The sequence below is a fragment of the Perna viridis genome, chromosome 3, assembly GCF_037379345.1.
Source record: "Perna viridis isolate PV_CMFRI_1.1 ecotype Kerala chromosome 3, ASM3737934v1, whole genome shotgun sequence".
Lineage (NCBI taxonomy): Eukaryota > Metazoa > Mollusca > Bivalvia > Mytilida > Mytilidae > Perna > Perna viridis.
Window position 1 is genome coordinate 51,090,726 of NC_142447.1, and position 72,089 is coordinate 51,162,814.

The 72,089-nt window shown below is 32.7% G+C and overlaps 1 protein-coding gene and 1 long non-coding RNA gene across 2 annotated transcripts in view; both read left to right on the forward strand.

Annotated features, from left to right (window-relative positions):
- Positions 1–5,125: 5,125 nt before the first annotated feature.
- Positions 5,126–58,058, forward strand: LOC148622794 (kinesin-like protein KIF11). The gene is made up of 25 exons (XM_088572996.1): positions 5,126–5,256; positions 8,716–8,943; positions 9,169–9,310; positions 10,676–10,795; positions 11,510–11,634; positions 12,307–12,397; positions 14,708–14,853; positions 17,697–17,793; positions 20,079–20,174; positions 24,689–24,777; positions 26,054–26,141; positions 26,780–26,989; positions 27,311–27,518; positions 29,489–29,661; positions 37,019–37,144; positions 37,390–37,545; positions 40,352–40,396; positions 41,777–41,838; positions 43,590–43,689; positions 45,068–45,151; positions 49,768–49,863; positions 50,269–50,491; positions 51,466–51,650; positions 53,242–53,346; positions 54,658–58,058. The coding sequence occupies exons 1-25, from the start codon at positions 5,198–5,200 to the stop codon at positions 54,799–54,801; spliced, it is 3,198 nt and encodes a 1,065-aa protein (XP_088429122.1). The 5' UTR covers positions 5,126–5,197; the 3' UTR covers positions 54,802–58,058.
- A 6,831-nt stretch (positions 58,059–64,889) lies between these two features.
- The window catches only part of LOC148622795 (uncharacterized), an 11,778-nt gene continuing 4,578 nt past the window's right edge, over positions 64,890–72,089 (forward strand). Inside the window, exon 1 of the long non-coding RNA XR_015920694.1 lies at positions 64,890–65,050. This is a non-coding gene — a long non-coding RNA (uncharacterized LOC148622795). The remainder of the gene's footprint in view (positions 65,051–72,089) is intronic.

The following is a 72,089-nucleotide window of genomic DNA, read 5'->3' on the forward strand; positions in this document are numbered from 1 at the left end:
AATTCATAAAGAAATTCAAACGCCTGAATTGATCAGATATGTTGAGTAAATCATTATCTTAATTATGAATGCCTAAAATATGAGTTTCACAGTGTCGGTATGCAGTGAATGAAAATATGTTTGATACTGTGACCAGTTTTCTAGGGGTAGGGGTAATATTTCTAACATTTTTTTTTTTGAAAATTCTTTCTTGAAAATTAGTTTTGGTGGTTTATTAATGTGGAAAATAATTTAGTCACGCAATAACTTGTAAGAGTCGACTTTATGCAAATATTCGCGGGAGTCGAAATTCCCATGTTTTAGGAATTCAAAAAATATATTCTGATTACGAAAATCGCCACAAGTCATCAACAGAGTCCCAGGTGTATCAATTGTGATAATATTGAACGTAAATAACAAATAAGCTATTTTTACTATAGAATAAACATTCTAGGGTGACTGGATAGACTACCCAAGTATATTTCGTTCAGCATTTTTCTAATCGGCGTTGTGACGTCTATTTTGCCTTTACGGACTGATTTGAAGTTACACCGGATCGAAAAGTTCCGGGGTCCCACGTCATCATGAAATTTTTGTCCACATCACGTAAAGAAGAAATAACTGCACGTAAAGAAAAGAAAATGCACATAAAGTATTTAGAGATCGACATAACGTAAAGATGAAACGACCTCACGTTATAAGAAAACCACTGCACGTAAAGATAAATCCACATAACGTAATAATTAAACGACAGAACGTAAAGACAAAAGTACAGAACGTAAAGACGAAATGACAGAACGTAAAGACGAAATGGCAGAACGTAAAGACAAAACGACATAATGTAAAGATGTTCATACATAACGTAAATACAAAATGATCACATGTAATTATAAAACCACAGCAAGTAATATAAAATTGACAACACGTAAACAAATGTGTATCTCATCAGACAGTTTAGGCGTTCCAAATGAATCCCCTTAATTAAGAGGGGTTAGTGGAATGTTCATTTGCTGATCATCTACTACAGATCCCAAAGAGTAAACGCTGTCAGCATGAGTAGCCATAGAACGTAAGTAATGATTAGTAAAACAATTCTGACAATTCCAAAAACCTACAGATGGAAGCTGAGTTGGAAGAGGGTAATGATCTTACTTCATGAACTTTCACAGAATGCGGTCACAATGTATTATCACCGTACACTTTATTGGCTAGATGAATGGTGTTAACTAGCCACCTAGAAATAGATTTAGCTGAAATAGTCTGCACATCTTTCTAAATAGGCAAAAAACGAGTTAGAAGCTGGACGTTTGTCCTGAGTTTTGTTAAGATAGATCTTAAGAATCCTTAAAGGACAAAGTAGATCGGAATAGAAGGAGAGACTGGAATATCAATACGTTCTAAACCTCTGCTAGGAAGCTGATTTTTACATTTCAGAGAGGGTCTGTTAACAATGTAACAGAGGACCGGTATCTATTATAACGTAAACAGGCTTCCGTAGTAGAAAAAGCATGTACCTCACTTCTCCTTCTACCTGAGGCTAAGGCTTATAAGAAGCAATATTTGCAAGTCACAAATTTTAGATCTTACTCAGTTGCAGGTTCAGAGGGTGCCATTTTTCGAGCTGACAGAACCAAACCAATATTCCATTATGAATAGGTTTTTTGTCTAGGTCTTTCAAGTTCAGAATTCCCCCAAAAATAACTCAAATGATTATTGTTAGAGAAATAAGATCCAGCTGATATAATGAGAGTTTTTCAAATAGCAGATTTGTAACCCTTAATGTGTCGGAACCAGATTCTTTTCTTCGACAAAAAAAAAAAAGAAAATCTGCGTATTGTGCAGAGATGTTGTTTGGATCAATTTCCCGTCTGGAACACCAATCACTGAAATTAACCATGCAGTTAGCTCCAGAGGCAGTCTCTGTAGACTGTCTGAGAGCCGTAGAGATGTATCTGAAAAGCCTTTCTCGCATAGCAACCATGCGTTTTGCGGGTGAGGATGCAGAATTATTCCTTTCAACTGAAACAACAAATTTGGTCGCAGCGGAAGGAGTGGATTCGCGCAAGACAGTTGTAGAAGATTTGTGAACCATCTTGTCTTGGTCAAGCTGGAGCAATAAGAATGATCCGACAAGACTCTCGATTGATTCTTTGAGAGAAAGAGTAATCAAGGGAACCAAGATTCTAGCTGAAATCAAAAGAATATATTCCAGGGACAAAGACCAGACATGGAAAACAGACAAACACAACATAACATAAAGTATAAGAACATAAAGTAACTAAAATAATACACACAAAGAAACAAAAGTAAATGAGCAACTCGGACTCCACTAAAAACTGGGAGCATGGACCAGATGCACCGGCAGAGTAAGTATCCTCTGCTTTTCTAGAAACAACCGCCGAAATCCTCATAAAAAGTCAAGTCCAGGGTAGACGAAAGAGGAATGGTAAAATATGACACGTCGAACAAATCAGTTTTCATGGTGCAGATGGATACACCGTTACGATCCACGAGTTCATGATGACGACCATAAAACTTCTGTAGTGATGACTTCAATCTTGTAGCAACATAACCTTGTTCCAGAAGCCTTATTGGAAGAAGGCTAGCGCGATACAAAAAGTCTGTGTATAGTTACGGCAAGCTCTGGTATAACGTATGAGTTGTGATATGAAAATTCCATACGCAGGTGCTGAAGGGATGTTGCCACAGATGAAAGGAAAGTCGACAATTCTGAATGAAAAAGTCATCACGTTTGTCGTAAAGTTTGGTCAATAGGTTTCCTTGACAATCGATCTCTAAGTGTAGATCGAGGTATGAGGCTGACTTCACGGTGTCTGTAATATCCTTTATCTTAAGTTCTGTGGGGTAGATGCGATGTATCAGATCCCCGAAACTAGGACTGTTTAACGATAACACGTCATCTATATAGCGGAAACTGAGATTAAATGATCTAGCTAAACAATGTTCTTTCTTTCGGATCAGATCAGCTATAAAGTCAGCCACATAAGAAGGTGTGGATTCGTGCAAGACAGTTGCGGAAGACCTGTTAACCATCTTGTCTCGGTCAAGCTTGAGAAATAAGAATGATCCGACAAGACTCGATTGATCCTTCAAGAACCTGAGAGAGAAACCTGGACGGGGGAAACATGACGTTTCAATAGACTATCTGCCAATACTTTGAGATGACCTGTAATGTGTCCAATGACAAGGTGAATCTGAAACTGAGCACAAAGCTGAAGAACTTCTTTGCACAGAGCAAATAGGATAGGTTATAACTTTGAATGCCTACCTGATTCTGAATAACTGTTGAGATGTCTTAAGCTAGAATCACAGATTTGCGAGCGAGATCCTCCTTGAAATGAAATAATGCGAGACGTGCTGCTCTCATCTTAAACAGGTTGATGTATTTCTTCATTTAAGCCACAGGCCTGATAAAGTTTCCTTCTTGAAAAAAAAACTCCATAACCCGGACACGAGGTATCTGTGTCAACAGTTATTGGAGGAGTTGAATGGGAAAAAAAAGAACTCCCTGACTGAAGAACATTTTCTTTCACACTCGACCATTGAAGATGGGGAAGTAGAGAGGGGAGAACTGGAAAATCTGCTTCCCAAACATGAGAGGATGGGGCCAGTTTTCCAACTGATAAGGACGAATATATGAAGGTGTCCAAGTGGAACTACATGAATTAGATTCCAAAGCTTCAAGCCTATAGAAGAAAAACTCTGAAACAAGAAAGAAAAATTAAGGAAACTCTTTACTTGAGAAACAACCACTTGTTGAGGAAGGTCAACAGTAGATGTAATTGCAACACTGCACCTTGGGGTGTTACTAGGAACACTGGCAGGTGGTGTTACATAAAGGGGTCACCTGGATATCCGTAAACAGGATAATGCATGGGCAAAGATTTGATGTGCGAGCTGTACCGCAATATGATTTGTTTAATTTGCAGAGTTATGAGACCAGACTATATTTTTAACATTTCTCAATCAATCACAGAAGACCTCTAGGAAGCATCTTCTATGAAACCACATGTCGGATTCCTTCCATATTTGCCGTAGGATGTGTGTTGTAATGAACTACATATGTGTAGTACTAAACCGTCACTGCCAAGTTTGTAGAAGTTGATACGATATAATCTTTTATTCTTTTTTATAAAGGAATAACTGGCACTAATTTTCTGTAGTAGTCAATACTAGTTATCTTGTAATCGCGACTTCTTGACTAAGCACAATTCATGTTATAAGCACTTCCTATATACGAGTGTATATCTATATCGTATGCTATATTGCTGCTGTCGCCGGTGTTTTTGTCATTACCTTGTGGCTAAATAATATTTGGAATTCAGGATGCCATATTTTATTCTTCAAAAATACAATTGACCAAAACATTCATAAATAAAGTGCATAATTTAAAAGTATATATAATTAATATGAAAACCGATATTCCGAAATTATGAAATATTGAAACAAATTAAATTTAGACAGAAACAAACGCCGTATAATGGAATGAATTTGTAGACAGGTTTAGTTAGGGTTGGACCAAGTTAGTTCATGCAAGGTGTGCTCGATACGTCATCAGTCATTCATCAATGAATATGCAAATGATGTATGATGAATGAATGAACGATAAATGTGAATGAAAAATACGAATAATAAATACGATTAACGTATACAAACACAAACAAGACATTTATTTTATATTTTCCGTGACACTGCCATTTTGTTGGATGTATATCTTCAATCACTATTGTGCTGTACTTGCCCCTCAACCCCTTAATTGGTCAAATAAACTGGTATTCTTGTGTTCTTACTATACTTTGATTTTATTTAATTTTTGTTTGTTTGTTTGTTGGGGTTTAACGTCCGAGCAGCAATAGATTTTATTTAATAAAAACAACAAAAAACTGATTAATATAATGCGGTCAGGAAAAATTCTTAATACATATTTTTATGATAATTGTTCTGAATGAATTTATACTCATTCATCTTCTTCAAATTAAAAATCGAAAACATTTGTAAATAAGGTTTTTATTTGTTATAATATAGTCTGAAGATATCCTTCCAAACATTTCGAAAATGCAGATCATGGTTTTAGACCAACCGTGATGAACCAATCAAAAATGTTCTCACGTTTTTGTATCGTTTGATTTAATTGGCCTAATATTCGAAAGCCCACCATTTTCGAATGTTGACATTTTAGGACTATTTGGATATAGCTATGAAGCCAAAGAACGAAAAAGAAAAAAACCAACATATCCAAGTCGCAGTCCGTTGCAGGTACATTCATTCGAGTCTTAACATCGTTATTTTATAGAACGTATAAACTATAGATCTCCGAAATTCGTCAAAATAGGCTGTTCTATTTCACACAATATGAACATGACCAGCGACAGTGGCAGTTCACATTTCTACTTTCTTCTTAGTTAGACACTCCGTTGTCTCAGTTCTGTGTAGATTGCTGTTTGAAAGTGCACTGTTCAATTTATGATTAATTTGCTTACACTAATATGCATACGGTCAAAGATCAATAACTTGTGTTGTAAGAAACTTGATACTGGGAAAGGATATGGTATTATGGAGAGGATAATAATGACTAGCATGCTAGTCACCACTTCAAGGTCTGAAGCAGTTTTGATCTTTTTTTGAATGTGGCAGCAAACACTGACTACATTGTTCTTTGGGGTGGTAAAGACTAGAGGGAGCTATGTGCATTAAAAAATGGCAAATACAAAATGATTTCAAGATGCACGGAAATATAATTTTTCACAATCCCCTTGCACAGTAAATAAGGCGAGCATATTTTTCTAAGCTAAGTTTGTCTGATTTTGAAAGTGATATGCATGATTCAAATTGGGGAGATCATTGTAGAGTGAAGTTTATTTAAAGTGGTTGAGTATGTATAAACATGAACATGGCAGTAGACTAAGTAATTCTGTTGTTTAGAAAGGGTTTTTCTATATCTTGTGTTTACTTTTCATTTGGGTTAAACATTGATTGTATACAGTGGTAGAAACCAATTGAAAAAAACCAATTCATTTAAAGATTTAACAATGATACGGTGAAGATGACCCTTACATATCAGCTATCAAATTTAGCATGGACACCCTGTCCAGCTTTGTACTACATCTGTTACAACTTGACTAACATATGTATTTGTTTTATGTGAACACTTCAACACTGTTCTCCCTAAGATTTACAGAAAGCATCCTGGTGTCCCCTAAATTTCAATATAACATCTTGCATCTAAAAATTATATCACATTTGTATTGGTCCCTGTGGGAAGTTGTTTTCGGATAGCATCTTCGTAAAAAATGTGGCCCTTGGGGAATCACTGTTTCAATGAAATACAGAATAACAGCAGTTTTGAAGTCAAAACAGAAAATTTCACGAGCCCTACAGGTAGATATGTGATGTTCTATCTAAACCTTCGAAACTGACGTTATTCTGTTTATTGGCTACCGTACATACTTGGGTATATAAGTCAGATTTTTGGGAGTAAGTTTTGAGTTGCCAAGATGGGTTCCTACTTATAACGAGTTCTTGGCAGTGGCTTAAATCTTATAGTCGGAGCAAATGGGAGAATCAAGGTATTGACACGAAAACTGACACCTACGTTAAACAGTCAGATCTGCACTGTACTTGTGTATTGTAAAAATCGACCTATATATCATATTTGTTATTATTGTGTATGCTTGTAAAGTGATGAAATAAATGAATTTTTGCAGTTTTATTTTTATTATGCCTTACAACTAAACTATCTTTAATAAAATTTGTATTTCCTGTATAGCTTCTTTTGTTTGTGATTTTCACTTGCATGTCACATGGTTGTTGAATATATCTGAATACCAAAAAGATGGCATGAAACATGACTAAGCAATGTACCATAGTTCACAAGTAATATTAGCAATGCTAAGAAATAATTAAAATTTAATTTTAAATTTAATAAAAACAAAAGAAGTTAACATTATCATTATTGGTAATTTCATAACAATATAACGATAATAGGTATGGTGTATATGTCAAAGAAAACCGTCTTGATGGACTAAATTGAAAAGAAAACAATGAAAGGTGATTACCAGGTAAAATGTGCTATAACATTAATGAGCTATCAATCCTTTGATCACCTTAATGGATAATTAATTTATATTAAAATCCTTTGATCTTAAGATGTGTCCAAGTTTCCGTTAAAAATTGTTCTTCACAGTTCTTAGTTTTTACTTATTCTAATCTGGTCATTAGTTGTACATGTATAAACAAATTATCGTAAAATGACGGTCACACTTGCTTGGGTCACCGGTAAACATTGAATGAGGACAACTGAAATGGCTTGTTATATTTATTATGTAAATCATTTCAAATATGTACAGAGCAATTTTATTGAAAAAAAAGAGATACACGTTTATGTTGATTGGATACAACGTACGCCCTGGATGTAAAAACTTCGCAGCACAAAAAAAACACACGATCATTTTTCACATTTTCCACCAAAAATTGTGCCCTTCCTTACAATTCACTGATTGTTGTACATGTGAAAATTCAGTCTGACTTATAAGCAGGTCAAGGCTAGATTCCAGAATTTTTGGGCTGAGAATGGGGTTCTGACTTACATGCGGAATCGACTTACACACGAGTATATACAGTGTGGGAAACTATATTTTTTTTCCCCAACTTGCCAGTCTGGCTAATGGAATATTGATCTTGCTAGCCACATAGAAATTGAACTAGCCAAAGTAAGAGCACCACATCCCTCTACCCTGCTCATATTTAAGCCACTTTCTTCCTAATTTCCATTCATTCAAAAAATTTCTAATTTATGCTCTTCACATTTTTGGGTTTTTTTCTTGTGCTATATCTGTTTTCTCTTGGATTTGACTATCTTCTGATTTTCTTTTTCTTTCTTCAACTATCTTTTCATTTGTTTTTAAATTTATCAAAAACTTTTCCATTTTCGAATATTCCTTCCCATTGACATTTTTCATGTACTTTACAGAAACAAAATAAGTACTCCATTTCTGAACTCCTATTTTAAAAATAAAATCATATTATAACAGATTCATTATTATGAAACAAGAAAATGTTCGTCATTTTCTTGTTTATTTTTATTTTGACAATAAACAACTAATTTGCAAGGTAACATATCTTAAATTACCAAGATAATTTTGTTTGAATACTAATACGAGATCAGGACCACCACGTAGGTTTTGGCACATCCCGTTTGCCAGAAATTAAAATGGCAGATCGTAAACAATGCTTTTCAAGTCAATAAAATTGTGCATAGCATGCCAAAATTCACTTGACATATTCACGCTAAACTTCTTAAAATGTAGGAAACATATTTTTAGTGTTAAGGGATGTTTTACTTAATAAACTGTTGGCTGGTTAACTTTCCTTGGAACTCGCCAATCAACTGACGTGTGTAAGCTAATGAGAACTCGCCAAATAACACATCTATTCGTATTTGGCAAGCTGGCGAGCGGTGGTTTCCCACACTGATATTCGGTACATCACAGTCAATGTTACATAACATTGTTATTGGAAATCACTGATTGTTTTTTAGTATCACAATTATAAGGGAATAGAAACAATAAAAAATTGATATAGTTACAGATAAAATAGAATTAATTTAAGGTTTTTTATATGATTATGATCTGAAATAATTTTTTGAAAGAAAGCAGAGGTGTTGTGCCCTTCTATTTAGGTTAGCTGGGACACTAATAAATATTTTGGTTCTTACAGGGGTATAAATACTACAGAAAAAAGACAAGGGTCATACTCTGTAGTTGATACAAATGGTGAGAAAAGGGAAGTGACAGTCAAAGAAAGATTAGGAATTAATCCTAGTACAAAAACTTACAGTTTTGACCATGTTTTTACACCTTCTTCAACACAGCTTCATGTCTACAAGAGTATTGTTATTCCAATTATTGATGAGGTTCTTCAGGGATACAATTGTACAATTTTTGCGTAAGTATATATTTATAGCAATTAGGTTTTGAAGTTTTGATCTGTGTTTTTTTTAAATTTTTTTTAATAATAGTATAAAAGAGAATGTTTATGATTTTGGAATTTTTAAATTTTGGTAGTATACATTTCAGTGAAATGTGATTCATAATTTTCAATGTTATTAATCATGATAAAGTAGTGTGTGAAGTAAATTATTTATAAATCTAACTTTTGACTAATGTGAAGGTATGGTCAGACTGGTACTGGTAAGACCTATACAATGGAAGGAGAAAGGACAGATGATCCAAGTATTTCTTGGGAAGAGGACCCATTGGCTGGTATTATTCCAAGGACCATGTATCATATCTTTGAAAAGCTGCAAAGACAGGTATGAAGAAAAGGCTGTTTCATTAAGTATCAATCATGTCTAATACAGGTATTTCCATCTATCGTTAACTTCATACTGGATAAGCACATGAATTCTGAAACAGATCTTCATGTCAAATAACTATTTTATTGAAATTTTGTGTGATTTACTATGATTATTATTTGTCGATAAATTTAATTAAGGAATGTTAATGTCCTCGATACTTATTCAGTAACTAGATACAATGTATTTCACAATTCACTTAATTCTTAACAACAGAAAAAACAACTTGACAAATCAAATAAAACATTACTCACAACTGAGGCAATTTCCACAGTACAGAACTTTTAAAAAAAATGGCAGAAATTGCCTATGTTGCCGCCCATTTCTGATACTGACACTTGGTTTTCAAGCCAGATTCCATCTTAAGGCAAAAAAAAATACACTAGGTCCCAGGCCCCGTCGCATCCATTAAAAACCCTCCTACATCTGCAATTTTTATTACGGTAAAATCTGGAAATTTCATATCTGTTTCGGAAATTTTCATATCATGTCCGGAATGGACATAATTAGTTCACAGAATTGTCTGCGCACTTGACAGAAAGATAAAAGTACAATGCAAATGAGGCTGTTATTTAATATTGATTATTAAAGAAAACTTGCTTCTGATATAAAAAAAAGCCTCCCTCCTGCATCAATTTTTTTAAAAAGTGACCTGAGTACCTGGGCATTTTTTTGTGTGGCCTAACTGTAACAATTTGTCTGTGTACATTTATCCGACTGACCCTAAGCCATTGTGGTACTTGGTAATTCCAGTTAAAAACAAAAGTAAGTATAATCAAAGTCTTTCCAGCATACATGAGACAACTCTGTTTTTACAATCTTCAATGTGTATGGTTAACCCAGTCTTTAACTGAAGCCAGTCAGCAGCATGGCAACCACAGAAATAGTTACTGATATTACATACAAAGATGTTAACATGTGCAGGATACAACACTCTGAGACTAATGATTTGGGTGTAGTAAAGGTGAACCTGTGCCCAAAAAAATAAAATGAAATGGAAATGCTGACCTACCTATCCTATGTTTTTTTAAGCATGTTACCTTAAACAGATGTATTTTTTTTCTCGGCCTGACAGGATATATATTGAAGTTTGAGACACTAGCTGAGTTCTGATGCCAGTAGTACGTGCAAAGGTCTTTTTGTTTTGTTTTGTTTACACTGAGGTGACTTTTTTCATTCAAATAAGTTTTCTCATTCTCCTGACAAAATGTGATGATGAAATAACGTTCTTTATACCTTTGAAGCAGAAACAACTCAGTTCAATAATAAGCTTTTTGTTAGTGGAATTAATGCTTTAAGTATTTGTTTGTGTGCATTATTTAGGATGTTGAGTTCTCTATCAGAGTGTCATTCCTTGAGCTGTACAATGAAGAATTATTTGACCTCCTGGGATCAACAGATGATCCACTTAGACTTAAAATATATGAGGACAGTTCAAGAAAGGTACCTATATGAATATATTTATGAATATTAGTTAAAATATTACTGGTAGTTGGGGTCAGAAAAGAAATTGAAATCTCCATAATAACACATCCACCAGAAAAAAAAGCTATTGAATAAAAAAAGTTGTGGATTTGTAAGAAATAACTTTGAATATACAGGTAACTTTTACAGCGAATAAAGTCTTCGATAACATAGTCATCTAAATTAGCCTATGACTATAGATAACAGAAACAATCTCTTCACTCTACATTATAAGAATTAAAGTTGTAAATCAAATGAAGAAGTTCACTCAACTCAACTGTGTAAGCTATCATGCTCAAATCATACTTTGTGCTCTCAGGTCAACCTGTGGTTAGAGCTCATGCTACTGAAGAAAAACAGGTTAGATTGGCCTCTTTTTCAGAGAGACATTTAAAGTCTTTACACTGCTAGTGTGATAAAGAGAAATCTCAAGACACCCATTAGCAAGATTTCTGGGAGGAGCTTTCTTTTAAATGGTTCAATCCTCTTGAACAAATTGTTAATGTTCCATTATTGGTTCATACTAAGTAATTAGTCTCTGATGAAAAAGCGGAAGTAGAATTAGAGAAAGTTGGTTCCTACCATTTAATGGAAAACAAGCTAGTTCTGTAACATGGCTGTTTAGTTCTTTTAATACTAATAATTAGAATACCCTGCTAGTATAAAACATCAGTATTGTTTTTATATTTTCAGGGGTCAGTAATTATCAATGGTCTGGAAGAAGTTGTAGTAAGGTCAAAAGATGAAGTATATCAAATTATTGAGAGAGGTTCCGCAAAGAGACAAACAGCTGCTACTCTTATGAATGCTAGTTCTAGGTAAATATAGCAAATTCCCCTAGCATTGGTTAAACTTGTATCTGGAAAAAAATACAGAAGCGTCAGCAGTGAGATGATTCAAATTTGTCAAAATCCAAAAACATAGCCTAAACATGAACACATGAAACAGAGATGATCTACATGCACAGTGTGTGAACTGAATAAAAAACATTATATATAAACTGAAGATAAGGGAAGCAAAATGTCACACAAAAAACTAAAGCATTAGCAATGTGAACTCCCACAAAAAAACCAGAAGTGACACCAGGTGTTGTGGAATGGTAAACATATCCTGCGGCACCCGTCATATTGCAAGTGACTATGATCTGGTAATAAACTAGCAACAATAATGCAGCTCTGCGACACGTGTCAAACAATATTCACACTAGTTTAATGTTGACCATCTACATATATGTTATATTAACAATAATTGTAGGTTACCTACAGAGTAATTATATTAAACAATTAATACTTTAAAAAGAAATTTAATCTACATTTTAGATCCTTACCTATCTTGGCTGATAATGATGATTGTTCACTTCTTTTACATGTTCAGTCATGTTTGCTTACACTTTAAAGATTTATAAATCAAACTCAATTAACGCCTAGATTATTAAAAGTGAGAGAATGACGACGTGGAAATATGCACATTCAAAATATTTCTGATTTCAGTCGTTCACATACAGTTTTTTCAGTAACAATTCACATTAAGGAAAATACAGTTGATGGAGAGGAGCTTCTTAAAACAGGAAAACTGTATCTGGTAAGGTGATTTTAAAAATGTCATTTGTGTTTGTTTCTGTTTTCCTGCCAATGATAGCCTGATTATCATTCATTAAAAAATATCTCTGTTAATAAAATTTATTAATAAAGATTTGTTCTACTCTATTTCTGTCCATTGAAACATTATTTTAACATTTAAAGATAAGAAGGTTCCAAACACATAATAATGAGCAAATAGCTGTATGACATATTTAATTTATAAATCCTTCATAAGTGTTTTAAGAATTGACCATTAATAACATGCTATTAAGGTTTCTATCATGATTTGGTTGATACACATTGAATTGGTAATAAGAATGCTCAAAACAGTTGCAGTGACTTTCCTACAACCATGACACTCTTTTGTTACCAATCTGCTGAACAATACAAAGGATTGACAAAGCTATTGGGACATTTAAACTGACCAGTTGCTATTGAAAGAGTTGATAAAGAGTTAGCCACTCACCCATGAAAATTTACCTGGTCAGGTGTAAGGCAACCAATACTGGCTATGTTTCACATATGGAATTTTCTCAGCTTGTGAATATTACAATGTGTTTTGTGCAGAATTTAATGTGTTTTTTTTACCTAATTGTTTTTTTTTTGTACTTGCTAACACAGGAAAAGTACTAGTGTGGAAAACTATTGATTGTGAATATTGTTTATATTTTTCCAAGAAAAAAACCTTTAAACCCACAGGTCCCCAAGTGGATAACAAATAAAAAATGGCAATTTAAAGTAAAAGGGTAACACTTTCATGGAATGAACAATAACTTGAACTTACAATGTTATGCTATTTATTTGAATTGTCCCATCTCAAAGCTGAATCCATTGAATACTGTTGTTTAAATATATGCATTGAAATATACTCCTTCAAAGTATCTTCTTTAGCAATAGTTTGGATTCTTATAAATTTCTTGCACATGTTTTAATATATAAAATTTACATGTACAAAAAGTGTATATAGTCCTGATGAAATTTAATGCACTTCAGCCATAAGTATAATTCCAGTAAAATCATTTTTCACATAAAACACTCAAATTAGAACTTTAAATCATAGCACTTAATCCAGAACAACAATTACAATGAAAATAAAAGTAAGAAATATTCTCCATATAATTTCAGTTACATGTATATCATTGCACATAATCCCAAGCTGTACTTCCAGTGAAAAAAAAAATAATCCAAATCTTAAATTTAAAAATAACCATTGCACTAGATCCCAAACTACATTTTATGGTAATGAAAATCATTGCACTTTAAAAAATGCACTAAATCCCATTTAAATCCAAAGCTATCAATTCAATGAACTGCACTTAATCCAAAGAAGTTTCAGTGTAAATAACACTTATTCCAAATCTTCAATTTCATTGAAAATCATTGCACTTATAATCCCAAATTATAATTTCTATCAAACTCAATGCACTAAATCCCAAACTATAACACAAATTAAAATTATTATTAACATGATTCTTAATCCCAAACTATGAACACCCGAAACATAATTTCAATGGAAATCCTCCACAATTAATAAAGCACTTAATTCACTTTTAAGCATACTCATACTCAAAACTTAATAAAATAAACTCATAGCACTATTTCAAAAATTGCAATTAACGTGAACCTCAAACTGCATTTTGTATAACACTTGTTCCTTAACTATAGTATGAATCACATACTTTCCACTGAAAGGGCACATTGGTAGGCCTATTCCAGTTTTATGAAGGAGGGAATAAATATCAATTGAGGTCTCTTTTTTATAATAATATATTAAAGACTTCTGTGCAATGTAGTTAAGATAAAATAAATACTTTTATATATTATTCTAAATAATGGTTTTCAACCTTGTCAACAAAATACAATACAATATATAATTTATTAAATCTGAACTCCCCTCACCAATGGAAAATAGAATAACCCAGGTAGCTGCTTCAGATTTAAATAGCCAGGTGCTAGCTATGAAAAGATTCATAGGTGAGTATTCATCAACTATTTCAATTGTAACTGGTCAGTTTAAATGTCCCAATAGCTTTGTCAATCCTTTGTATTGTTCAGCAGATTGGTAACAAAAGAGTGTCATGGTAGGAAAGTCACTGTAAAAACACACTACCAGATTGAGTTCTACTAGTAGATAAAATCTGTATCATACGTTTGTATTTCTCTGTTACTACATGCTTTTGAATAACAGATAAATGTACAAAGATTAGAGATGGATAGTTAAGAGCATATAACCAGCAATTATCTTCTCTCATATGTAAATTAATCCCCTATTTTATCTTTGAAGTAATAAAACTAGGAATGATTATTTTAGGTTGATCTGGCCGGAAGTGAAAATATTGGTAGATCTGGGGCTGTAGACAAGAGAGCTAGAGAAGCTGGCAGTATAAATCAAAGTTTACTAACATTAGGACGAGTTATTACATCTTTGGTAGAACATGCTCCTCACATACCTTATAGGTGAGTGTAAGGCTTTGGTAAAACATACTTCACATGTACCTATAGGTAAGTATAAATATTTGGTAGAACATGCTCCATGTGTACCTTATACAATGCAGGTAAGTGAAAATCTTTGGTAGAACATACTTCACATGTACCTTTTACGTTTATATATAAAGCAGATTTTCACATTGGTTGTTGAAACTTTTACTAATCACTTTTTTGTGGATTTCTTATATGTTTTTGTTTGTTTGTTTGTTTTTTTTTTGGCTAAAAGTTAGCAAAGGAAAAGATTCCAGTGATCATTTTCACACAAAAAAGTTATACTTTGATGGTAATTGTTGCAATTTAAAAATGCTTTTTCCTTTAATGATGTGAATCTTGTTTTGGTGGTAAACGATAGCTACGTCACCAAATGCTAATAAAAAATTGGTATGGTGAAGCAGGGTGCTGCTCTGGCTTCCAAAACTCTGTTGCCAGAAAAATCGCCAGCTGCCATTTTTTGTTGCCAATTTTCAGATATTAGAGCCAAAGGGTGCCAAAAACAATTATACTTTTTTTTAAAATACGACAGTATTAAGTCCACTGATGAATTATCAAAAAACCCATACATTACCCAAGATTCACTCTTGATGCATGTACAAAGCAGGTTTTTAGCTCTAGTCTGTCACTTTCATATGCATAAAATAATGAAGTACTACTCCAGAAACAGGTATTTTACTTCTATCAAGGACTTTATATTACTATTCTCATATAGTCCCTGATTTTAAAACATTTTTGTTCACCTTTGTCCTTAATGGTCTAATTTATCTTACAATATAATTTGATTTTTTTTATATATTTTTAACAAACTTCATTCTTTTTTTTTCAAGTGATAAAATTTCTAGCAAACTACATTTTGTACCATGAACCATTAATTGTGTCCCTATTAAATTATCCTGATATCTGAATTGCATTTCTTTAATTAGATTTTGGGAATCCCCATTCTATTTGTTTACAGATTTTCCCGCCAAAAAAGTCACATGGCAAAGTGTAAACAAATTTCATCCATTTTCCTTTATCAATTCTTTCATTTCCCTGATTGGATAATCATTTTTAATTGGATTTAATTTATTCTGTTATTAGGTAAGTCTGTTTCTGAATGTCTTACATGGTTAAACAGGGCTGTGAAACTTGTATGTAGCCACATGCACATGGCCTTTATTGTGTTTGACCAGATGATAAGAGTTTTGATTGGCTCAATAATATGTTTACATTTGATTGACACGTCCCATGAGGATATTGTAAGTCACGGTGGCATGGTCTAACTACCTTTAATTGCCTTCAGTCGTAAATTGGTCATGGTCAATTAACTCTGACCAGGTGTCAACACAATTGTTTAATTAGAGGGAATATCCATTTCTGATAGACTTCCTGTCAATTTTAATATACAATCTTTAGGCACCAAGAAAATCACCAACAGGCTATTTTTTGTCGCCAGATAAAATAAAAAATTGCAAATTGCGACATTGGCAAAGCCCAGCGCGACCCCTGGTGAAGTCATTTTATTATTTAGTAGCCACTTAGGGGAACAATCTTTTGCAGTCTGACTTGGTTAATTTTTATAAAAGAAAACATTAAATTACAGAAGTTGGACTTAGACTCCAGGAAGTAGTAATGAATTTATTCACACCATTTGCAAAAGAAGCTTGGCAAAGTGGCAAGATTCCATTGCATCATATTCAAACAACCCAAAGTGATTTATCAATCTCCAATAATTACTGAGGAAACTCACACACCAAAGGCCAGGCTGCAATTGCCATGAAATGTATATTTACAATTGTTGTATCAAGAAAATTGACTAATGGATTTTTTTCAGTTACTGCTAACTCAGGAATCCAGATCAATTTTACTCTGCAGGTCTGTTCTAGATCCAACATTTTGTTTGCTTAAAGGGACTTCTGGTGTCTTTATAATATATGAACGGAAGTATATTCATCTATCATCCTTTGATATAAATACAGAAAAAAAAATAATTCCTGAGAAATATTGTTGAATAAGCTGATGTTCATGATTGTCATGTCTGAAAACTGGTAGGTGTGAATGGAATACACCAGCTTGATAATGTTACATAAATGGGGTTGGAACTTAACTTTTGTTTATTTACATATTCATTAACCAGAGTCAATCAAAATGCCTTTGAACATAACAAGTGGACTTGGGAAGGTCTGTTACAGTTAATTGAACTTTTCATACTACTTAGTCCTGATAGGGCAGTTTTATTTACATGGGAGTCTAATGTGTGAAAAAAAAATGTTTTTGCTACAGTATTTGGAAATTCAGCCTCTTTTCCAGAAAATTATAGGATATAAAATTTATTAGGTCAAATTATTTAAGTACAACTTTTTGTGGTTATAAAATTCATTTAACCAAGGAGAGGTAATTGATATATAGACAGGAATGAAAATTAACACTAATTTTTATTTATCTATATTTTTTCTATATGTTGGCATGTTTTAAAATAGGCTTTTTCTGTATTACTGAGTTAGTCAATTAAATTGAATTACACACAATACTGTCATTTATTTTAATATACTTGTAAAGCAACATTTACTACATATTAAAACTGAGTTATCAAGTTTAGGCCATGGAAGTAACTTCCTAAACAGAGAGGGAAAGAAAATATATTATAAAAATAGGGGAAAAAACATAGGTTTTTTTACAAGAGTTACCTTTTTTGTTAAAAAATATCTCCTAAGGAATTTGAAGGTCTGTCTGAAAGGTGGATTTTTTCTGGGGACATTTAGAATTCCAGCAAATAAGATTATTAATATCTCCTGAAAAGTAATTAGTTAAAGGTTCAAACATTATATTTATTTTGACAGGGAGAGTAAACTGACAAGATTGCTACAAGATTCTCTTGGAGGGAAAACAAAGACATCTATTATAGCCACTATATCCCCTGCCTCGTGTAATTTAGATGTAAGTAACAAAACTAGTTATTGCCAAATATGACCAAAAAAAGTGTAAGAAATTGTATAAGATCCTTTTAGTTATATGCTAATAATATATTATTGAAATTGATTCAGTTGTTTAGTAGAAATTAATTATTACTTTAAAATAATATTTAAGTGAATCGTAAGTTAGTACAAGTGCATGATGATAAAAAGTAAAACAAGTGGCAAGAATAATTCAGGGACAAAAATTAAAATACATTGGCAGTGTTAGCAACTGAAACATAGACCCATCATAATAGTACATAGACAGCACTGTACATTTAAAAGCAATTTTAGCCAATTTCATCATAGACCTACTTGATTTTACATAGACTTGGTCACTATGTCTACTGCTAATTTCTTTTACTGCATTGGAGCTGTACAATCAAAAAGAAAGTGCTGGCAGGGAAATTATTTAATTATAATTTTTTTCAACAACTACTAATTTCATCCTCTTAATATTTGTTATCTAGCATCAGATACAGATCCTATATAATAGAATCTGATGTCAGGCCTGTCAGACAACTCCTTGTTTGAAAATTCTGCCATTTCTGTCTTTGACCCTTTTTCTGTTCTTCCATGTATTCATAATATTTTTTTCCATCCCAGTTTTCACAGCATTTACTCATACAGCGGCTTGAAATTTTAACACATTCATTCTTTAGGTAAGCCATATTGTGGGATACATTTTCAGAAAAATTGACCACAACTGCCTGTTTTCTAAAGACTTTATTTTTGATGTATTTTGAAAGTTGAAATTGGTCACTTTTTTCTCTTAGCAACCTTTCACCAGAGCAGCTTGATGTTTTAACTCATTCTTCCTGTAGGTATGCCATATAGTGGGATGCATTTTAGGAAAAATTTAACTATAACTTCCAGTTTACCAAGGACTTTGTTTTTGTTCCTGCTATTGTGATTGGAATTGGGGGTATCACTAGTGAGCCATGACTCACAGATTTCTTAGTTCCTATTGGAGGGAATGTTTAGATATTTTGGTATATTGCTTTTGCATAATGACTTGTACTGTGTCTCCCCGCTTCAGAAAAGGTTCCTCTTTCAGATACTTCCTGTTTACTGGTTGACTTAGTAATTTTTTGATCTGCCTTTAAATCTGACCCCCTTTTTCAGTCCAAAATTTCTGGAACTTAGCCTTGACCTGTTTATAAGTCTGACTGATTTCTGACTGCTGCATTGCTAACATTCTTTAATTACAGTGAATATACCTGTTAATATTGATAACTTCAATACATGTTGAAATAAATAATTACAAGCCAGAGTTGTTTTTATAGCAGTAACAATTCTTGAACAGCCATGTGGATTGTTTTGATACAGATATTTTTTCATTCATTCTCATTTGGTACAACTAATAACCCAAATTAAAATCATAAATATGGTGAACAACAAAGAATAAAACAAAGTTTATGATACTCTAACTATTCATTTTTGAAGACATTTCAGCAAGTTAAGTGGTTTTATCTTAACGAAAAGGAAATTCAAAAAAGAATTGTCAATACCAACTAAAATATTGATTACTTTTGTCACAAATTATGGTATGTTATTGGGTCTTGTTTCTGTAACACCTTTGGGTTTTTGGCTATATGAGTGTAAACAGGTAAAAATCAATACACAAAATAGATGTGTGGGAAATACGAATAAAATCATTTGTTGCAAAATAAGGACAAAACAGTAAACTATTTTACTGCATCATATTTTAGCTGTAAAAGGTGGAAGATGAAGACAAGTCTTCCTTAAACCAACATTTACATTTAACATTGGGGTAAATGGCAACGGCCTGGCTGTTCAATATTGGTGTCACACTCATGTCAATTATTAAGTTTTTGACATTTTTTAGCTGAAAATTTTAGTTCATATATTGTCTATAAGTTGGAACCCTTCCCAGCAGTTAAAAATTTAGTCCCAAAAGTCTGACTTATAGGAAAGTATATACTGTAATTTTAATTTTCAAAACATTTCTCAGCTTCTATTGGAGAGAAGGCTTTGATATTTGGTATATTAGACGTCCACTCATTAGAATGGGGGAATATTGCCATCACCTTGTCCGTCAGTCTGTCTGTTACACATTTCTGTAACAAGACTTGTTTTTGTGTGATGCCTTGGATTATGTTTTCCCTTTTCCACGTTTAATATGATGTTGAGTACAACTTGTTTCATTTGTCTTAACATTTACCTACAATGGCAATTTTTGATTTCATGGTTCCACACTTCCAATGCCAACTATGAAAATTTATATGTTAATCTTTTTATTTGTAGGAAACCTTGAGCACCTTAGACTATGCTCACAGAGCCAAGAATATTACCAACAGACCAGAAGTCAACCAGAAATTAACAAAAAAAGCTCTTTTAAAGGTTGGATTTTTTTAAAACCCACCACACAAAGTGGTGAGGTATTATGTGATAAGTTGCATAACTTTGCAGAGTTCTTTAGTATCATAAAATACAGGTTAAGTTAAATTTTTAGCAGTATCCAATTTGCATTTTTGAGTAAGGTCATTTTGAAAATTTTGTCATCCCTCTCTTTTCATTGTATGTGGCGGAGTATCACCTAATGTTCCATTATTGCTCTATTTTTTATGCCCCCGCAACGATAAGTTGGGGACATATTGTTTTACCCCTGTCACTCTCATAAGTTTTCCGCACTTTTTTTGAAAATCCATAGAGATATTGAACTGATTTTTTGTTTGTGAGTCTTTCATGATTAGTTACAGATCGAGTTAAAGTTTCGTTCCGCTACACTGAGTTTTACCAAAATAATGGGCCCTGGACTTAAAAACTTCAATGGAAATAACAGTTTTCCACACTTTTTTTTTGTAAACTCCTTAAGATATTGAACTGATTTTTTGTATGTGAGTCTTCCATGATTAGTTACAGAATGAATTCAAGTTTTGTTCTGCTACGCTGAGTTTTACCAAAAATATGGGCCCTGGACTTTAAAAATTTCATGGAAATAACAGTTTTCCGCACTTTTTTTTGTTAACCCTTGAAGATATTGAACTGCTTTTTGGTATGTGAGTCTGTCATGATTAGTTACAAATCGAGTATAAGTTTCATTCTTCTACGCTGAGTTTTACCAAAATAATGGGCCCTGCTCTTTAAAAATTGTATTGAAATAATAGTTTTTCGCTTTTTTTGGGGTAAATGCTGAAGATATTTGACTGGTTTTTGGTATGTGAGTGTGTCATGATTAGTTACAGATTGAGTTTAAGTTTTGTTCAGCTATGCTGAGTTTTACTCAAAACCACATGGGGGGCATCATTTGTGTCTCACAGACACAATAACACATCTGACAAAGTGCTTTTTACAATTATGAGTTACCGGTATGACATAGCTGTCTGAAGGTTAAATGCGGGGGCATCACTTTATCTAGTTTCTATTTCAATTCTGATTATCAAAATAAAATTAAAGTTCTGCAAAATCAGAAATGTTTTAATTGATGTGAAAAATGCAATTGCCTGATAATCAAATTAAAAGAAACTATACCCTAGTGTTCTTAATTTATTGTTTTGACAATAGATGTTACAAATTGCTTCAATTCACTGCAAGGTATTATTTTACAAGTGTCATATACCTCTTAATAATAATTAATGAAGCCATGTGACAATTTTTTTATCTGGATAATTAAAATAGTTTCATAGTCTTATTTAAACACTACTGTCTTCCAGTTAAAGCTACATGTGTTTCAATTGTATGTTATGCAGTTTAATTAATACATGTCAAATTGAAAAAAAAGTACTCTTTTTTCTTAAGTAGGCAATACCAAACAAGCTTATGGCTTCAAAATTGAAATATTAATGCTTAAATATTCGGTTTATTATACACATATTACATGTAAAGCATGAAACTATGCTGTATTTTTTGAAGCAGTATGATTGATCTTCAGTAGAAGGTATTAATTACCCAAGAGAACCCCCCACACTAAATCATACTCCCAATGACAGCATTAACTTTAATTTCCAATACACGACTTTTTACTTGTGGTAAGATCCCTGTTGAAGGTGAAGGTAATAATCGACTAAAGTTGTATATTGCATTCAAATACTGGTTGATTGACACTGCTTTTTGACGCTTGTAAGGCAATTTCAGTCACTAGGCTAAAGTAATTATTCAATGCAAACACATAAAATTCCTGGTTTTATTACTTTTGTTCATCCAAATAAAATCTCACATTTTTTTCAGTGCCTCAAATTGCGAAAACAAATGCACACAAACATTTCTGAACTTACAGTACATCATAATCTATAATTTTTGGTTAGTAGATTTTCCTATTTGTTATCGAAGAAAATTTTAAATGAATAAACATACTTTAGAATTCCAATTTTTAGATATTGACCCTAAATGTCATTAATATTTACTGTTTTTAGCTCTCCTGGTCTGAAGGGCCATGTGAGCTATTGCCAAACCTGGCGTCCATCATCGTCATTTACATTTTTTTGTCCCCCACCACAACGGGGAAGGGGACTTAGATACTGGAGTTTGCCCATGTGTGCATTCATCTGTCCAAAACCTTGTGGATGCAACTCCTCAGAGACTTCTTAGGCATCGACATTTCCGCTAGTCCGATTGCCCGAGGCGAGTAAAACTGGCTGGGGACTACTGAAATTTTGGGTAGAAATAGTCCGCGGGACTAGTAAATATTCAGTATTGAAAATGACTTTTAATTGCGTCTCATTGTCATGTAAATCGTATTATTGTAGCAGTCAGACAGAAATGAACTTCTGGAACGTACGGTTAAAAAATAGAATTTTTTTACATTATTGATTTTTGTGTGACTGTTTTAGGAATCGTGATTGGTCAATTTGGTTGTTAGTTATGATCAGTACAATGTTGACAGCAACACGGTATAACGTAACTTTTATGAAAAATTTTCGTCCTTTTAAGGGTTTAATGTTTTGGAAATTGAATAAATATTCTAGTCAACAGACATGTTTTTGGCACTTGGAATAGCAAACACCAACAAAGACTTGGTTTATATAGCAATTTTAATACAAAAATACTAGACAATTTGTACATACAATAACAAGACTATAACTAATTGACAGTATTCTCTGTTTGACACATACACACAGTCTCACTCTGCCATGTTGACTTATTTATGTCTTCTTGATTTTTAGGGGACTACTAAATATGTTCAGGGACTACTAAAAATTGTGTATCTACTAGTCCTTGGACTACTGCCAAAAAAAACAGGTGTCAATCCCTACTGCTGAATGGATTTTGTTCAAACTTTGTAGGGTTGTAAGTCACCATATGTAGTTGATCATATTCAACCACCATTTTGATTCAGCTAATTTCATGGGAGTTAAAGGATTTTTTACATGGTTCACTATAGGAACACTTTGTGGACGCAACTCCTTCGAGACAGCTGAACAGATTTTGTAGTTGATATGTAGTTGATTTTATTAAACCGTCATTTTGATGTGGAAAATTTTGTTTCAACAAGTTTTAAATTATACAGAAGTTATGGGGCTTTGCACATCAACATTTTTAGCTCACCTGGCCATAGACCATGTGAGCTATTGCCTTCACTTGGCGTCCGTCATCGTTAACAATTTCTTCAAACATCTTCTCCTCTGAAACTACTGAATAGATCTCCAAAACCATTAGGTTTAGCCAAATTTTGACGTTGGTAAAAGTTTTCAGCATGATGAGATCTATCTATGGTCAAATTTTCGTGAAAATCTGTTGGCCTATGTTGGAGTTATTGCCCTTTTTTGGATGTTTGCTGTTTTTGATGTTATTACTTTCAAAAATCTTCTCAAAAACTGCTATACAGAATTCAATGAAAGTTGATATTCTTGTTTTTTAGGGTATCCTTAAAATGATCGTTTGGATATTTGATTGGTTAAAAAACATGGCCGCCTTTACTATAGAACAGAGGGGTCATACAGTAGTTTTTTGCATATACATTGTATCTCCAAAACTGTTAGGTTTGGCCAATATCTTTCAATTGCTGAAATATTCATATTATAAGACCTACAGGGATCCAGGGGTCAAAGTTGTCTGATGACTCCATATAAGAGTTACTGCCCTTGAAAGGCAAAAAAATTACATTTTTGCACTTATCAGTCTATATCTTGAAAATTATAATTTAGATAAAATGAAACTTTCGATTAATGAAATGATCCTCATGATAAGTCCTACCTAAGTCTTCATGGAGTCAAAATTGTCGGACAATTTCTTGTTAGAGTTATTGCCCTTGAAAAGCAAAAATTTAACCAGGGAAGCGATTCAGGTTCCTGAGAGCTTCTTGTTTTTGGGAGCGGCGGGAACAAATGGCTGCGCATTGCAATTTTATTTCAAAACTTTGTCCTCTGATATTACTGGACCAATTAGAAATATTCTTGGTTGCAAAGTGTTAAGCATGATTTGATCTATCTGTCGTCATTTGTGTGAATCTCTTATGCCATGTTTGAGTTGCCTTTTTTAAAATTTTTTGGTAGTTATTTTTTAATTTTATTATTACTTTCAAAAATCTTCTCCTGTCAAACATCTGGACGTTTAGTTGATATGATTGTTCGTTATGTATGATCATTGTGATTTTTTTATCCATATAAAAACATGTCCTCTTTTACTTATAATATAAAGATTTTAAAAATCTGCATTATTGAAAATATATTAAAAAAAATTGTAGAAATTTGTCAATAAAATCTACAAATAAAATTGCAGTTTGTTCTGTATAATATAAAAAAAACTATTCTTCTATTTTATGGTTTGATTTATTTTGATACTTAGGATTTGTTCAAGGAAATATGATTCAAAGCTTTGTTGTGCTTACTTGTCATGTCAAGTCATATTTTACTCTGACTGAACTTGTATAAAGTTTGATTTTTGAAAAAAATTATAACTGCATAGTGTCATTTTAGGAATACAATGAAGAAATAGAGAGACTTAGAAGGGATCTACAAGCTGCGCGAGAGAAAAATGGAATATTCCTAGCAGAGGACAATTACCTGTAGGAAAAAATTAAGTAGCATTCCACATAACAATCATGCAAAATGTGATTCAAGATTGGAAAGCCTACATATTTTTATTTTTGATATTTTGTTTAAAATGACGTAGGAAACAGAAAGTAACATGTGGTTTTTCATATAATCCATGTTCATAGGAGATAAAAATTATAAAGAATGCACTGTAGATTTCAAAATTAAGGGAAATAACTCTGTAAATGACACACAAATTGAGTAGCCTTTTTTGGGGTGTAATACATATTTCAGATTTTGCATGATTCTTACGAAGACTGCTACGTAAACAATTTGTTGAAAGCTTATATCCATTACACAGAAAGAAACTTTTAGTTGATGAAATTGTCATTATTACTAGGCCTACTGAACCTTTATTGCACTTGAAAGGTCTCAATAATAATAATTTTGTGTGTGTTTTCTTTATTAACCCCCTATGATGAAAGTTGTGGAAAGCAACTTTCTAGCATCAGCGTCCAAGTTAAGTTTTTATGTAAGTTTACTGATTATGTCATTTTGATATAAAGCACTTGTGCTTGGTCAATCATATTTGGTGTGCAGTTGTATTAACATCACTACATCAAAATTCTGTATCTTATTAATGCCTATAGTCACACAGTCACAGTCTGTCCACTTAGACATTCAAAATTGTTAAGATTCATTTTCTTATTATGTCAGTTTAATATGAATCACTTACATTAGTTCAATTATATTTGCATTAGCATCACAACGACGCAATTAATTATCTGTTTTATGGATATTGCTTCCATAGTCATGTTCTATTTACTTTGAAATTCTAATATTAATTTTTCTGATTAGGTCATTTTTATATGCTCATGCTAAGTCAATGGTATTTAGTGTGTAGTTGAAATAGCATCACAGTATTAAATTCTATATATGTTTTGTTTAAATGCCCAGGCAGTCACTTTTAAATATTGAACAACAGTCGGCAACCATGTGTGACGGTAGTTTTCTTGATAACTGTTTATTTTGTTTTATATATATCCTGAAAATAATAAAAGAGAAGAATACTTCAATTGATAGAGAACTTGCCAGGAATAATGATAAGAGAAGCCTCTATAAATGATTAATTTTTTTGTCATGCTTGATCAAATGATATAGCCACCAGATGTCTAATTTTTCCTGGTGAGAGCTTCTTTCAAATTTTCTTACACTGAAATGCTTACTTGAATCAAGTAATACTTGAAAAATCTTCAGCATTATCTCCTTTTAAGTTAAATACTCTAGACTCATATTTTGTTTTTGCAGAGCTATTCAAACAAAGATTAGTCAGCAACAAGACAGTATCAAAGAAATGGAAGAGAAGATTACTGCCTTGACAGATGAGAGAGATAAGGTTTGTTTTTTTTTTCTTGTGTATAAAGCTGAGGGGAAAATACAGAAGTTACAGGGTGTTTTGTCACTACTTTAATACAATACAGATATTGACATGATTTTTGGTATATAAGTTCACCATGATAAGTTACAGGTCAAGTTTAGTTTTGTTCCACTCCGATGATTTTTACTGAAATAATGGACTTTGAACTTAGCAAAATTCACAGAAATAACAATTTTTGGGACTTTTTTTTTCTAAATGTTTGCACAGATTTACATGATTTTTGGTATATAAGTTCACCATGATAAATTACAGGTCAAGTTTACATTTTGTTCCGCTGCGATGATATTTACTTTGGATTAATTAAGACTCAAAGAAACCAGTCTGGAGTTTGAAATTTACTTGAGTATCCAACATGGGGAATGTGAAAACACGCTCACTAAAGTTCTTTAATTTTGTAATGAAATTGGAAACACTATTTATTTTGGCCTGTAATATCTGCCATGTTATGTTAAACTACAATCAATCTTTGTTATATAATGTTCTTGAGCTACATTAAATGTGTGTAAAATTAAATTTCAGTCTGTTATGTTGGATGCCATATAATTTTGTCATCTGGTTTCTGGTTGTTACTTTAAACTTTGCATTTTGTTATAAAGGTGACTGACATGTTTACAATCACTAAGCAAGAACTAGAGGAGACATCAGCACAGTTGACGACTACTACAGAAAACTTGGTGGCAACTACTGAGATTTTACATGAAACTAAAGTCATACTGCAGGACACAAAGCAGGACCGAGATGAGCAAAAACATTTAGTGGGAAAACATGTGGTATCTGAGGAAAGTTTATACAGTGAAGCAAAACAGGTATACCATTGATCACTATAGTGATCCTGGTGTTAGTCCTTCCACCTGATAGTCCCTCCATTCTTCTGTCAGCACTATTTTTATTACAGCCAATTTATAATTTGACAGAAACTTAAGCAGCAGCATCAGCATCTTTATATGGAAGAGCAGTATCCTTTGGTGGGCTTTGCTGACAGTTTCATAATTTTTATCCGTTTCATTAGATATGACGTTGGCAAAATGTAATTTTTTTTTTTCCGTTTTATGAAATTGAACATAGATGATGGCAATTGCTTTCCTGCCTGTGAAATACTTCAAATGTTGTTCTTTCAAATATTTCAGCTTCTAGAAACAGCAGAATCTGCATCATCAGATGTGTATGGTTTACATGATAAGATTGATAGAAAGAAAAATGTAGAAAAGATAAATGAGGAAACACAAGCATCATTTCAACTGAAATATCAAGAAGAAGTTATTTCCATGCAAAACAAACTGAGTGACTTTGTCTCCACACAGAAGAATTTATACAACAATTTAATGGCACAATCAAGTTAGTCACTGATTTTCTCAAATATTGAATAGTGTTATGCCATAGAAAGAATAAACTCATGAAGGAAAAATCATGACACAATTATTTGATATTGTGGTTTCATTATTCAGTGAATTAAGTTAAAGGTTGTCCTATTGCCTGAGACAAGTAAAACTTAAGTTATACTTGCCTGTAGGACAATAGAATTTTATTCATTTTCCAACTTTCATTTACTAAAGGTACACCTAGATTTCAATTTGGGAAAGTAGAATTTTTATCAACTTGTCCGATAGGACAAGGCTCTTTAAATATTAATGTCATGGAACCATGAAATCAAGTCTTAAGAACAATAATCAGTTTACCAGATTTGCAGACAAATTTGTCAATTTTTTTGATTAATTTTCTTGATTAATGAACCATGAATTCAGGTACTAAACAAATTCTTCTTACAACTGAAGTTTATATCCAGGAAAAAGAAGAAATCCACAGTAAACATATACTACTTGATGACACATAAAACTTCATATCAACTTTTACCAATGATTAGTATACATTGGTACTCATACATACCTAGAATACAGTAGTCTTCGCTTATAACATACAGGCTTGTAATGAATTAGAACCTATTTCCCAATCCTTATGCTTTAAAACAAGTGCAATATATCATTGATGTAACAAATTTGTTATAGCAAAATCAGGGATATAACAATATTTTTCAAGGCCCGGTGATATATTCATTGCTAGAGCTTGCCTAGATAAAATAAAGGGTCAATTTAGTTATTATTACATTTGATGGCATGTAGTGTGAAAAAAAAAATTGTGTTGAAAGTTTTACTAACAAATATTATCATTTAATCAAAAATGATCGTACACATGTTGCCTTCATGGTAATTGATTTATCCACAAATTCACGGTTAATAAACCTACACTTAAAAAGATCAACACCTGTAGTGTGGCTAATCTTTTATACCGGTATTGTTGTTTTATTACACAGTAAAAGATCAATCAAATAATCTTGGCTAATAATGTCATCCAAGCTATTAAGGTAATTAGCTTATTAAAGAACATCCCAGCTTGTGAACTTTTATCACTTTTGATTTAATGATGTTTTTTAGTAAAACTTTCAACACAATTTTTTTTTTCACACTACATGCCATCAAATGTAATGTTATTTACTGCAAGGTCGAAATGGTTTTATCATTAAAGTTCTTCATAATATTCATCTTTGAAATTGCCAGAACGAAGAGTTAAGCAACTGATTTTGATACAATGTGGTAATACTACTACTAAGTTTTTAGCGTCTGTCTACTGTTACAAGTTTGGCAAGGATGGCTAATCCATGTGATAGATAAAATCAGTACACTGATAAAAGAGGAAGTATCAGAGTTAACAACTACAACAGCTTTTTTATTCATCATTTATAATAAATACACTTTACAAAACAATTATGAAATTTATTACAAAAAAAAATGCATCAATATTGTTACATCTTGAGTGATAATAGCACTTTACAAAACAAAAACGGAGATAATCTGAATTTTGAAAAAAAAAAATAGTTTCTGATTTAATGAACAATAACAAAATAACTATAAGACAGTCCCCTGAGATTTGTTATTAAAAAAAAAAACTCTATTGTACATATAATGATTTCATATCAAAGAAAAATGAGCTGTTCTTTTTGATTAAACAATATTATTGGTAATGTGGTATTCATTAATGTGTATTAAAATGTCAAGAGGGCATTAACACATGGTAATAGATTCTTCAATTTAATAACACAAAAGTTGCTTATGTTAAAGGTATCTTTATATTCAACATAGATTAGTCTGAGGCATTGTTAATTGTTTAGGACATTTCACTGCTCCTTTGGGGAATAATTTTATCATGAGAATGCCCTCTACATTAGGAACTGTTGTATAAGAAGTCCAGAAAATAAGTAAAAAAATTACTTGTAAATAAAGTATGACAATTTTTTACATGAACTTCTGCAGAGAGCTTGATGCAGAAAAGACAAGAAGAAATAGAAGCCTTCAGATCTCAACTGTCACAGCTGAGTAGTGGTGTATCATCACAATGCCAAGATTTAAAAGCATTTCAAGCCAGCCAGCTAGATAATACTGTTTCTTGGCTAGGTAGACTACAGACTGACACTACAACTCAAAAGGTATTAGTGTTATTCTGTTTAGTTAGTTATAATAACAATCCAGACTGTTGGATATTCTGTCTCCAATAAAAAAAAATCAATAGCAACAGTCCACATCATTGGCATTTACACAAATCAGTGTATAAGATTAATTTCTATATACATTACTTTCTGTTAAATGTCTAAAATTTTATAATAATATAAAGGAGGAACAGCTAAAAAAAATTTAAGGTGATTTGAGTCTTACAAAATCACTGTATAATGCATTCCCTTTATCTGTCTGTCAGTCCCTGAACAAACATGTTTTTTTGTTTTGTTTTTACCTACACAGGGGTGAAAATTGGGAAATACAAGCTGGTAGCCCAGATCATTTTTTTGTTTAATATTTTCTAGATGTTCACCTAAAAATTTGGTAGCCAAGCTCAAAATCTAGTAGCCATTGCCTATTGAGCAACTGCTAATTTTTAGCTCACTTGGCCTCCGTCATCGTCATTAACAATTTTTCAAAACTCTTCTCCTCTGACTTTACTTGACCAATAGGAACCAAACTTGAGATGAATGTTTCTTGGGGTATCCTGCATAGAATTGATGTTGGGATTTTTGATCCATCAAAAAACATGGCCGCCATTATTAAAAATAGAACATAGGGGTTAGACAGTAGTTTTTCGTGTATATCTCCAAAACCATTTGGTTTAGGGCAATTTTGACATGGGTAAAAGTGTTCAGCATGATGAGATCTAACTGTGGTCGAATTTTCTTTTTAACCTGTGAAGCCATATTGGAGTAATTGCCCATTTCAACGTTTGTTTTTTCCTTTTTAAATGTTATTTCTCTAAAAAATATTCTCCTCTGACACTATTTGACCAATTTGAACCAAACTTGGTATGAATGTTCCTCAGGGTATCCTGCATAGAACTGGCTGTTAAAAAACATGGCCGCCGTTACTAAAAATAGAACAAAGGGATAAGACAGTAGTTTTTCGCTTATATCTCCAATACCATTAGATTAAGCGAAATATTGACTGTGTAAAAGTGTTCAGCATGGTGAGATCTATCTTAGGTCAAATTTTCATTTTAATCTATGAAGCCATGTTGGAGTTATTGCCCTTTTTCCATGTTTTTTTGCTATTTTTAATGTAATTTCCATCAAAAACCTTCTCTGACGCTACCTGACCAATCAGAACCAAACTTGTTTCTTGGGATATCCTGCATAGAACTGACGTGGGGATTTATGATCGGTGGAAAAACATGACTGTTGTTTCTAAAAATAGAAAATAATGGTCAGACAGTATTTTTTCACATATTATACCTCCAAATTCCTTCAATTGCTGAAATAATTCTAATTATATGTTCTACAAGGTCTACAAAAGTCTCTATGGATAAAAGTTTCAGACGACCCCTTGTAAGAGTTATTGCCCTTGAAAGGTGAAAAATTACATTTTGTTGTTTGTTTATTTTTTTGACAGTTTTCAGCCAATAATATGAAAACTATGATAGATTAGAAAAAAAACTTTCAATTGCTAAAATGATCCTTATGATAAGTCCTACCAAAGTCTTCTTGAGTCAGAATTGTTGGACAACATTTTGTTAAACTTACTGCCCTTGAAAGCAATATTTTCAGCCAATAATATGAAAACTAGGATAGAATAGAAAGAAACTTTCAGTTGCTGAAATGATCCTCATGGTAAGTCCTACCAAAGTCTTCTTGAGTCAGAATTGTTTTGTTAAACTTATTGCCCTTGAAAGGCAAAATTTAACCAGGTGAGAGATTCAGGCTCCTGGGAGCCTCTTGTTATCCCTGCTATGTCACTAAAGGTGAAAGCAGGTCTAGTAGCTGATCAACTCTGTCTGTCTGTCATGATTAGGGGTATTTACTTTGTGTAATATTTAATTAAAAAGTATTAAAATAGTATTTTCAAATTGTACACAATGATTATATATGTACTGAAGAAGTGCACCCCTTATTATTTAGAAATTTAATTTATTTTATCTATTTTTTGAGCATATTGAATATTCACACTTTTTTTTATCACTATATGTTTTGAATGGTACCTACTTTCTGTAAGATGTAACTCCAAGAGTTGAAGCAATATTATTCAAACTGTTAACCATGATTATGTACATATTGAAGATGTGCTCCTTTTGGAGTAGTTTTATATATTTTTTCCGATATTTTGAGTGTGTGGAACTTATCCATTTTTTCAGCACTATATGGTATCAGTATGACATTACACATGTAGTTATACACCTACACTGTAGTTTTTAAACTTTCTCGTTGTTTATATACATATTGAAGACACTTATGTGCTGACAAATATATGACGGTGATGCAGGTCTCTTGTTTTGTCAAATCTTACTTGACGTTTGACTTCATTCTTCTGGACTTGATCAGTTAAGCGTTACCTCCTTTTTTCAGTTTTTCAAAATACTGTATTAAAAAAGAGTAAAAAAGGGGGCCCTATCAACATTTTAATGTTTTACTGCATTCACTTTGTCAATCTTTTTGATTCTACCATAATAATTTTCTCAGCTTAACTGAATGTTTTTTTCACTTGCTATTGTATTTTACAGTGGAACTTTGACCTGATCTCCCTTTTCAGATCCTGGCATATTTTCTTTTATTTTACTTTGTGACTTAAACATTTTTTTCTAATTGCTGATTTTGAGTTTAATAGACAGCCTCTTGTTTTCTATTGTCAATTAAGAGGCTGTCCATGAGTAAACCATCCGAAAGTGATATTGGCAATTACATATAAACTTTAGTGCAGCTGGTAGGACCCCATGGGAAACTTATAATTGTAAAATATTTTTTTTGGAAAAATTAAAGATGGCAGAGATATGGCCGCCATTTTGTTTGAAGGAAATTCCCTTGAAAAATGGTAACTTTTCATGCTTGAGATATGCAAAAGAAGATCTGAAGTTAAGTATTAAGCCTATCATTGCCCTTTTCTAAAGCAATGTTTTTCAGCGAAGTGTATTCAACTCTATTAAACATAATGCATATATAGGTTCTAATAATGACCTTGAAAAAAAATATTTGACCTTGAATTTTGGCCAAATGCCAACATTTAGAAAATTGTCATTTTTACCACATTTCAATGCCCTGTATTTCCTAAATTAACACTTTTAACTAGCTGACTTGTTTATACCCAATAAGATGCACCCTTATATAGTAACTGGACAGCAGTTCATGCTGGGCATTTCAGATATGACAATAAAAGGACACTTTAAAGTAGCCAAGATTTGGTAGAAGTGTGAAAAAAGAAAACGGCAGTTTTTTACCTCCTTCTGTTGTGCCTGTTTTTTTTGGGTTTTTTTTTCCCGTTTTTCTTAAGCTTTAAGGGTAAAAAAAATTACTGGAGAAGGTAAAACATGACAAACCTACAAAAATTCTAAGTAGTATGAAAATATGGTGGATGCCCTACAACCCTCAGTCTGTCTGTCCATCCATCTGCCTCTTTTATACCATGTAAACGCTTTTTCTCTTTAACTTGTTTTTCTTTCAAGATAGACTTTTGATATTTGGCATGTAAGTAGATTCAACCTCAAGATGATGTGTGGAATACCAGGATTTGTGACAATTGACCTTGAACTTTGACCTTTAAGTAAAATTTTGTGTTCAATTTGGCTGTTTCTAATGTAACAAATTGTGCCTCTGCTGTAAATATGATTATTCTTTTATCTTTCGACATATACAAATAGCTGTACTTTTTGATATTTAGCATGTGGGTAGATAATCAAAAGAATGTAGCTTTCCAAAGTTAATGACCTTAAAACACTTGTATTTTTTTTTTTTTAATTTATTGTAAAATATCTATAAGGCAGCAACAATTTCTCCTAAATTCCAGATTTTTTACATGTACATATTAAATTTAATAAAAAATCTTGAATGATTTTCCACTTAGTGCTTAACCAAGTCAGAGGTGTGTGGTTGTACATTGAATTTCATTCATCATCTTCTGCAATACTTGTAGTGCATCAATCATGACCCATGGCATGGTCTGTATCAGTCTCTTGCTAATCACACAACAATGAATCACTTTGATAAATGTATTTAAGCTTCTCCACCTGAAACAGAAAGAACGAGGGCTATATATTTTTTTATAAAATAAATTTACTCTATATGCACATTTTGTACTAGTATCAATCAATTTTAAAAGAAGGAGTACTATAAAACTCATGTTTAAAACACACACAACTACATTAGATAGTTTAATACCTTATTACATGTACTTAGCATTTAGTCTGTTAGTTGTTTGATTAAAAATACATGCACATGTAGTCATGTACATATATTTATATATCAAATATCACAAGCATGTGCATTGTATATTGTAAACACTGTATTCATATACATGTATATCAGAATTTATTGACATACATGTACATGTAGGCTGATTCATGTAGACCCCATGTGGCCCATCCCTCATATAAAATTCTAACTTTAAAAAAATGATATATTTTGTATGTTAATACACCAAAAATATTTAGAAAGAATTCAAATAAATCATCAAGCATATCTGTTATTTAGCATTGTAGTTAATATTCAAATGTACATGTACTGGTTATTTTTATCCACATTTTTCTTGAGGAAAAATTTGGGTGAGGGTCTTTTTCCTTTTGCAAACCTCTGGATCTGCTCATATTAAGCATAACAATATATACAAAAAATGAAATATTCCATTGCTGCTAAGCATGCCTATAGAGGTCAAACCCTAAACAGATGGGGCAAATTAAGTTTTGTTAGTAGCAACCGCATATACATGTATCCATGTGTGTGGAGGTCAAAATGGTTTGAAACCTAATGATGTTACCCCCTAATATATAGTTAAATAAAGAGCAGAGCAGAGCATGATACAGCTACAACATGTTAAACTTTCTTCATTTTGGGCAAGTGTAGACACAATGTTAGTGTTTAAACAAAGCAGCTTACAGTTCAACTGGTTTTGGTGCAATATTGCACAAAATATGAAGTTCAATTTAAGTTGAAAGAAACTAAAAAAGGGTGATAAAAACCATTTCCTTAAATCTCTATAACCCAAAACCATAAGAGATATCTGAAATTTGATTGAAAAATTTAGGTAGGGATTTTCATGAGGAATGTAATAAATACTTGTAAGTTACAAAATCTGACCAAAAAAAAAAAGGAATTAAAAAAAAAACAAAAGATTTCTATGATAAGGCCCTAATTTGGACCCCAATAACCTGTAAATGCTAAACTGTATGTAAAATCTGTTAATTCCCCTTTCAACAGATTTGAATGGGAAAAATTTTCAAAGTTGAATGAAAAATAAGTGTTCTAATCCTTACATAATTTACCCTTTTTATCATTTTATTTATTTCATTATTTTTAAATTATACACATATTGAGCATGTTGAGTATGCTTGTTTCAACCATTGTCTATTTGGGTATGTGTCATGACTATTTATCATAAATGTGTTGGTACAAAAAATTGTATTTATACAACAGAACTAAAAGTAACTTACCTAATAATCAGTTATATGCCTTTAATCATTCCATTTTCCTTCAACTAGTTCATCTTTTATACACAGACAGTATGTCCCTGTCCTAGCTTACATGTTCAATGATGACTGTGCAAATATACTTGCTTGTATTACATGTAAAATAATGCAATGATTTGCAGGTCCTCTTCTATCACTACAGTTAAATATGAGACTGTAAACTCATTATGACCCAGTGAAGCCAAAAACAGTAGAAGTATGATGTCCATTTATACATGCATGAAAGAAACTACATGTGATATACTGTTACTGAATATCGAAAATGTATAAACAAGACTTTCCCCTGGACTGAAAGGCATTTATAAAATGATTGGTCCTTTGTATACTTAGGAACGACGTAGATCCCGATGAACAATTTGCAATACATTCATTTTCTGTAATTCGCAATATAAGAACACATTCCAATTCATGTCAGCAGGGACTTATGAATAAGTCTCTTTAAACTAAAAAAAAATAGGAATTTTTAGTTGGGAATACATGTACAGGGGAAGGAAACGTCTTCCAGTGCACTGGACTACATCGTACCAACTCGTCCCATAGATGTGGGTTCTAAGAAAATTGTTTTCAGTGAGTTTTATATGTCATGCTGTGCTTAATTGATTCGAAATCAATTATTTCCGTACTTCTGATATAAAATTTGAATGGGTATATTTATATATCTTGCATTATGGCCGAATAAATCGCTTAAGCATTGTCCCATGTTTACCAAAAATTCTTCTATTTCATATGTTGAAAAAAATATGAAAATATTAAATGCCCAGCATGAAACTTTATATCATATAAATATAACATAGTTTCTACCTTTTGATTACAACAACGATAATTTTAAGTGTTATTTTAGCTTGTGTAGGCTTTTTGATTAACAATGGCAAGTCATATGAAAATTGTCTTCTATTTTCTGAAACTTGGCACACAGCCAATTTTCACTGTGAATCACATAAGGCTAATTGAGTGGCTATTTTCCACTTCTATGAATATAAATTTAACTTCACATAAAATTTTGTCACTTCACACAACATAACAAACATTATCAAATGATGAATGTGGTCCAAATTTGAACAGGAAATACAGTACTTCATTAAAGAAATGCCCCATATACCTAAAAACGACTGTTACTGAAAATAGCTTGAAAAATTTGATGGATATTTTTTTGCAAATGAAAAAAAAAAGGAAAGAAAATGTTAATGAGATGATGCTAGTAAATATTTGGACAAGTAATAATTTTTTTTTATTATCTCTTATTTTGACTTGTCATTTAAGAATGCATTACCTTGTATGAAAGATATATATATTTAAATTTAGGTCCCAATTAAAAAAATATGGTGGGTTTTTACAGTACTTAGTCTATCCATCTTCCTTCCATCATCAGTTGCGTCCAGACTATATTTTGCATCTGTTTTAGATAGGATATCGTAATTTGACATGTGGTTTTCCATCAGTATGTCTTAACAAATTTTTTTTCACCAGGGTTTATTATACCCCTTGCAAACAATGTTTGGGGGTATATAGGAATCCCCCTGTCTGTCTGTGTGTCCCTTTGTCTACCTGTCAACATTTCTTGTCAGTGCAACTCCCAAACTGCTCAAAGGATTTTGATGAAATTTAATATGAAGTTTGGGCATCATATGTTAATGTGCAGGAAGGAATATAATTATTGTAGGAGGACTCCAAAGGGAGATAAAAAATAAGGGTTTTATGTGTTAAAACCTTTTAAGTACAACTCTTCCTAAACTGCACAAGGGATTTTGAGGTAGAGGTATTCTCTTTGTGAGTTTGCTCACAGTATTTCAGGGTTATAATAGGACCCACAGAGTCTTTATTTGATTTTTAAAATGTACTTGATAACTATCTTTCAGACTGAGAACGGTGCAGCTATATCTTCCTTTAACTCAGAATACTTACCACTGATGTCTGACATACAACTCTCTCTGGAGACTTCATTAGATCAGCTTTCACATGAGAAACAGGCTATTCAAAAACAGGTTTGTATAATAACACAAGCACCAGATCTTGATCAGAATTTAGATCTAATTGTTGTATTTTTTTTTTTAATTCCCTAAAAATTCTGAGAAAAAAAATATTTAACCAAAGTTCCTTCCCTTTGTTAATATTAATTTTGCTAATTTCATCTGATTATGCAAGAAAGTATATAAATATTTTTTATTATCATACTTCGAATTGTTTTCATGATAAAAATGTGTCATGGTTTCTCCTATTTTTTCATCAGCAACTGAATGTAGAAAGCTTACTGCATGCCTGGGTAACAAGTTTACAGGAAAGACTTAGCAGTATGGTAACATTGGTAACAAATTACACTCAACAACAAGCAGAAAAGATTGAATGTTTACAACAAAATCTAAATGAACAAAATCAGTTTGATGAGGTAATTTCTGCTTTCACATGAATGGAAACTACACATATCTTAATCGGTCACTTACAATTTTGACATTATCAAATCTCATTACTCTTTTTAAGAGTAGCATTAATAAGCTTATAATTCTTGATAATCTATGTATGTATTATGTTTATTGATGATCTATCTATCTTCAAATGTTGAAAAATGTGAAAGTAAATAATCACATTTTAAAGGTCATTGCAAAAAGTAAAATTGTTGCTATGAAGTTTTTCCCTCCTGTTAATTTATTATCAGGAGACTTCTACTCAAAAATTGATATATTGGAATAAATATACCCCCCGTAAACATAGTTTGGGAGAGGTATATAGAATCAACCAGTCCATCCATCTGTCTGTCCTTATTTCTAGTAAGCACTAACTCCTTCTTAACCACTCAAGGGGTTTTGGTGAAATTTTTATAGAAAGGTTGGGTATCAAATGTAGATGTCCATGAAGGAATATAACTACTGTCGGAGGACTCCGAAGAGATACCTCCACAAACAAAGTTAAGAGGGTATATAGGAATCACCCTGTCTGTTCACATATTTTGTCAGCACAACTCCTACACTGCTCAAGGATTTTGGTGAAATTTTATAAGAAGGTTGGGTATCATTTGTAGATGTGCATGAAGGAATATATTTACTGTCCGAGGACTCCAATGGGGAGATAATCCAAATTATGGGATTTACATGTTGAAATCTTGTAAGTGCAACTCCTAAACCTCTCAAGGGATTTTGATGAAATTTTATAGAAAGATTGAGTGTCATATGTAGATGTGCATTAAAAGAGAATATTGTTGGAGGACTTTCAAGGAAGATAATCCAAATTAAGGGTTTTATATGTTAAATCCTTATAAGCGCAACTACTCATAAATCACTCAAAGGATTGTGATGAAAATTTAAAGGAAGGTTGGGTATCATATGTAGATGTGCACAAAGGAATATAATTACTGTCTGAGGATTCCCAAGGAAGAGAATGTAAATTAAGGGTGTAACATGTTGAAACCTCACAAGTGCAACTCCTACTTACCTGCTCGGGGATTTATGGTGAAATTTTATGGGAAGGTGATGAAGGAATATAATTACTGTTGGATGAGTCTTGATGCCAAAAGGAGTTAATCTAATAAGGGTTTTAAGTTTTTAAGTCCATTTAAAGTGGGTGGTATTCTCTTTGTGAGATTGCTCACAGTATTTTTTGTTGTGCCTGCGACAAAAGTCGCGTAAGGCGAGACTTAGGTTTTGCTTTTCTGGCGATGGCATCCACAAATTTAATATTAAGTTTTCTGAAAAGTTCATTTAAACATGAATCCTTTATGCCAAGTCAATGATATTTGTTGTACAGATGCATTACCATCATTGCAATACATATGGTCTGTTGACTTAGAAAATTTAATGTTAAAAGTTTGACATTATTATTTCTTATAGTTCATGTAGACATTTTTATTTGAATTCCATATTTACTTAAATCCCTACTGTTTCAATGTGATGCAATAAAAAAACAATCAATCCCCAGCTACTCACATTTTTGCTATTTGTAATCACATGTTATTTTAAAAAGAATTTTCTACTTGAAGTATTTCGTATCTTTAATTTGTCAGATATTCAAATTCTTCATTCCTTTCCTATTTCATAATATTATATACATTTATTCATCAGAAATGTTGCAATTATGCGACCACTTTTTATACCCTGCCACACGAAGTGGTGAGGTATTTTGTGATGTCCTCCAGAAGAGTTCAGTTGAGTGTTCGTCTATCTGTCGCCTAGTGCATTTAAAAAAGGCCATGTGAGCAATTGCCATCACTTGGCATCGGTTGTCGTTGTTAACAATTTTTCAAAACTCTTCTCCTCTGAATTACTTGACCAATTGGAACCAAACTTGGTATGAATGTTCCTTGGGGTATCCTGCATAGAACTTTTGTGGGAATTTTTGATCCATCGAAAAACATGGCCACTGTTACTAAAAATAGAACATAAGGGTCAGACAGTAGTTTTTCGCATATATCTCCAAAACCATTAGGTTTAGCCGAATTCTTTGATTGGCTAAAATGATCCTTATTTTTAGGACTACAAAAGTCTTCGGGCATAAAATTTGTTAGACGCTTTCTTATAAGAGTTATTGCCCTTGACATGGGAAAATAACAGGGTTTTTTTGGGTTTTTTTTTTTTTTTTTTACAGTTTTTGGCCAATGTCTTGAAAACTATGATAGATTTAGACTTTCATATACTGAAATGATCCTTATGATAAGTCCTATCAAAGTTTTCTTGAGTCAAAATTGTTGGACAACTTCTTGTTTAATTTATTGCCCTTGAAAGGCAAAATTTAACCAGGTGAGCGATTCAGGCTAATGGGACCCTTTTGTTTATAAACTGCTACAGTGTAAACTGTTGACAAACCAGGTTGTTTTGTACTTTTTACTTCAATTCTTTTGTTACTAATGGTTAATGCTACTAAATGTATAATCTATAGATTAATAAAATTTTGTAATTCAGGTAAAAAATTACACTTAGAAATTCTGATTGTGAAACAATATTTATCTTAAATTTAAATTTTATTTAAAATGATGCAAACAATTTGTAAGGAGAAAACAATTATTGAAAAATTGACTGACGGAACCATATTATAGTTTCATAAGATACAAAAGGGTGTTCCAGAATCACATGAAGTGGCCCAACCACTGTTCTAACATGTTATTTTATTTTCATGTGTCTAAATTTATTACTATAGATAGCATTTCAGTGGTATGATTGAATATAAGATGTATTTCTGAAATTTGTGTGACAAATCTTTTACAGGAAATATTGAAAATACTACAAAAGAGAAAAACATTAATGAATGATGTAAGTAATGATGATGCATTAAAAAAAATCAATAAAAAAAAACATTAGATATACAATACCATATTTTGTTGTGTATTATACACACATTTTTACATAGAAATTATTTCCAGAACATGGGGATGCGTATTATGCATCAATATGTATGAATTGGCCATGAAATAAAAGATTTTGGTACAAGAAAAGACATTGCGTAATGTAAACAAACATGCCTGTAGTGATATCTTACTGAAAGAAATTTTATCTAATCATCGAATACTTCTTTAAGTATTGAATTTTTTGTGATATTTTCTTCAAATTATGTCCAATGTCTTAATGACATGTTTCAAACAAAGGTTGTACAATATTACATTCTTGAGAAACATGCTCTGGCATTAAACCCCAACAATCAATCAATCTTGAGAAACATGGTTAGAGATTTAAATGAAAAACCAATAAGTAACAAAGTGCTTTTTTCTCAAACCCTCTTTATCAAATGTTTTGCAGCTGAAAATGATTATTTATTTTGATATTAATTTGGATTGTATCTTACAATTTTCTTTCTTAAAGGTATGTTTTTAAATGAAAAATTGTGAAATTTGAGTTACAACCAATACCGGAAATGTCTGACTTTTGATTTTGTTTTGAAGTCATTTCATACATCCTGTGTCAATTTTATCAAACTTTGAAATTAAAATTATCCAATTTATGTTGGTACTGATCTTTACATGATGTTTTAGTCTGCATATAAGTTTCTTTCCTTCACATTTTTGTAGGAAATACCGCATCAAGGTAAATAAATTGACCGATCAAGTGCAGAATATCGATCTTTTGTCTTACAAAACTTTACCGCAATCTAAGCCTAAAAACTTTTTTTTTCACACGTTTAGACCTTTAAATTGCAATGCGCACAATACATAAATGCATATTATACACACCAAAATATGGTCTTCTTCTGTCAACTTGAAAATGTATATTGTTTTATAAGAGGGAATTGATTTAGTAATGATTTTTTACTTAGGAGTCTATTTGATTATATTTTAAACTTGAAACACTTTTTAAACTTCGTATTTGTGGTGGGGAGTATATAGTGCATGGTGTCCATTTGTTCATCCATCCTCAACTTTTCGTTCCAGTTTTTTCTGCAACTACTTATCACTGACACTTGATATTTGACAGAAGCTTTATCAGGGGAATTAATTTCGACTGAAGCATCATCAATTTCCTATTTGATGACTTTGTTTAATCATATGGTTACTGGGGTTGTGAGCTTTTAGAAATTTTGTATTCTGTTTTTTGATTTGATTGAGGAGAGAGGATTGCCTTTAATAGATAATTCCTTCAATTAATTTAAAAAATATAGTTGCAGTCAATGGCAGTTATTATTTAATCTTATTCTTTTAGGCAATTCAGAATACACGAGATAGGCAACATGATATCCATGAGTTTGGACAAAACACAGAAAAGTAAGATTGACATTTCTAATTATCATGAAGAACTAATAATTACTTCAATATTTATGTGCATATTTTTATGTTCTATGGAATTGAAATGTTTGTTGAAGGAGAGACTGTATTTTGACCCTGTAATTAGCTCCATAAACCAAGCAAGAAATTTCATTATAATTCAGTATTAAAAAGTTGCATATCAGAATTATATCAAAATGAAATAATCCTATAGTATGGGCACTTAGAAAATGTCTAAGTGTGTAGGTATAACCCTAACTTTTTAGCTCACCTGGCCAAAGGCCAATTGAGCTTATGCCATCAATTTGGCGTCTGTCGTCGTTGTCGTCGTGGACAAATTTAAAAAAAATCTTCTGAAACTACAGGACTGTCAGGTTTTAAACTTTGCATGATTGTTCCTTAGGGTGTTCTGCACAAAATGACCGTTGGGATTTTTGATCCATGAAAAAACATGGCAGCTGTTACTAATTTCTGGAAGGGTAATATTGTTCAGCATTGTGAGACAGACCTATGCCAAAGTTTTCAAAACGATTGGTCAGCTGATGGAGTTATGGCCCCTGAAACAGTTTTTTTTGCATTTTTCGCATGTGCAACTTTGAAAATGTTCTCAAAATCCATTGCACAGAATTCATTGAAAGTTGGCATTTATGTTTTTTAGGGTATCCCACACAAAATGACCATTGGGATTGTTGATTCATGGAAAAAACATTGCTGCTGCTACTAAAAATAGAACGTAGGGGTCAGATGGCAGTTTTTTGCAAATAACTCAAAACCGTTGCCTTTAGCAAATTTCTGGCAGGGTAATATTGTTCAGCATCATGAGATGGACCTAGGCCAAAATTTTCAAAACGATTGGTCAACTGATGTAGGAGGTACGGCCCCTGAAACAGTTTTTTTTTTATTTTCGCATGTGCAACTTTGAAAATCTTCTTCTCAAAATCCATTGCCCAGAATTCAATGAAAGTTGGCTTATTTGTTCCTTAAGGTATCCCCCACAAATTGACCGTTGGGATTGTTGTTTCATGAAAAAAGATGGCTGCCATTACTAAAAATAGAACATAGGGGTCAGATGGCACTTTTTTGCAAATAACTCAAAAGCGGTTGCCTTTACCAAATTTTTGGCAGGGTTAAATTGTTAAACATCATGAGAAGGACCTATGCTGAAATTTTCAAAACCATTCATAGACTAATGTAGGAGTTACGACCCCTTAAACAGTTTTTTTTTTCACATGTACAACTTTGAAAATCTTCTTCTCTAAAACCATTTAAGATCATTGAATAAAAATAAGCATAATAGTACTTTAGTGTATTGTGCTCAAAATGACTTGTGATTTTTAATCCGTGAATAGATATGGCTGCCTATACTGTAAATGGAACTTAGGGGCCATAAGACAGGTTTTTGAAAAAAAAAATTTAGCAAAATTCTGGTTCAGGTCATGAAAATGCTATGAAAAGCATTTTCTGCATTTGACAATTTAGTTGATTTTAACTTAGCCTGTCTCATTCCTCAAGTTTTTCAAATAAGCAAATGGTTAAGAAGGTGAGCAATTCAGGCTCTCTTGAGCCTCTAGTTAGGACTACCATTTACCTCTGCTTATTCAAGGTTTTTGTAGTGTGAATAAAAACTGAAGTTGTTATAAAAGGGAGAAGCAGAGCATGGGAATCAATTATGTTAAAACTAACTTGTTCTTCAGTCAGTTTTTACAATAAATAAAAATAATTTGTATTTAAATTTTATATTTTCCTTACAGGAATTTGCTGGATATTAAAGAAGAGAGTGGAAAATATTGTCAAAACATTATGCAGGTTAATTTAGATAACTGTCAGACAAATCAGATGGATGTAGAAAAGGTATGTTCTTGTTGAGTATTATTCAAACAGATTCTTAACAGATCTGTTGGGCCGGTAATCAGGCATTACAGGTAGTCAATCTGAAAACTGGTGGAAAGTGTAGAAAATCACTTCTCCCATTCATAGGCTTCATTCACACCACACAAGCGAGTGATTTAAAATTTCTAATTTCCCGCTGCATGCTGGGAAATTGAAATGTCCCATGTTTACCATGTTTACCATGATTACAGTTATTATTCATATTGTTAATCAGTTAAATACTTGTTGATTTATGAATGTTATTAATATTTTAAAAGATTAGTTGGTAGTGTATCAACTTGATATTAATGACTCCAGGGGAGGTCCTTGATGACATAGTTTCTGTTGGGAGAATTCAGGATGTTGTTTAATTTATTTTTTATGGTTTTATTCGTGGGAGAAACAGATTCTCCCTCATTTCTCTTGGGGATTTCCCCACTCTTGATAGTCATAACTATCTCGAGTAGAAAAAATCCTATAATCCCCTCGAGACTGAAGGAGAATCTATATTTAGTTTAGATTAGAATTTGCAGATGTAATGAATCTTTTGTACTTGGCAATCTTGACACTGATTGTTTAAGTATTGTGTACTAGTACTGTGATGTTGTATTGTAGTATAAAGTATTGTAATAGGTATTGTTAGTACTAGTGTTGTCTGATTGTATTTGACATGTGGAGAAATAAGATATTTTGTCCAACTGGTCAAGTGGGTAAGTTCTGCAGGGTCTGAACTGGTCCAGATGAAAGTTGATTAGCCACAAGACTTGTTGAAAGAAAAAAACTACTTAAGTTAAGTGGTCCATGAGACAAGTACTGTTTGACTTTGACTTTCCTGTCATGAAAGTTGTTTGCCATGAGCCAGTGGGAGAGTGCTTATTTTGAGGAAGAAAAGCAAAAAAGGTATACAAAATTTTGGAAGCAAATTGGTGAACTGAGTACTGAATCCTGAGTAAAGATTTTGGGAATTTACTTCAGCATTGTTTGATAAACCAATAAAATATGCAAAAATTACCCACTATACAGTATTTTATGATGAGTACCAGTAAACTAAATATAAAACACTGCCAGTATTTCCCAAAGACCTAGGTAAATTATTTGACCCATGTTCAACAAATGATTTGATTTTACTAGTAACCATATTTGACTTGATAGATAGTGGTACTTGCAAAGTTTCTTTTCTGACGATTAGTTTATCTGGATATCAGTGCCAGCATAACATGTTGGTATGTCTTTTGGGATTCTTACCTGGGTTGGTCAGTCTGATTGAGCTGTCAACAATATCAGTGGATTGTTGGTGTCCAACGTAAGTTTTTTTTTTAATTACTACATAATGCAATTGATAAAATCTATCTATATTCAGATCCATATGAAGATTACTGAGTGTAAGACATCTTGTGAGAGTTCGAAAGATAAAGTGATGCTATTCCATGAAACTAGACAACAGGTAAGGACTGAAGATATATTGAATATACAGTGTAATGATTTAACTTTGATACGTTCAGTATTCCTCATGCATTCAATATTTGTATGGGGCAACTTCCCATTCTATGGTATATGGATGGATGGGGGAATAAGTTTTTAAAGTACAGTAGTCCCTTCTATTTTGACCACATTTCAATTGCATTAATGACTTATTGTGCAAATTGACCCCATATAATGACCACCCCTCTGACTTGACAAGTGGCCACAACTTTGAATGAAAAACAAAAGTTTAGCCTCTCATATCCAGCCGTGTTCATCGTTGGTATATAAACCGTAGGTGTCAGCAGAGATCATGTTGACCCTTTTTTGCCCAGTATATTTTCAATAAAGTTATTAAATTGAGTGTCAATTACTCTGAAGCCCTAAGATCAGGTGTACTTCAAGCATGGGCAACATAGTGTGATATTGGTGTGATGAATCAGTCATAATTACGACTGGTAATTAATAATAAAAACATGAACATCTATTTCAAATTATAAACAAGAATTGTTAGGTTTTAAATCTGTTTGCAATTAGCCATTTAGGTCACAACTTCAATTGATTTTAGTTAGCACCACCTGCGAATGTGTTACGACATACCACAAGTGGCATAAATTTGCATATGAAATGACCGGTAACTTGGGAATGCGTGATTTGAAAATTTTCCAGTAAAGAATCTTTTATAGTTTGTTTTTGAATTCTGACAGTTTTAATGTTGTGTATTCCGATTGCCATAGATTTTTAAAAAATATAGTCATATTCATTTGTAAAATTAATAGCAGCATAGATCAATTATTTTCGTCAATCAATCTTGCTGTTTAGCCCCAAATTACGAATTAATGTGATCAAATAATTTTACTACGTAAGCTCAGTTCAGGAAAACAATGGATTTGGAAGTTCAAAGGTCTATAAAACAAATGTCCGAAGTGATGACTTGCTGGAAGAAAAATCAACTTTTAGTCAGAAAAATATGGTTTAAATAAACAAAACTTTATTCAAGAGTTAATTGCCACTTTGCTTTTAAAAAAATACATTACATATACATAACAAATATGAAATAAAACTCTTTGTAATTTGTGTACTAGTACATAACAATGTATATGTAACAGAATCAAATATGTGGCAAGTTTTGGATAGCAGTATGGGTGACCATATAAGAGAGGGACTGCTGTATCTATTGATATGAAAAAATATGTCAAATTTAATTGACAACAACATTTTAAATGTTGAATTATTGAAAAATATACAATTTAACTTGATAATGAAAATATTTGATAAAAAAAAATGCAATATGTATTCTGTGGGAGAATGGTATATAGTGGGAAGTTTATATCATCAACAGGTATTCTGTTGGGGGGGGTGTATATAGGTGGAAGTTTACATCGTCAACAGGTGTTCTGTAGGGGTATATAGTGGCAAGTTTATATCATCAATAGGTATTCTGTTGGGGGTATATAGTGGGAGGTTTATATCATCAATAGGTATTCCATGTGGGGATGTATATAGTTGAAAGTTCATATCATCAATGGGTATTGTGTGGGGATATATAGTGGGAAGTGTATATCATCAATAGGTATTCTGTGGGAGGGATGGTATATAGTGGGAAGTTTATATCATCAACAGGTATTCTGTGGTGGGGCTATGTAGTGGGAAATTTGTATCATCAATATGTATTCTGTTGGGGGTGTATATAGGGGGAAGTTTATATCAACAGGTATTCTGTGGTGGGGGTATATAGTGGGACATTTATATCATCAACAGGTATTCTGTGGGGAGGTGGTATATAGTGGGAAGTTTATATCATCAACAGGTATTCTGTGGTTGGGGTATTTAGTGGGAAGTTTATATCAATAAAAGGTATTCTGTTTGGGGGGTGTATATAGTGGGAAGTTTATATCATCAACAGGTATTCTGTGGTTGGGGTATTTAGTGGGAAGTTTATATCAATAATAGGTATTCTGTTTGGGGGTGTATATAGTGGGAAGTTTATATCATCAACAGTTGTAATTATAGCTTATTATCTTTAAGAAAAGGAATGATTGAAATAGGCAATATTAATCTGTCTGTCTATATTTTGCATACCATGTTATTGGCATTAATTGGATGTCACATGCCTCCCTTGTATACAATTTAGCCTTGATTATACCCCCAGCAAACACAATTGGGGAAAGTATACAGGCATCACCCCTCTTATCTGTCTGTCTGTGTGTCCACATTCCTTGTAAGCGCTACTCCTCCTAAATCACTCAAGGATTTTGATATCTTATAGGAAGGTTGAGTATCATATGAAGATGTGCATGAATGAATATAAATACTGTCAGTGGACTCGTAAGGAAGATACTTGGTTTTTCAGACTATAAGTCGATTTTTTTTTCCAACAAAATGTCAGCCTCCTTTTATAGTCCACTTCAACTTAATTTATCCAAATTAAAGATTTTACATGTTAAAACCTTGTAAGCACAACTCCTTAACTGCTCAAAATTTTAATGGAAGGTTGAGTATGATATGAAGATGTACATGAAGGAACATAATTACTGTCAGAGGACCCCAAAGGGAGATACTGTATTTTTTGGACCATAAGTCGATTTTTTTCTCAACAAAATGTCAGCCTCGACTTATCATCCACTTCGACTTGTATGTAGATTTTTCAAAAAAAAGTTAATCTACAAGATATTTCATTAGAATTAATTATACTGATTGTTTTCATTCATGGGGTAAATAAATACATGTCTGAGGAAAATAAAAGTCTGTCAATGTAAATAAATACATGTCTGAGGAAAATAAAAGTCTGTCAATGTAAATCAAACCGGTTATTGATCAAACTAAAAAAAATAATCAGTGCCGCTATCCATTTATGAATGAATACGACGATGTTATATTAAGTCATCCCTAAGTGCTATTCTTCAAAACTGTAAATTATATATACAAACTCTTGAAGATCCGTTTACAAAATCTTTAATCAGATCATGTATTCCAGAGTTATTGATCCTTTTATATGCAACTTTATACCCATTTACGGTATGTCTAACACACTTGCATGTGGCACAAATTATAATCAATTAAAGTGTTATCTAATTTGGTATTTGCAACCAGATTAAAAGGTAGCAATTTTTTTCTTTTAATTTAGAGTACCAGATTATATTGTCTCACCCTCAACTTATCAGGCAAATTTGACTTGTTTATTTTTTTTTTAGTCAACGGCGATTCGACTTATAATCCACATCCACATATAGGTAGAAAAATATGAAAATCCAAATTTATAGTTTTACATGGTAAAACTTTGTAAGCGCAACTCCTCCTACACCACTCAAGGTATTTTGATAAAATTTTATTTGAAGGTTGGATTTCATATATAGATGTGCATGAAGGAATAAAATTACTGTCAGGGGACTCCAAAGGGAGATAATCTAAATTAGGGGTTTTTACATGTTAAAACTTTGTAAGCACAACTCCTCCTAAACTGCTCAAGGGATTTTGATGAATTTTTATAGGAAGGTTGGGTATGAAGATGTGCATGAAGGAATATAATTACTGTTGGATGACTCATAAAGGAGATAATCCAACAAGAGTTTTACATGTAAGTCCATTTAATGCAAGGGTATTATCTTAAGTGAGTTTGCTTACAGTATTTTTAGTTGATACTAAAATTTGTATTAACTATGCTATGTGTGTATGTTATAGAAGATGTACTTGCAATGAATTAAAAAAAATGGGAAATGTCTTGTGACATCTTCCCCAATGTTCAAAAATATAAATGTGATGTTTAGGACTATTTTTCATTAAAACTACTTGTTTTGATAAAAGTCTTATCAACTTTTTTTGTTTTTGCACTATTTTGAATGTTCAATACTATGCATACTATCCTGCAAAGTTATTGGGTATTTAAAACAAAAGAAAGCAGTCGGTTATACACCAGAAAGTATGGCATATTTGTCACTTTACTTATTTACTTCACTCAATTTAACAATCAATTAACGCTCCAATAGATGGTTCAAATATATTATGTCCAAATGAAGTTACAAACTACAATGGTATGACAGTACATGTAGAGCCTTCTTTGTAAAATATCTTTTACTTCTTTTTGCTAGTAGAAGAATTATTGCAGCCAATGAAGTCTCTATCCAATTTCCCTGTGGACTGTTTCATAACATTGAGCTGTAATAGTGAAGAAAACTAATGACAATAATTTTGATAGTAGAAAAATTCAGCTTTTATCCAATCAGAAAGCAAGAAGTATTGAAATTATTGGTATTTCACGAAATTTGTAGAATGACATTGAAGCCACTTTATAGATAACACTGAAGCAGTGAAAACAAAATACCGTCAGACCAAAAAAAAATGTCTGTGAAAAATTCATATGGTCTGATGGAAGATTTACTTTTTTAATTTGACCAAATAGGAGAAAAGTGCAAAATTGAAGACTGGGTCTGGTAGTCTCAGAACCAATTTCACATACACTTCTGACTAAACGTTTGGGGATGAGACATTTGCCCACATTGAATTTGAGCCAATTGTACGTACAATAAATCTATATAGAAAGCCTAACATGCATTCTAACCATTGACTTTACAACATATTGTATACTATAATACATTGCAGGCCTCTTGTGAATTTGAACAAAGGATTCTGTCGAACAGCAATGATTTGAAAATGGCCAGTCAGTGTTCTTCTGAAAAGATGACTGAAAAAATGAAGGTATGAAAATAATGTGATATGCACTAGATCTTGAGCACTACATGTACCCTAGCTTCCTTGAAACCATGCTCAGTACATATTTATAGGTTTCATAATGAGTAATGGTGGAATTTCAAAAAATATCAACTCTTGTTATGAGTTGATATTTTTCAGTATTCAAATTTCATGAGCTGTAGAACTTTTTTGACCCATCAGATTTTATCCACTATGAGTCATAGTCATGCAACAACTGAATAACTATTCATGATGCAACATGACAGGTAACTTAGTTGGTCATTTGGGACTCATTTAAAAAAAAAGGGGGGATTATAACTGGCATTCTTAACAACCCCAATTCAATATATAACATAATGTTTCATTGATGGCCTAAATATTTTTTGAAGCTTGAATATTATCACCTTTCAGGAACTTGATGAATTACATAAAGAAGAATCTGGAAAAATGGCAAGTTCTGTTCAGTCAAATCATGCAGAGGAGGTATCACAAGTAGAAATCAGTCAGTCACAGATGACTGAACAGAATGATAATGTGGTTGACTGGTCAAAATGTATGTCATGTGATCTAAATAGAAGGACAACAGAGTTACAGGCTTTCCTTACTGAGGAACTGAAGAAAGATATTCCCACTGGTAATATTTTAATTTAGATTTAGTTATTTGTCTGCCCTGCCTAAAAATCAGGCAAAATTAGTATTAATTGATACATAGGAAAAAATGATCACATATTTGTATTGTCTCCTGCTGCAGCATATAGCAAGAAAATGCTTGGCAACCATCTGTCTGTTTTTGTTTTTTTTAACTTTGAAAATCTTGCCTATTTCTCCTGTACACGATGTTACAACTGTTATCCCTCTATTTCGTTTTGCATTTACTTAACATTCATGTTAAAGGTTGTCAATAGGTTTGAAAACTTTGAAACAAGGTGTTGACAAATGAATTTTGTACAAAGTTTTGCCCTTTGAACTTATGTGGTCTTATTTTTCATTTGTATTAACCTACCTGTGTATGGTGTATAGTATATCAAGCTGACCCTGTGAAGCATTTTATTTAAATTGAAAACTCAAATGTCCCTTCTTATCTTAACTCTTTATTAGCTGCATCACCTAATTTGGGATGTACTTACTATTATGGGCAAATTTTATTAATTATTTTCCTACATTCCTCACTTTATGTCATGGGTGGTATCTTACTTGTGTAAAATCAAAAAGTATTTGACCAATATTATTCAAACTTACCACTGTGTTTATATATTTATTGGAGATGTGCACATCCTTTTATGGAAAAATTTGATTGATTTATGGTAATAATTTTTCCTTCATTTCTTGCCTGTTTTGAACTTTTTTTTCTTCACTTAATGTCATGTACAATACCTCCTCTTATAAACTTTTTACAATGTTTATGTACACATTGATGATGTGAATGTCCTATTGAAGCCAAAATTGACAAATATTTAATATGATTTTTTTATTATTGAACTAAGCCATTTTTCAGCAGTATATACTTCAGTGAATACATTCTTAAGGTGTTTTGCTTACAAATGATCAGATGATATAGAATTTTTAAAAAAAAAAAGTAAATTTATGTATTTGTTAACAATTTTAAAGGATTAACACCACAGAGACGTCAGATAACATACCCTCGTAACCTGACAAGAACAGATGACCATGAGAAATTACTTGGTGAATTCAGATCTACTTACCAGCCTGACTCAGTAGTGATGAATTTAGATACACAGTTAGCTACAGTAGATGAAGATAATGATCAAGTGCCTAAGGTGGTCATAGAACAGGTAGATATCAGTCAGTGGAGAAATTTTAATGATATGAATTAAGAATTCATTAACCAGTACAAGATTTTATTATTTTTATATCTGCACCTAATGAGTGGGAGGTAGATTTGAATCACCTTGTCCATCATTCTGAATTTCATTGCAATTAACTTGGATTGATTTCAGATTTGTTGTGTGCTTGTCAGATATGAGTGGGGTATGCCTAGCAACTTCTTGTATGAGTGGGGGTATGCCTAGCAACTTGTTAATTTTGCCATTTAATAACAAGTAAAGATGAGTCCTTATGTTTTTCATTAAGTTCATAACAACGAAATATGACCATTGCACTATTTTGGATCCTATTTTTTCCTAGCCTTGTGAGATTCTTTATTAACACAGGAAGTTTGTGAAGTTTAAAACTAAAAATTTAGATGATGTTAGTGTACTTATTTCATTATTTAAGTAAGAAAAGGAAATTAAAGGGAAAGACCACCTTTGCATTCAGTGGGGCTCTTATGATAAATCGTACCCATGTAAACAAAAATAAATAACCTTTGATGCAAAATGCGCTTTTATAAAATGCTCAAGGCTATGCAAAGTTTGAAATCCTTGAAATATAAGTGGATAGCCATCTTGCAGAACTCTCGTATCTGATGGAAGATTATAGCCAGATTTTATTGATTTATACCGATAGCTTCCAATTGGCTTGTGACGTCACTAAGTCAGTTTGATACTGATACAAGTACTGCAAATGATATGTAAACAAAGAATATTCCGTAAATATTTCTACGATCATGTTTATCTAATCACCAAAACACGATGACTTGTCAAGCTTACGATTGCACAAATGATAAAAGAGAAATGTTCTAAAAGTTTTTTTACCAGCAACACAAACATTCTTTGGAAGTAGCCATACGATTTTCCTTACAAATACTAGTCATCTGGCTGCGAATCCTGTTGTTCGTCGATGATGTCTGACATTTGCTTATACATGTTGTGCCTCGATCTCTTCTTCTATTTATTTTGGGTTGAAATTATAGGAGAAAAGTCCCAAATTTGCGTTTTCTTCGGACATCGTAATCAATTACCTTTTACTTTCAATTTACAAACTGACTTTGTGACCTCATAGGTGCGGGAAATTCAAATTTCCTAATTATAAATCTCGATTTATTAATTAAGAAAAGGAAATTAATTTGTGTCAATTTAATTTTTATGAATATTTAACAGATTACTTTTGATATTTATGATGTTCACAACAACATGGTCTTTCCCTTTAACAGGGACTGTGTAATCTCAGAAACTTGATTTCAGTGTTTGGTTATTTTAAAATGGGTTTCAAATTAACTGTTTGTGATTGTTTGGTATCATACCTACGTAGATGTTCTTGAAGAATGATAATTATGCTTTTAATGGAATATATAATCCAACCAGAATGTTTTATATGCTGCAAGCTATTGGTATTACAAAGTGAGCTCTTTCAAGTAAGCATCCTAGATAATCCAATTCAACAAAATTTAGAAAAATTAAACAATTGTTTTAACAAGTTAATCTATACCACTTCATGACCTGAAAAATACCTGAAACATATTAAATGTCTCTTATATGTCTATAGGTTGACTCAGATTCTGAACCAATTAGAGATGATATGAGTGAATGCAGTAACTTCTCCTGTAAATCATCTACATCTGGTATTTCCACAACATCAGGGTATAGTAAGGTAAGAAACCAGACATCTTTTATATATCTTGAACCTGTGTAAACCCAAACATCTGCTAAATCTGGACAAAACCTTATACCCATACTAAACAAATGGATGGTGTATTGGAATCACATTGTCCATCTGTTCATCTGATTTTACGCATGGATAAAATCTGGAAAAACAGCAAGATTATGTAACTCTTGTGTTATGTGATCATGTGGCCTAGGGTTTCTGACCATTTGAGAACCTTTCCTTCCTGTCCTTCTGCCTATTACAATACATGGAAAGATTTTTGTGAGTAGAATACCCTTGGAATATAAAGTAGCAAACAAAAATGCCTCCACCCCCTGCCCAATTCCTTAGTGTAACTTTCTCCTGCCCCTTTGGTGCTGCTGTGGGAAATACCCCTCATTAGCTGTTGATTGGTTTGATAAGATTTATCTATCTATTATAAATGTCTGCTTCATTACCATATAACCGGTAATATTTGTGGAATAAAAATTTTGTGCTTCTTCTTTTTTTGCTGAGACAAATTTTTGTGGTATCAAAAGAATAGGCCTGCAGCCGCACTAAGCTTGTCGTGAAAAGGCAACTAAATAGTAGTCAGAACCCTGGTGGGGGGTTAAGCGCTCTGTCCACAAAGCAACTGGGTTGTGTTCCCCAGGCAGGGTTCTTTAACGTGCAAGGAACGTGACATCTTTCCCAACACGGTACACCACTATGGTTTGTGGCCAGGTTTTCCTTACTATAGCCTGACAACTCCAGCATGTAATATGCCAGGGGTACCCCATTCCACCACCTGGGGCACACATCCCAGTTGCTCTGTGGGCAGAGCGCATAGCCCCTGGCTAAGTTTCTGAGCACTATTTAGTCGCCTTTTACAACAAGCTTAGTGCTGCTGCAGGCCTATTCTTTTAACACCCGGATCTGCACGGGGCCACTTAACAGGTGAGTTATTTAATTAATGATTGTATGACAGATTACGTATGTTGCTGTCAAAACATCCTGTAGAATTAAATCCATGCCATTCTGACCAACAGATAAACTGGAATTATATTTTCACTTTTATAACTTTTATGATCTTTTGGTTATAGCCCAATAAATGCAAAAATTGAATTGCAACCAAATTTCCAGTTATACTGTATTCAAAGTAAACAGAGATTACTGGTTTCATTAAAAAAATTGTTGTTCTTCATATGCAATGATGAAAATGAATGGAACGAAGCAAAGATTACTATGTTGTATCCCTTAGATATTTAGATAAAAAATGAGTTAACCTGATAAAGTAAGTTCTCATAATAAGTCTATTGCATTTATTGTTTATTTCAGACATCAGATACAAAAGAGAATAGAGTAAGGAGACATCCAACCAAGTCCTCAAATCATGTAAAGAAAGCTAAAACAAACCATGAAAACATTACGCCACGGGGCAAGTCAAGACTGCCTCTCAGGAGCAACAACATCGATTCATAAATTTTACCAATATTATGGCAATGTAATGTTTTAAAAAAAAAATTTCTGACCTTAAATTTTATTATGTCTCTAGGCTGAATGTTTTTTTTTTTATTGTATATAGGTCTGTTTTATCTCTCTCTTCTTCTGTTTTTAATGTTGAATGACTTCTAACATTTATCTTCATCTGTATGGCAATTGTTTTTAAAATGACAATTTTTTGTTTCAATTATAAAAGCTGAATGTTTTTATTTGTACAATCTTGAGTGTTTCATATTGTGACATATTTCATGTGGATTATATTCTTTTATTCGTTGTTTGTTCCATATTTATGTTAATTTCAAGGTCATATTTGACATTTGGATTATCTCAGTTGTATCATAAACATTGTAGCTGTATTAGCTATAAATAAAATGAAGACTTCAATATATTCAGCAGGACCAAAGTTTTATTATGACTTTTTACAGATTTTCCACTTTTTATACCCTCTACTTTGAAAGCAGATGAAATGTAGTGATCATAGTGCCTGTTTGTCTGTCCCCAGCTTTTTCCCCCCATACTTTTCTCTGCAAATACTTATTGGTATTTTTAGAGAAACTTTTAGGTATACCATATCGTGGAGACTCAAGCAACTTCTACTTTCTGGTAAACAACTTATATTTTGGCCATACGAAGTGGTGGGGGTATTCTGTGATACCCTCCTAAAAGTTGTTTGTCCATCTAAATAATTTTAGAGGATATTAAAGGATCTTTTTCAAACTTTGTAGAATTATTGAATATCATAAATTACATGTCAGTTTGATGGGATTATTTACACATTTTAAGTTGTTTTAACCCCAAAATGTTTTTGATTAATTAGAGTTATCTTCCTTTGAATATTAAAGAATCTATTTGGGAATTACAGTCTTGATAAAGTTCATTTTCAGTTCATTTCTTATCTGTGAACTAGAAAAATCTCCTTTAAATTGGAGTTATCTTTCCTGGAATGCGGAATTGAGATTATTGAGTCTGGATAGACATTCAAGTTTGATCTGTTGATCCTATGTGTTGATTTGTTATTTGGCATGTGTCCATTGATATTACAATATAAATACACAGTGTGGCTGGGTAACATTTAATGTTCCATTAAATGCCTTATTTTTGGGTTATATCACAGAAATGATTAACAACATAGCACTGTTCTAAGGTAATTTGGCAGAATTATTTTGGCTACAATGTTGAAAGATGACTCCTTATAGGAGTTCATGTCCTTTTTTGTCTAGATTGACAATGTTCTTACTTTTTGCTTTAAAATGAGATACAATGGTGTAGAAAGAAAAAATGGAAAAGGTTACATTTGCTGAATCATTCAGGTTACAGTTTTTTTTTTCCAACGAGCAAGTCGTATGAAATTCTTTGTTTTGTTTCTGTCAAAATTATGATTTTTGACCATTTCTGTAATCTCAGAAAAAAGGTTCTTTTAGTGTGCCACTTCAAATAGGTCAACTATGCAGAATATATTCAGAAGTCCCAAAATCATTCAACAGCATGTTTGTTGGAAAATTTGGGGTTTTTTTTTATTATTTTATTTTGGGAGGGGGGCTCGAATATTTGCACACTGATAGAAAGAAGTGATGAGAATTATGTGAAATCTTTAAAGCTACAATTGTTGATCAAACTTGAACCATTATGGCTGAATTTTTATTTTAATTTGTAAATGTACACATGAGACCTGGGTTAGTGATTCAGTTTCATAAAGCCTCTAGTTTGTTGGAGGCAGATCTCTCTTAACCAAAATTACATAAAAATGAAGTGGAGATTACCTTCGAAAGTGAGAGATTTAACCTATCCAAAATTTTCTCAAAGCCAGAGGTTTTATTTTTATGACATGTTTTCTGTTCAGCAACAGATCATAGTTGAAATTCACTCCAACAATATCTTGTGACATACCCTCCTCTAAAAGATGACACAGTTTTTCCCTGTATTACAATAATAAATTTATGGTCTTTTATCACAGGTTTGAGATCAATTTGTTTTCACGAGAATTGACATATTTTACTTTAATTCTAAGCTGAAAATTCATATAAGACAGGAAGAATTTCCAAATGTGGCTAAATCTCTTGCTTTGAGAGAGACACGCAAGCGGGAGGTTGTTAATTTTTTTAATGAAATATTGGGAGGCTACCGCAGAAAATGGAAAACTTCACACCAATGATCATTGCAAAGTTTATTTCGTCAAAGTTGACAAGATTTGGATGTGAATATTCTATGAATAGCTACATACGTTCATTTTTAACTACACGACAAAGTATGATTAGTCTATGTAAGACAAGGGTAAAAAAACTTGTTTTTTGCTATTTCTGAATGGTAATAAGTAACCATTCTGTATACTGTTATGTAAATATGACATCATTCAATGAGTTTTTTCTCATTCTGAACTAGGTATATATACATGTATCATTTTTACCAGTCATTCTTATTCTTGTCTGACGTTATCTCGTTTTTTGTTTTTTTCTATTTTTCTCATTTTTATATAAATATTAAGGACATTTTTGTTGTACAATGATTCTTTTATTGTTTGTAGGTAAGAACACTTTTATTTTTCAGCTGGAACATGATGTTATGGAAATTGGTGTTGATTTAGATATTTTCATTCTTGATTTTTGGTTGGTATGGAATTCTGTGAAATATCTGTATATTATTACTTTTCTTTTTCTTGTCTCCTTGACTCTAATTTTTCAGAGTATTTATTTTTTCTATAACACAGTGGATTTATTGGTCTCTGATATTCAACATAGCACAGTACACATTAGTCAGTTTCAGTGGTTGAAGCTCTGATAAAAAAGGGTCTATTAAATGCATCTCCTAATGAATACATGTTGGAAGTTTTGATCTGACAGTTGATTTTAAAAGTTCTACTAAATAAATGAAGGTACAAAAAGTTGTATAGGGTTTAATATTCATTCCCAGAATTTTGATTGTTAATATCTTTAAAAATAAAACCCACCAGACTAATACCCTCAACATTGTTGAAAATTTACTTTCAATTATTGTGACATCAAAAGGTTAGAAATAAACTAAATGGTGTATGTCATGTATAGAAGTCATTACTAAATGGTGTATGTCATGCATAGAAGTCATTACTAAATGAACTTAACCATACATTGTTTTGTTTACTACTGTCTTTTCAGTGTTTATTGTAAAGCTTGGTGCCTTTCATTGTTATAAAATACATGTACCAGTAAAAACATTTCTGCCACCATGTAAACAAATAAAATATATAAAGAAATACTTATTTATATTTTGTGTGTTGAAACTTTTGTTACTGCATTATAGTTGTATGATGGGATTAGTATATTTCATGTGTTGGTTTTGTTCCCCTTAAAAGTAGGAATGTAATCTTTTATTAAAAAAAAACTTATCATTTTTAAGATACTGAACAGAGATCAGAATATATATACCTCTCACAAACTTGTTTTGTTACTAAGTATATCAATCAGTCCATCTCAGTTAGTTTCTCCACATTTCTTGTAAGCATGACTCCTTAAATTTCTCTATAAATTTTGTTAAAATTTTGATAAGAATAATGTAATAGGAATCATGTGTAGATGTGCAAAAAGGAGACTATCTAACTTCAGCATTTTTACATGTTAAAACCACCCAACCACAACTACTTCTTACCCATTAAATAGATTTAGGTAATTAGGTAGATACAAGAGATTATCCAACTTATCCACCTTATGGATGCAACATAAATTAAGCCCACTTGAATGGAATTTGTATAAATTGTATAGGAAAATAGGGAAAATGTGTACATAGGAATAAAATTGTTATCAGAGGAGATTATCCAACTTAAGTTTAACTCAATTTGAAATGGTTCATGTGGTATTCTTGTTGTGAGATGCTAACAGTGTTTCTAATTGTCTTTATTTTGTCAATGGTTTATGTTTTCAGCCATTAAAAGCATGGCAGCTGACAATTTTCTAGGGGGCATAAAAAAAATCAGAATATACTTTTACAATACTAATCAATTGTTTCTTGTATTTATGAATTATCTAACTGAATTTGATGAAATTGAAAACTGTATCAGCAGCAGTAGCAGATCCAGATAATTTGAAAAGGAGGTTCCAGGCTATTATTTGCTCCTTTTTGTCAATATTTGCCCAAATTTAACAAAAAGAGAAGGGTCAGACCCCCTGAACTCTCCCCTGGATCTGTCACTGTGCAAGTCACTCATACAGCTCATGTTCATAGTTATACCCTTGCCACAAAAGAGAGGGGTATTCTGTTTTAAAAATAATATATGTTGTGAAGTGGCTCAAATTAAAGGTGAAAAGAAAAATGAATAAATGAACAATAGCCATGTTTTCCTTATATTGTAATTAAAAAATGGGTACCATTATTGAGCCACCACACACTGATTTCTTGTTCATTTGGTTTGAAAGTGGCTTTTTATCAATTTAGATCGAAAGCAGTCACCAGAACCTTTAAGATTTGTGAAGCCTGTCAGCATCTGAAATTATCTTGCACTACTGCAGAAAAATAGTCCCACTAGCATGCCCCATTAAGGTTCAAATGCAGATAATTACATGAGTTAGGTCCACTTTATTGTCATTTCAAATATATAATATTTAATTCTATGCTATTTATGTCAGTAAACAAATCCAATCAACAACTTTTACTGTGAAATAAATATACTGATTAATTTGGTTAGTATTAATAATGATCCAATTAAAAATAGTTGACCTCTTACCAGTTATCAGTACCTATTTATTTCTACACATTTACTGGAATAAACCAACTGTTCATTATATTATGTTCAATATGTCCATGTATTTAAGTTCCCTACAAATTCAATATTCATAGACGCACAATATACCATTAGATGATTAACTAGAAATGAATTTTGATGCAACGCGAATATTGTGTGTTTATTTTAAAATGTCCTTCGTAATTAGAATGGTGAATTTAAAAATAATTCGAAGAGTTCAGTATGAACCATTTACAACAATAAGCTTGTATTGAGATACATTTGAATTAGATCCCCATACTTTTCTTTTGTCCCTGCTTTTATCCGATATTTTTGCAATTAGACGATTATTTGAGGCATAAAAATCCAAATGATCGATATAATTGATTCAGTACATGAGTACTTTGATTATCAATTAAATGGATGTTACAGTTCATTACTTGTATCAAGCAAAAGTTCACTCAAAATCAGCCAATATTTTAAAGTAATTGCCCAACCCTGCCAACAGCTTTTATTTGTATCAAGTTGTCCATTGCAGAACATTGGGGGACGTTGATGCTAACTGTCTGCATTGATCCGTATCTCACCCCTTAGGTTGCAATATACAGGTGCAATTGAGCTGTACTGTTTTGTACACAAATTTGACAGGTCTAATCTAAATATAAATAAATAATAAACTTCAAAATAAAAGTAGAAATGTTAATTGTCGGTAGTAGAGCATTCGTACATAAATTCATAATATCGTTTGGCTAGATCCTTCAATCTCAGTTTCTGCTATATATATGACGTGTTATCTTTAAACAATCCTAATTTCGGGGATTTGATACATCGCATCTACCCAAAAGAACTTGAGATAAAGGATACTACAGACACTGTGAAGTCAGCCTCATATCTTGACCTACACTTAGAAATCGATGGTAAAGGAAAACTATTGACCAAACTTTACGACAAACGTGATGACTTTTCATTCAGAATTGTCAACTTTCCTTTTATCTGTGGCAACATCCCTTCGGCTCCTGCGTATGGAGTGTTCATATCACAACTCATACGTTATGCCAGAGCTTGCCGAAACTACGCAGACTTTTTGTATCGCGCTAGAACTCCAACAAATAGGTTTCTGGAACAGGGTTATGTTGCTATAAGATTGAAGTCATCACTACAGAAGTTTTATGGTCATCATGAACCCGTTGATCGTTATGGTGTATCCATCAGCACCATGAAAACTGATTTATTCACGGGTCATAGTTTTCCTTTCCTCGTTTGTCTACCCCGGACTTGACTTTTTATGAGCAACTCGGCGAGTGTTTCTAGAAAAGCAGATGACGCTTACCCTACCGGTGCACCTGGTCCATGCTCCCAGTTTTTAGTGGAGTCCGAGTTGCTCATTAACTTTTGTTACTTTGTATGTATGATATTAGTTACTTTATGTTCTAAGTTGTGTATGTCTGTTTTCCATGTCTGGTCTTTGTCCCTGGATTACATTCTTTCGATTACCGCTATAACCTTGGTTCCCTTGATTACTCTTTCACACCACTGGGTCGATACCTCTGCTGGTGGATTTTGTCCCCGAGGGTATCATCAAACCAGTAATACAATTTTTAAAATTAATGGTTTTAACAAGAGGAATGAAAGAAAAACTGGCTCGGACGTCGCCCAGTATAAAAAGGTCCGAACCTGACAGCAGATCGGACACTCTGTTGTCTTGTAAGAATGTGGTGTCCCCAGATGGGAATCTTAGCACACTCACATCTGGTATGGAAAGTGCCCCGACCAATTCAACTAAAAGTACCCAATCACACGTTCAGTCTGCAGACCATCTATTCCAGTTCTGACTATTTTAAAATTATCAAACCATGTTCCATCACTTTAAACGATATATTTGACTACAACGATGACGAACCACATTGTACCATATCAAATTGTGGTATAAAAAATTGTAAAACATGCAACATTCTTATAACCGACCCTTACTCCTCCAGTTCCCTTACAAACAAAACCTTCCATACAAGAAGTCACGATGACTTAAGTTGCAAATCAACAAACTTAATTTATGGATTAGAATGCAGCTTATGTGATCAGTCAATCCTCTCCATGAAAGTTCGTATTTTAGAAAAAATTTACAATCCTACGAACAGTCCCGTTCTAAGTAAAAACTATCGTAGGGAAAGAGAGAAGTACTGGATACGCAGACTAGGTACTGCAATACCTTACGGATGCAATGACAACATCAAAAGTATAGGAAACCTTTCAAGCCAATATAACAATAACATAAATGTGATGAATTTATTTGACAAAAATCCAAGACGGGAAAGGAATCATAGCCATCGCCACTATAAGTCACCTAAGTTACATGATGTCTCCATAGATGGTCTCCTTCCTTTCATACAAAAACTTCTTGGACTTCATCACATTAGAACCAAACTTTATTCTATACCTCTCACTCTACTACACTCCCTTTACAAAACAAGTCTTGACACTCCCCACCTCATCATTATACAGACTTGTTGCCATCATTTTGGATATTGGTTTCCACAGACTCTTTAAACCAGTTTGTGTGAAAAGTCAAGATGAAGAAAAACGATCATTTCTTCCACTACCGTTTGTCAACAAAGGTATAGATGCAATTAATTTGGCTAACATCCTCCATCACAAAAACGTTACCAACAAAATTCCCCCATATTTCAAGGACAAATCCATACCAATTATTTCATATTCCTATACTTCACCCATCGCATCCAAAATTTTCAATTATAAAAGGCTATTGCAGAACCTCGAGATTGAGGACTGCAAGGCTAAACCACCTGACTGTTCTTGCAAAACCTCTCCATTCAAATATGGTCCTTCTGGTCACGTGGTTATGGGAGATTTAACCATTATCGAAAAAGAATATCTGCGTAATATCCTTTCTAAAGGTCCCAAGTACCGTGAACCACGCTCCATAAATTGGAATTATAACTTTAAAGTTCTTATGGATGCCGTCGAGGACTATGCAAAAAAATGGATAAAACGAGAACAAGAAGACATTGATTCTCTGTCAGAGTGGTTGAAGGCCGTGAGGTCTTTAATTTTGAAACGAATGAAAGTTTTAAGTAGGTCAATCAATGCCAAGGCTACATCAGTTTTCAAAGACCCCGATGTAGCAAAAACATTGTCTACCATACATGACAAGTATGTTGTCGTACCAGCAGACAAAGCCCTAAACAACATTGTTTTTGTCTGCAAAACGTTTTATATCCAATGTTTATTATCAGAGGTAGACGTAGAAAATAATAGCAGTGATAAGACCTACACTGCTACCACTCTTTCCGAAGAGGAGATTGTGGAAAACCATAAATCTGTACTATCCTCTTTTGGTCTCTCTACCAAGGACGATGATTGTGATTTACTGTCTATGTACTGGATTCCTAAACTTCACAAGAATCCATACAAACAACGTTTCATAGCTGGATCTGCAAAATGTACCACCAAACCTCTTTCAAAACTTTTTACTTCTATACTTACAACTGTCAAAGAGGGTCTTCTACAGGCCTACCACAACACTTGTTACTCACGTAGTGGTATTAATTCAATGTGGATCCTGAAAAATTCGAAAGATCTTTTGGAGACAATCAGTTCAAGACTATTATCTGAATATGATAGCATCAAAACCTATGATTTTTCAACACTGTATACTTCTATTCCCCATACTCAGTTAAAACCCGACTTAAAAACATTATACATCGTTGTTTTTCCAAAAAAAGATGGTACACCTAGATACAAATATATAGTTCTTGGTAGAGATTCCTCATACTTTGTAAGAAATAATTCCAAATCATCTTCCAAATATGCAGAGGAAGGTGTTTACAAAATGCTGGAATTTTTAATCGACAACATATTTGTCCAGTGTGGTGGACGTGTTTTTCAACAAACGGTCGGCATTCCAATGGGAACAAATTGTGCCCCTTTACTAGCTGACCTATTCCTTCACTCTTATGAGGCTGACTTTATAGCTGATCTGATCAGAAAGAAAGAATGTTGTTTAGCTAGATCCTTCAATCTCAGTTTCCGCTATATAGATGACGTGTTATCTTTAAACAATCCTAATTTCGGGGATTTGATACATCGCATCTACCCAAAAGAACTTGAGATAAAGGATACTACAGACACTGTGAAGTCAGCCTCATATCTTGACCTACACTTAGAAATCGATGGTAAAGGAAAACTATTGACCAAACTTTACGACAAACGTGATGACTTTTCATTCAGAATTGTCAACTTTCCTTTCATCTGTGGCAACATCCCTTCGGCTCCTGCGTATGAAGTGTTCATATCACAACTCATACGTTATGCCAGAGCTTGCCGAAACTACGCAGACTTTTTGTATCGCGCTAGAACTCCAACAAATAGGCTTCTGGAACAGAGTTATGTTGCTACAAGATTGATGTCATCACTACAGAAGTTTTATGGTGGTCATCATGAACTCGTGGATCGTTATGGTGTATCCATCAGCACCATGAAAACTGATTTATTCACGGGTCATAGTTTTCCTTTCCTCGTTTGTCTACCCCGGACTTGACTTTTTATGAGCAACTCGGCGAGTGTTTCTAGAAAAGCAGATGACGCTTACCCTACCGGTGCACCTGGTCCATGCTCCCAGTTTTTAGTGGAGTCCGAGTTGCTCATTTACTTTTGTTACTTTGTATGTATGATATTAGTTACTTTATGTTCTTTGTTGTGTATGTCTGTTTTCCATGTCTGGTCTTTGTCCCTGGATTACATTCTTTTGATTACCGCTATAACCTTGGTTCCCTTGATTACTCTTACATAAGATATCTACAAATTGGAATAAATATAAATACATAGACTACCATAAAAATCATTGTTGTAATCAATGTATGATTTATCAACAAGTGCATAAATATATTTTAACATTTTATAAAATGTCAAGTTTATTGATGTCAATAATTACAATTACTGAAGAACCTAATATTTATTATACTTTGTATTTATTGATATCTTAGTTCTATATTTGGTCTATGCATTACTATGAGGATTTATTGACATCAATATATTTAATCCTTAAGACCAAAAATTCATCAGTGATATAAATAAATATATTATTGATATCAATAATTAGCCTAATTATTAGGGAATACATTTCACAACGACCTGCTATGCAAACACAGTGCAGTGTGCAACATATCGACAGCGATGATTATTTTTTTAAAACGATTCATACAGAATACGTACGGACGGACATCTCCTTGACAATGTAAAAATCTATATATTCAAGGATTTGTATAAGCCGGACTTCGAACCCTCTAAATTTATTATCCAATCAAAAGTAAGTGATCACGCGGCAATGATCTAAAATTAGAAACTAGGACGGTGTAGAAGCATGGAATAGTATTTTCCAAAACATTGCGAACGACAAGGTGGATGCTAGAAAAGAAGATTTTTTTTAAGTTTCATGAACTGAATGGACGGATGAGGACAGTTAATATCAACAATCTATTCCCTGCAAGTTTTGCCACTAACAAAACTATTCAGTTTTGCCACAAGGTAATTCTTAAATCAGCTGTTTTTTGTTTTTCAGTTAAGTGCGTTAAGTTCACAGCTGGAACGTGACACCGACAATGTCGAATACGAAAAAAACGCGAAATATCACAACTTCGTCCCTATTAATGTTGTCTTTGTACATCCGATTTTAATATTTCAACAACAATATCATCTTTAAAAGACACCAAAGACTAAGGTTAGGTCATTTCAGAAAATTTTGTCTCATTTTGTTGAATTAAAGCTTTTTTCAATTTTTGAGGCAGTCCGCACAGAATTTTCTATAGTGTTTGATCATAGAGTGCATATTTTTGAAATCCTTGGTGTGTGGAGGTTCAAGTCATTTATAAGTAATTTAATGATTATTGTTATAAAATCCAGTAGCCATGGTAACATACTGAGCAAAATATTGAATTTTAGTACAAATCAGGGGCGCCTTTCCAAAACTAACAGCCAAATACTATGTTTTATGAAATATCAAGCACTTAGGCACTACCACAGGATGAAAGCATGCATGGAGTAGGTGGAAAAAGGGGGAAAAAATAAGACCCTTTTCGATTCATTCTTTCACAATTTTAGTTCCAAAAGTTTGTGCGAAATAAGGTATTTTGAAAATCAGCCATCTGATGCTGAGGAGAGAACCTAATACAGCAGGGGACTGAAATGTTCCGGATATTATTCTTCACTTAAATTACACCTGTTTACCATTGCATATATTACATCTGTCTACGTATAAATGCTTAACTACATTTAAACAATATATCCACCAAATTTCAACTTAGAATTTTAAACTTTTACAAAATTTGACAGGGGTAACTGGTGTGCCTCAATGTAACTGTATAGTGTACCCTAATTCCTTCAGGGATTCTGCGCCGAATTCCTAAAGGGATTAGTTAGAGACATATAATTAAAGCAATAAGAAACTTTTTAATTACAGGTCCATCTATAGACATATTGTAATATTGAGAGGCCAGTGATATTGTGTCTCTTAAGGCTGTTTAGTTTCCTGGTTTGTCAAAAAAAAAAATGGCTAAAGATTAAAGAATAATCAGATTATTCTTTAAAAAGATTTTTTTCCGAATTGCTTGTCACAAGGAAGAATATGGTATTTCTGTTCAAAATTACACAGATTACATTTTTTTTTCATTAATCAATTCTGACTAAAAGTTGTGATTTGGTTCATTGGGAGAATGTTAAAATTAGGACTTTTAACTCAGTTTATTTGTCATGTTTACCCCATCTCCGGGTCATATGTATTAATTTCAGAAAATGATAGTAAAATTTTCTACAATTTATATATAAAATCCTGTTTGTACATATCTTTAGGCCATAGAAGTTTTATTCAGTTCGTGCCCGTGGAATTTTTTTAATCTGCTCAAATGTGTATATTGAAATGCACTTGAAAATTAATTGTGGTCTTGTGCCAGCAGACGTTTTTTGTCAGTCTATTACATGCTCAGACTGAAAATAAACTTTAAAAAAAACTTTTGTATGTAGTTATTTTAAGATAAATATTGGAAAGTGTGATATTTCATTACATACTCTGTCTTTTACAAAATATCAGAGCAAGTGAACAAGTTCGTTTCGGCCACACATGGACGTTCTAACGTGTGGCGAAAATAGATTTACCTGTTGGTATGTTTACCGTTTTGTTTATGTCAATTATTGCAATGGGGAAAGAAACGGTATTTCGAAGTATGTTCCTAATATTTCAAGAGTTATTTTCCTCCGATTATGGGGCAAGTTAAAGGTAATAGAGTCACATACCCATTTTGTGAAATGGACCAATCTTTCTATCCTGACTACCCTTTGACATGCATGAGTTGTGTTTAACCGGGTGTTGGTCATCTAGCCAGGTAGTATAAAAGGTCAGATCAGTAGCGATTCAGTGTCAGTGTGTTGATCAAGCCTCACAAATTTAGTTGTGTCGGATTGTTTTATATTGTGCTGTGTAAGTAATTCCTTTGGATTTAATAGTGAATTCCATGAGATAAAAGAGAATTATATCTAATTCTAAGGTTCGGAATTTAGTGAAACTATCCATTGGATTTATATTGTGTTGTGCATACAGTAGTGTCAAAGTGAATGTGTTCATTAGTTTATATTTGTGCTGTTAGCATTTTGTTCAGTCATTTATGTTGTATTGTGTATATAGTTTTCCCATGGCAAGGCTTTATTTCTAATTTTCTATAAATATGTGCTTAGTAATTTGTGTGATATAAGGGTTCATTATACGATTTGATTGATAGTGCCAGTGGATACTATAACTGATATTGAAAGTGCCATTGGATAGAGCCATTGGAAACTTCCAATATATATAGGAATACGATTGATGTGTTGATTAGAATAAGTTCATAGTTAATCACCCTTTTCATGTGTAAAGTAAAGCAAGACCCAAGTTGTATAGTTAAAGAAGATATATTTTATTCCTCATCGTGACTTACAGATAACATTTGTCATATCTTTTTGTGAACCATAAATTCTACTAGGAATCGGAGTATAACTTGGTACGGATCCATTGACCGCCCAGGATTACACGTTACACACGTAAACAAAACATCATATCTATCGAACTTTTTCATCACATAGGCAAACAGCCGAAAACTTCAGAGTGATGAAAAAAAATGTTGATTTTTTTATACAAGAAAAATCAAAATCGCAATCACATTTTGTATATTGATTTAAATGGTCTGTTGACTTCTGTGTTAAAACGATTCAGTTGACGAATTCATAATTACAAACTATGACTGATTTGTAGTTTCAGTTCCATGTGCTTTCGTTACCTCTGAAAGATCAGCGGGAAAATGGTGAACTTGTAAATTTTTTTTCTTAATTAATCAACTAATAAATGTATGAAAATTGTCAGAGTCACTTCAATTAATTCGTATACTCAATGGGGCTGCATGTGTACCGTTAATTCAATTATGCAATCAACTAATCAGTTATAGGTAAATCACAGTCACAGGTGGCTACACATCGGCACAAATTGACACACACCTGTCAGTTAATTTCCAATAAACAATTAGGATACTGGTAGACAGGATGTTATACACTAATAAAACCACGCAGACTGTAATTTATAAGGGTTGACAATTTTTTATGTCTGATATTGGAAAATTGTTGTCGGTCAATGACCGTCATTTTTTGACCGTTTCCGGATCCATGCACTGCACATGTAGGTTGAACCAAAAGAGACCTCCGTATCATCGAAATTTAGGAAATCACTGTGCCCCATCCCTTTTCAGAATTTCTTGATCTGCCCCACTGTTATGGGATTGAATAAGATAGTATGGAGTAGGCAATGCCTAAATCAGCGAGCACCATGAGCTTTACCATACATGTGCCATCTGTGCGAGACTCTTAAAAATAATAATGGACATCTTGGTTGGGGGGGGGGGTGTCGAAAGAAAATTTTTGCTTTGCAAATGCAATATTTTTTATTTATATTTAAGCAGCAGGCGAAATCAATATTTTTATTTGAAAATCTGTCTTGTTGAATAATGTTTTTTTTTTTTTTTTTTTTCAATGAATGAGTAACTTGAAAAAAAAAATATTCTTCCAAATCACAACCCCATACTCCCCTTTCCATTGCTTTCAAAATGGTCGATAACTCTAGAGCACTTTACAATACTTCACATTCTTAACCCTTAAGAGCATCTCTAGCAACAGTCTTTTGACTGGCCAGTCTAATCAATCTGTACAGATACCGGAAATATTACAATTCTCCATGGATGGTGGGAATAATTTACACATATCATGTGACGTAAACAAAATTCAGGCGCAACTGACAGCTGCAAACAAGACAATAATTGCCTTTCCTATCTTAGAAAAGCTATGCTTCGATTTGGATAATACAGTCGGAGTTATATTTTTTTCCAAGGCGGGTTAGGTTTTTGACAACAGCAACAGTGGAACAGACTTGAAAACTATCAGATAAGATGAATTTATTTTTACTGTAACGTAATCTTAACCTATATTTTTTTATTTGTTTGATTGAAGGAAATGATGAATTTTTTCCGTAGGGGCAGTCACTTTTTGCTACTTCCAGGACATGATTTTTTTTTTCGTTAGTATATTGAGGAACCTTAAGGGAAATTTAGAAAGTACATGTAATAACCGTAGAGCTCAGACCGCTTTGCGGTGCTCACTATAATTTAAGTCCTTGGATTCAGTGACTTAAATCATTTTCTGATTTGGCCATTGTTAACTCAGTGGGAATAGTAAAAAAATCTTCAGATGCAGCAACCCTTTTCTTTTTTATTTGGATATTGATATGTTCCCATAATGTTGGAATATCCAAATAAAATAGAGGAGGCTTTCTGGGTCAGAGGAAATTCAGACTCCTTTTTAATTGTACCTTCAGAGTTTAACACTAACTCAATTTGTTTGGTGGTTAACAGGACTACTTCAGAGGTAAAACAGGTTGTCCGCAGATGGTAATGATTGTTCAGTTCTTAGATCTTATGAAAATTAAGGCAAAATGTACATGATTTTAGATAGCCCATTGGACTACCATGAACATTTTCCAGTAGTTCTCTCCAAAATTAGGGTGGCACAGTACTACCTTACTAGTATTAATGTCCATCTCATCTTCACTTACATATTCATGCTTGTACAAAGGACTAATGAAAGGCCTGATATGTAATAAGCTGGGGGCTGAATAGGCCCCTAGCCAGGTCAAGGAGGCAAAGTCCCATGGAAAATTATGAAAATTGAGAAATTTCTTAACCTTAGGTGGATTGTAGATGACAGGAAAAATAGGCTTAATTTATTGTGCATTGGGGCATTTAGAATTGAACTAACACAGTTCACACAAAATGTCGACTGAAGTATCAGTCTTTATAAAAATCAGACAGAAGGTGATTCATGTATGTCAAAAACCCACCAAATTCAATTTAATTTCTTGTTCAGAATCAGTTTCTTATCACATAACCAGCCTTAGTTTTTCATTTCATGGTTGCTCTTTTGAGAAAAGAGTTATACAGATTGTACATGAAATTGGAACTTTGCCTGAGTTATGTGTACTGTTCTTGATTTTGTTTGATTTGGTTAAATTTAGTGGGAGATAAATTTAATATTTTCTCAAAAATACAGATCTGAATACAGAAATAAATATTGTTTTGTAAATAAATAGCATCTGTAGATTGTAAAAGTATTGTTTGTTCGGTGGGTTTTTCTACATCATGAATCACTTTACTATTGGCAGTGTCTGAATTTTATGTGGACTTGTCCTTAAATAGTCAAATGGTTGCAATCAAACCCCTCGCACCCCCTGTGTATGGGCCTGATATTGTAGATTATGCTATACTAACAGTAAATACTGATGTTCTTTTTTTTTTTTTTTATTAATAAATACGTAAGATTTGACAGGACAACTCAGACTAAAGGATAGAACTTTTAGGAGATTACAGTGTGGGAAACCACTGCTCGCCAGCTCGCCAAATACGAGTAGATGTGTAATTTGCAAGTTCTAATTAGCTTACACTCGTCAGTTTGGCAACGGTCATTTGATTTGCAAGTTCCAAGGAAAGTTAACCAGCCAACAGCTTATTTAGTTAAACATCCCTTAACATCATACATTAAAAACATGTTCCCTACATTTTAAGAAGTAAATTTTGCACAATTTTATTGACTGGTAAAGCATTGTTTACAATCTGCCATTTTAATTTCCGGTGAACAGGATGTGCCAAACCATACGCAACGGTCCTGATCTCATATTAGTAGTCAAATGAAGTGATCTGGGTAATTTATGAAATGTTACTTTGCAAATTAGTTGTTTATTGTCAAAATAAAAATGAACAAGAAGCAAATGATAAACATTTTCTTGTTACATAATGATGAATCTGTTGAAATATAATTTTATTTTTAAAATATGAGTTCAGAAATGGAGTACTTTAACTACTTGAAAAACTTCAACGGAAGGGAATATATTCAAAAATGGAAAAGTTTTTGATAAATTTAGAAACAGATGAAAAGATAGTTGAAGAAAGAAAAAGAAAGGTAGAAGATAGTCAAATCCAAGAGAAAACAGGTGATAGTACAGACAAAAAACAAAAAAAAATTAGGCTAGTTGAATTTCTATTTGGCTAGGAAGATCAATATTCCACTAGCCAGAATGGCAAGTTGGAGAAAAAATGGTTTCCCACACTGGGGGAATTGCTGACTCACTATTTATCTCTGACTCACCTGGCACTCTTACCTTCACTTTCTCTTCACTCTCTTGCTCACTTTTATTGTCATCTGTGTTCCTATTACTTTAACTTACTGTTTCTCTTTCTCTCTCCCTATTACTCACTCTTACTGTCTTTCTCAATTTTATTTCTCTATGGTTGATCTACTTCTTGGATGGCTTGATATTTACAATATTGTACCATTGACAATGTGATCTAAATAATGGCATGAAAACTTTGCAGATTTGATTGGTTGTTATGTGATTTAGTATCATTTTCTATAAAATCCGATCAGTTGAAAGTGATGTTTCTAACATTGTTCTTTCGACACCATTGGTGGCGTCATAGATGGACCATCATTAAAACTTTCACCTTGACAGATGGTGAATATCAAATGGCAAAAATATTCCAAAAGAATTATAACTCATGAAAGTTAGAAACCTACATGTTTAAGTATCACATTAGTCATCATTAAACTGTTATCAATAATTATATGGTAATTGGCATTATATCATATGAAAACAGTTGCATCCCATTACAAAAGTTTTTTTACAACAGCAAAAACTTTGCAGTTGTATAATGATATAGTGCTGTCATCGTCTTCTGTAGAGTACAGAAAGAGACATGCCATGACTGATAAACATTATTTTTTCTTCAGATTTCATACAAATTCTTTTTGGAAGTTTTGGACATAACCTACCATTCAAAATTAAAAAAATAAAATTGGACATACCTAGTATCTATTTCCATTAAACAATTGTGGGTTGCCATTAACAGAGAGGTGTGCCACCATGTCAGTTATCAGTCATGGTATGTCTTTCTGTACTGTACTTGGTTTTCATGTGATGTATTGAATATCAGTCATGGATCTTGAC

What these genes read in the sequence shown, in the direction of transcription:
- LOC148622794 (XM_088572996.1), top strand. Translation starts at nt 5,198, where the DNA reads ATGAAGCCAAAGAACGAAAAAGAAAAAAACCAACATATCCAAGTCGCA. An exon ending in GAAAAACATTAATGAATGAT is followed by an intron (nt 40,397 to 41,776) that starts GTAAGTAATGAT and finishes TTATTCTTTTAG; the next exon opens with GCAATTCAGAATACACGAGA. An exon ending in TCCATGAAACTAGACAACAG is followed by an intron (nt 45,152 to 49,767) that starts GTAAGGACTGAA and finishes AATACATTGCAG; the next exon opens with GCCTCTTGTGAATTTGAACA.